We start from the raw sequence: 72,089 nt of genomic DNA on the forward strand, positions 1-72,089 counted from the left end.
TAGAGTTCTATAATAAGTAAGCCTTGAAGTCAAATAGTGTAACTTCTCTAAAATTTCTTCTCTTTTTTTTTTAATTTTTTAATGTTTATTTATTTTTGAGAGAGACAGAGTGCGAGCAGGGGAGGGGCAGAGAGAGAGAGAGAGACAGAGAATCCAAAGCAGGCTTCAGGCTCTGAGCTGTCAGCACAGAGCCTGACGTGGGGCTTGAACTCACAAACTGTGAGATCGTGACCTAAGCTGAAGTCAGTCACTTAACTGACTGAGCCACCCAGGTGCCCCTTTTTTCTTTTGCAACATTCTTTTGGCAAGGCTAATTCTTTTAACTTTCCATATGGATTTTGGAACTAGTTTGTCAATTTCTTTTTTAAAACCCACTGGAATTTAGATTGTGATGAATCTGTATCAATTTGAACAATATTGAGTCTCCCAACCTAAAACATGGTGTAATTGCCCCATTTTTTAGGTCTTTTAAACATGCTTTATATTTTTTAAAATACAGAGTATTTTAGCCATATTGTATTAAATTTATACCTAAGTACTTTGTATTTGATGGTATTATAAACACTATTTAATTTCAATTTCTATTTGTTTTTTGCATGTATATGGAAACATAATTAAATTTTTATTATCCTGATATTCTCAATTGTTGCTAATCTCTCTTAGTTCTAGTAGCAATTTTGTGAGTTCCTTATTAATTTCTAGGTTTCTGAACATCCAAAAAATACAGGTTTATCATTTTCTTTGTAATTTTTGTATCTTATCTTTTGTTTTTCCTTCCCTTAACTGGCTTGAACTTTTAGTACAATAGTGATAGTGATAGTTCTCAATATTAGGTGGAAACATTTCAATCTTTCATCAGTAAGTATGATGATAGGTGTAAATTTTTCTTAGATGCTCTTATCAAGTAGAAGAAATTCCTGTGGATTCTTAATTTTGTTGGTTTTAATCATGAATAGATGTAGAATTTTGTCAGATGCTTTTTTCTGCATCTGTTTTTCATTTTGTTTGTTTGTTTTAGTAATTTCTACACCCAACTTAGGTTTCCAACTCATGACCTGAGATCAAGAATCACATGATCTTCTGACTGAGCAAGCCAGGTGCCTCTTTCTGCATCTGTTTTTGTTTTTGTCTCAAGTTTGTATTTCAATTTTAGAGAGTTAACATGTAGTGTAATATTAATTTCAAGAGTAGAAGTTAATGATTCGTTACTTACATATGATACATGTAACACTAACACTCAACATCACAAGTGCCCTCCTTAATACCCATTAATAAGTTAGCCCATTCCCCTGCCTCCCTCCCTCTGCATCTGTTTTTGATGATCATATTTTTTTTTCCCCTTTTATTCTGTTGGTATAATGAATTACATTGATAGCTCTTTAAATGGTAAGCCAGGGGCGCCTGGGTGGCGCAGTCGGTTAAGCGTCCGACTTCAGCCAGGTCACGATCTCGCGGTCCGTGAGTTCGAGCCCCGCGTCAGGCTCTGGGCTGATGGCTCGGAGCCTGGAGCCTGTTTCCGATTCTGTGTCTCCCTCTCTCTCTGCCCCTCCCCCGTTCATGCTCTGTCTCTCTCTGTCCCAAAAATAAATAAACGTTGAAAAAAAAAATTTAAATGTTAAGCCAAATTTGCATTACAGGAATAAACCCTAACATGATGTATTAGCCATTTTTAAAACAATTAAATTTGATTTGCTAAAATTTGGTTAAATGTTTCTGTGTTCATGTTTATGAGGGTTAATGGTCTGCAGTTTTCTTTTCTTAAAAAGTCTTGTTTTTAGCATAAATATACTAGTGAAGCTATTTGGGTCCCGAGTTTACTTTTGGAAAGGTTTTTAATAACAAATTCAATTTCTTTAAAAATACATATAGAACTATTAACATTTTCTATATTTTTGAGTCAGTTTTGGTAATAAGTATTTTTTTTAAAAATTTGTCCATGTTATTGAAATTATCAAATTTATTTCCATGAAGTTATTCATAATATTTCCTTATTATCCTTTTGGTATATGTAATGATGTCATCTGTTGCAGTCCTTATGTTAGTAATTTTAGTATCCTTTTCTTTTTTTGCTGATCGTTCTAGCTAAATATCTACCAATTCTTTAAAATATTTATCAAGATTTTAAGTGTCCAGCTTTTGGTCTAATTGCTATTATACGTTTATCTGTTTTATATTTCATTGATATCTGCTATTGTCTATATTATTTCTTTTATCCTACTTAATTTGAATTTAATTTGCTCTTCTTTTATTTACATTTTTCAAGATGGATGCTCAGATAATTGATTTTAAAACTTTGTCTTCTCTTTATAGGAACTTTTGAGACTATAGTTTTTCCTCTGATGGTAGCTTTAGCTACAACCTACAAATTTTGATATATCTTTTTTCATGTTCACTTATTTTAAGATAATCTCTTATGGTTTATTTTTGAGTCACGAGATATTTAGAAGTGGCTGTTTACTTTATAAACATTTGGATTTTGTTCATATATTTTTCTGTTAGTTATTTGTAATTTAACTTCCTTGTACGTAGAGAATGATTAATGTCAGTAAATTTATAAGTGTTGTAACTTTATTATTATAAAGTGGTAATAATATTTCAGTGTGTAATATTTTATATGTATTTATGTGTATATACAACTATATAGTTTTATACATAGTTTGATATAAACTATATTTATAGTTTCAAGGAATTAGCACACATGATTATGGAAGCTGGCAAGTCCACCTATTATAGAGTCGGCCAAGAGTCTGGAGATGCTTGAAACAACCAACACTGCTGACCAAGTCCAAAGTCCACTAATCTGGAGACCCAGGAAGGACCCAATGTTGTAGTTCACTTCCAAAGGCCCTCTGTTGTGGAATTTCCTCTTGCTCATAGGAGGCCAAGTTTTTTTTCTGTTTTTGTTGTTTATTCTATTTAGGCTTTCAACTGAATGTGGCCTACCTACATTATGGAGGACAATTCTCATTCAAAGTCACCCAGTTTAAACATAAATCTCATCCAAAAACACCCTCACAGAAACATCAAGAATAATGTTTGACCACATATCTGGGCACCATCTCCCAGTCAAATTTATACATAATATTAGCTATCACATTCTCAGTCACAAAATATATATTACAGGTATGAGTGTCAGGCCACAAATCTAAGTTTATAAAAAATTAATCAATGTCTATCTGATTTTCCATTACATCAGATGGAATGCTAATTTACCCATAAGATTTTGAGCAACTTTTCTATCCGTAGGGATATGTCAAGTTTGCTAACATGTTGGTTGGAAAGTGCAATCAGAGGCAATAATTCACAGGATATGGCTAAGAAGTTCACAGCCCCCCCATCCCCTATTGTGTGTTCAGAACTCAGCCTCAGTGCCTCCATGTTTAAATATAGAATTTCCTAAAGTCAACTGCACAAATGTCTATTGAGTGATGTAATACAGACCCTTGGTGTCTACTTGAATGAAGAGAATAAAAAGGAGAATAACACAGAGATAAAAGATATAAATCAATATCTCAAAGATTGTAACCAGCTTTGAAAACTTCAGTTGAGTAGTTTATGAACTAAGTATCAAAATGCTATGCATTCACTTATTTATGCATATACACATTCATTCATTCGCTATTTAAACATCCTAAGCATCTATTATTTTTGCATTACTAGACTAGGTTCTGAAAAGCTGACACTAAAGGAAAAAAGTATTTTTATCTTGAAGCTTACCTGGTACAATTAGAAATATAAGGAATACAGAAAAAAGGAACCACCAATGGCTCAAGTCTGAATTCTGGTGGTCAGCCTTCTCTACTCCTTCTCCTTAATGTTCACATTTGATCATTCCCTTTGGTTTCACTCCCTAAACATATCATCTTGACTTTTAAAACTTCTCTTTATCTCCCTTGCCACCATCCTGGTACAAATCACCATCAGTTTTTACCTGGACTTCAGATTTAACTCCCAAATAGATCTTCTTGATTGCACTCGTTCCCCTCAAATGCATTCTCTGCGTTAGGCCAAGTAGTTTTTAAAAAGTTATGACAGTTCTTGCACCTCCCCTCCTTAAAAATCTTCAATAATCTCCCACTGCTATTACAATAAAGTTCAAACTCCTTGAAATGGCCCACAATGCTTTGGGTTCTGCCTTCATGTCTGGCCCCTCCCTTCCTAATTCATCCTATATTCTCTTTGTCCTTCTTTTTTTCTTGAGTATAGAATGTTCCTTCCCATCTCAGAGATTTTTCATACTTGTGCATATGTTGGTTCCTTTCTTTGAATGTTGCCTGTCTCCTTTCTCCAACTCACCTAAATTCACCTCTCTTTCTCTTCTGTTCCACCCACCTAACCCACTATTTTTTCAGACTGAAAATTTGCTTAATCACAGAGACTTTCTCTTTCTTACTCATGTAACTCAACATCCTCCAATATAGCACTAAGATCACCCTATTTTGTTCTTTTATGCTAAGTTATAATTAATTGCATTGCTACATTTTTGTACTTAAATATCTATCTAATTGTATGTGTCATGTCTCTTTCCATAAGCAGACTACAAGCTCCATGACTGTTTTTTCAATTTTATATCTTCAGGTCCCTACACAGTACTTTACTGTAAAGTGAATGCAAAACAAGTCAGGATATGAAAATATCAAGAGGGAGGTACAAGAGGTTTTCAGTAATCAAGTAGCATAATCCATTTTATTAGAAATGACAGTATCATCCAAAACCATCTGCCATTATTCATGAAGCCAGGAAGGAACACTAGAAAGATTACATTTTCCATTACCTTTGACACCATGTCCCTAAATGGAATAAGTAAAGTCATGTTTGCCGTTCCCTGACTTTTCTTACCTTCCTCCTGCTTTAGCATTCGTTTTTTTCTCAAACATCATCTTTTTCTCTGAAGTTACTCCCATTTCTCCTATTATGTAGGAAAATGGCTGCCTGAAAACACATTTCCTCTCCCTGAATATTTGCATTTTTAAGAAAGATACTAGAGGAATTCTCACTCTAGTGATGAAATTCTGACAACATTAGCAAGGACAGATACCGATTTTGAGAGCCCTCCAGCCCATGCTTAATGTGTCCATAAATGATACAGATTCTAGTATGTGATGGTAGCCTTTCCACTTCTTCTCCTTCTTTGAATTGGTCATGATGAGCTAACTTACAACTCCAAATGTTACGGGCTTAACATAATAAAAGTTTATTCTCTGGCATACAAAAGTCTAATGCAGCATTCTGGGTTGAGTGATTCTTCTGAATGGCTTTCTTCCAAAGAGAAATTTATCTTTTGTGGCTTTGTTCTTGTGTGGCTCTGCCCTCCTCTGGGTGCTTACAGTTCTCCTGTTCAGCCCTCAGATGGGGAGGAACAACATAGAGACAGAGTGGAGGCTTAGTTTTCAGAAGATTAAGTAAGCCAGTTCCAGAAATGGTTCACATTAGTTCTAGCCACATAACATTGCAAGAGAGGCTGGGAAATGTAGCCTGTCTTCCCAGGAAGGAAAGATAAACAGATTGGTGAATAAATAGCAAGCCGCAGCCACATCTTTCACACTAAGATAAAAGATTATTCCAAATCCTTAAGGTATCATCTAGAAACTCACATATATTCCATATATTCAGATATGTATTCTTACATTTCTTTCACCCCAGCCTCAAGAACAAATAATCTTTGTGTATCTTTCTCTACAACTATTAACATTTTAATGAAAAGTTATTTCATTGTTATTATTGTTAATTTGGTATGAGAAAGGATACCTAGCATTACGAAAGACTATTTGGGGCACCATTTGAAATATATTTCACTGTCCTCCTTTATCTAGACTCTGACTATCCTGGAGTTTTCAAATAGCATTTGAAGCAAAAACCAAACAGCTGCTGAGTTTTTTCCTGATGTGCCTTACCTTAATAAGACGTAAAAGTGTTATGTTTACATAGCCACCAATTCCATCCATAAGTACTTCATTGAGAAGAAAAATAAAACTTCTACAAAGGGTTTAGCTCTCTATGATTCCACACAACTTCCCATTTTTATTGAAAAAACAACAGAATAAACAAGACAAAAATATAGGCAGTTTCAATGAAAATAGAAATTAAAAGATCAAAATATCTTATACTCATTGCATTATCAATCATATTATTTTTTTTACCAATTTAAAAACTTTTTGTAGCTTTTATGTTAATTCTCTCTGGTTCCATAAAGAACCACAGCCCATATATGGCTAGACTCAAAGCCAACCCAATGTAGCAAACCTTCTACTACATATATGCACAACAGAAAACTCAAGAAATAACTATAAGTTGAATGTCTACCCTTTTTGATTGGCCTCTTCAGTCTTCCCAGTCATTTTTCATACTGTTAGATCATCCAATTATTAGTTGATCAGTCAATCATTTTCATTTTAAGGAATGAATTTGAGGGGCGCCTGGGTGGCTCAGTCGGTTAAGCGTCCGACTTCAGCTCAGGTCATGATCTCACGGTCTGTGAGTTCGAGCCCCACGTCAGGCTCTGTGCTGACAGCTCAGCGCCTGGAGCCCGTTTCAGATTCTGTGTCTCCCTCTATCTCTACCCCTCCCCTGTTCATGCTCTGTCTCTCTCTGTCTCAAAAATAAATAACCATTAAAAAAAAATTTTTTAAAAAGGAATGAATTTGATAAATGCTGAGTGTCACAGATTTTAGTGAATTTTAATTCCTGAAAAATAAAGCCATGGCCGAACTAGGTTGAGTTCCTGATACTTAAAGCTCTTATACCTAGTTGATATGCACAAAGATTTCTTCCCTCGCCTTGTAAAATTCATTTATCTTTTCTTAAAAATGAGTTAACTGAAACTATAGATAAATTTCAGATTAAACAGATTGAATTGGATACAAAATACTGATTGTACTAAGAAGTATCAGATTTCAAAATATTCTTTGTTTCTTTCTTCAAATCATAAGCATAATACATATTTCCCAAGGCCCTTGCAAAAATAGGCTTCTGTCACATGGTTTCAATAGTTTCATCTTGATGTTTTTAAGAGACCATTTTAGACTCACTGGTTTTTGCAGGAGACAAAAGCAGTCAGAACAAAGCACTGTGGAATGTGATAAGACTCACTCCTCCTGGTCTAAAAATTATTTTAGAATCCTTGTAATAAAGTATTCTAAATATCACACTGGATCATATTTATCTTCTAAATCACACTGGCTATACCCATCAATAATTCCCAATTAACTGTTAACATCAGAGCAAGGAGTGTATCTTATTAATTTTTGTATTTCCAGAATCTTGGACAATAGAAGACACTTGACAAGTATGTGGTAAATACATGAATTAATTTATTTCTATCCTGTTTTTATAAAAGCAAAACAAAATCGCATGACACATAATGTGACAAATTGCATAAGATATCTCATATTCCTTGGTTCTGGGCTATCCTCACCCCCTAACTGCTCAGTCCTCAAATTCCCCTGCAAAATATCACATGACTCCTAGTATAACACATATGTGGTACATGATAAATGCCTGGTAATATGTATTTATTGAATGATTGACCAAATGATGATGTTTAATTAAAAAACAATACAATAAAATATATTAATTATACAAACTTATAAATACAGCTTAGACATGGAAATGCTCCTTTAGAAAAGGCAGAAAGTACAACTCTACATAGTTAATGCAAATGATAAAAATATATTAGTGAAAGTGTGTTTAACCAATTTCATGATGTGCTGAATTCTACTTTAGAAAATAACTAGATTGTTATTCAAATCTCAACTTTTTGACATCATTAAGAAAAACATAATGCCTATATCACATGGCTTAGTATTTTATTACATATTGTCTTGTAATATTGTTTGTGTATGTATTTATTTGTTTATTTATTTAGAGACATTTTAAAGACATTCCTTTATTTCAAGTAAAGATATCCTAAAACAATTGTAGGTTTAACAGTAGATGAACTGCAGATTCTATAATGTTCTATTTTATTTCTTCTTTCTTTCCTTATTATTTTTTTAATTTAAATCCAAATTAGTTAACATGTAAAATAATGATGTTTTCAGGAATAGAATTTAGTGATTCATTATTTACATATAACACCCAGTGCTCATCCCAACAAGTGTTCTCCTTAATACCCCTTCCCCATCTAGCCCATCCCCCCACCCAACACCCCTCCAGCAATCCTCAATTTGTTCTCTGTATTTAAAAGTCTCTTATACTTTGTCTCCCTCTCTGTTTTTACATTCTTTTTGCTTCCCTTTCCTTTTGTTCATCTGTTTTGTAGCTTAAATTCCACATATGAGTGAAGACCTAAACATAAAACAAGAAACCAACAGAATTCTAGAGGAAAAGACAAACAACAACGTCTTTGACTTTGGCCACAGCAACTTCTTACTTGACATGTCTCTGGAGGTAAGGGAAACAAAAGCAAAAATGAACTATTGGGACCTCATCAAGATAAAAAGCTTCTGCACAGCAAACAATCAGCAAAACTAAAAGGGAACCAATGGAATAGAAGACATTTGCAAATGACATATCAGACAAAGGGTTAGTATCCAATATCTATAAAGAACTTCTCAAAATCAATACCCAAAAAACAAATAAGCCAGTGAAGAAATGAGCAAAACAAATGAATAGAAACTTTTCCAAAGAACACATCCAGATGGCTAACAGACACATAAAAACATTCTCAGCATCACTTATCAAGGAAATACAAATCAAAATCACAATGAGATACCACCTCACACCTGTCAGAATGGCTACATACCTATTAGGCAAGAACAGATATTGACAAGGATGTGGAGAAAGAGGAACCCTTTTGCACTGCTGGTGGGAATGCAAACTGGTGCAGCCACTCTGGAAAACAGTATGGAGGTTCCTCAAAAAGTTAAAAATAGAACTACCCTACAACCCTGCAATTGCACTACTAGGTATTTATACAAAGGATACAGGAGTGCTGTTTTAAAGGGGAAAATGCACCCCAATGTTCATAGAAGCACTATCAAAAATAGCCAAATTATGGCAAGAACCTAAATGTCCATCAACTGATGAATGGATAAAGAACATGTAGTATATATACACAGTGGAATATCACTCGGCAATCAAAAAGAATGGAATGCTGCCATTTGCAGCAACATGGATGGAACTAGAGTATATTATGCTAAGCGAAATAAGTCAGTCAGAGGAAGACAAATATCATATGACATGACTTATTATTTATTATAAATTAGTCACTGCAAAGATAATGGAAAATTATTGCTCATAAAATTACTGTCATCATTTATTAAGTGCTTATTAAACTCCAAACATTTTACACACAATACCATTAAACAGCCTCTTACTGCACATCAATTTCTTCTGAGAATTTGTCTCAGTTATCTGTATGATCTTCTTCTAATTTGGTATTTCCCAGACTGTACATTTTATAAGGTCAGGAAATAAGTACATTCTGTTTACCACCAGCACACACTCAACATTTGCTACAGAATCAGTCATTTAGTAGCTCAAACAAATATTTATCAAGCATTAAATGAACAAATAAATGAACACCATATTGTAGATGTTACTACTCCCATCGTATTTAACAGAAATAACTTAGGCTTAGAGACTGTGAGGAGCTTGTTCAAAGTTAAATAACAAGTGTAGAGCCAGGATTTAAACCCATATTTTTAAGTCTCCAACTCCATGCTGTCATATGCCAAGGTTTCTAGTTCAAGAAAACACAATGTTTTCACTTCTTGGCTTAGTCTGTCCAAGCTGCCATAACAAACTACCATAAACTGGGTGGCTGAAACAATAAACATTTATTTCTTGCAACTGTAGAGACTGGTAAGTCCAAGATCAGGGTGCCTAGTACCAGATGAGAACTCACTTCATGGTTCAGAGATGGCCATCTTCCCTCTGCGTCCTCACAGTGCAGAGGAAGGCAAAAGGTCTCTCTTGGGTCCTTTAAAGAGCACTAATCCCATTCATGAAGGCTGCACTTGCATGACCTAATCACTTCCCAAAGACCCACTTCTTAACACCATCACATTGGGGGTTAGGATTTCAACATATGAATTTGGGAGGAACACAAACATTCAGTCCATAATACTCCTCATTTATTCTTCAAAATAAATTATATAGCATGTGTTATTGGTTTATATTAGAGACCTGGATAAATGTCTCTAAAGAAATAATATGGACTACAGACTAACTAGAACATGGTTAAGACACATTCTTGAAAACATTTCTTGTTGAAGAGTGGGAATTAACACGTTATTTAGCTTTAGATTTTATTAAATTAAATAGGTAAAAAAAAATTGCAAAGTCCAAAGAAAGTCAGAAAAACAAAAAGAAATTTCGACCTCAATCAATGTTTTAAAAGACAAGAAAGAGGGGCGCCTGGGTGGCGCAGTCGGTTAAGCGTCCGACTCCAGCCAGGTCACGATCTCGCGGTCCGTGAGTTCGAGCCCCGCGTCGGGCTCTGGGCTGATGGCTCAGAGCCTGGAGCCTGTTTCCGATTCTGTGTCTCCCTCTCTCTCTGCCCCTCCCCTGTTCATGCTCTGTCTCTCTCTGTCCCAAAATAAATAAACGTTGAAAAAAATAAATAAAAAATAAGAGACAAGAAAGAAAAAAGGATAGAAATTTGAATATAAAAATAAAAATATATGTCAACTAAAACATGTCAATAATTATAATTTTAATTTGTCAATTAAAGGTTAAATAGTTCTAATTGAGTTGAGGAAATAAAGCTATATGTAATTTATAAGAGACATGCTTAATGCATAAAGATTAAAAAAAGGCTGCTAGCAAAAGATTTCAAATGATATACTAGGCAAATACTACCTAAAAGAAGGCTGGCAAGTGATGTAATATCAGGAAAAATAGAATTTGAGACAAAAAGCTGTATTAGGCTATAGGCTACAACATGGATGAAACTTTTCAATCATGCTAACTGCAATAAGCCAGACAAAAAGGGATAAATATTGTATGATTCCACTTACATGAGGAATCGGCAAGTTCTTAGAAAAAAAGAAAGTGGAATAGAAGTTACCAGGGCCTAGGCTTATGAGGGAATGGGGAGTTATTATTTAGGGGGTATTGTTTAGGGTAAGAAAAAAATTCTGGAAATGGATAGTTATGATGGTAGCACAACATTGTGAGAGTACTAATGCCACTGAACAATACCCTTAAAAATGATTAAAATGAGTTTTTAAAGTAGATATTTGAAGGATTTTTAAAGCTATTTTAGGTATAGAGAGGATTATTACATAATGACTAAAGTTTAATTCACATGGAAGACATCATTTGCATAAACCCAATAAAATGCCCTTAAAACATGTACGTATAAAAAGTGAATAGTCCTACAAATAAAACTGATAAATCCACTTTCATAATGGTAAATTCAACATGCTTTTAATTATTGATAGGCCAAAGCACACAAAATAGAGATATAGGAAAAACTTGATAAACTTGATGTAAGTAGAGACATACAGATATATATCTACATCCTAAATTATAACATATACATTCTTCTTAAGCATAATTATAGTATTTACAAAAATGATTACATTTATATTAGGTTATAGGCAAGCCTCGACTATCCTAGCTGATCCAAGAAAATAAAAAGAAATTAAAAACACCAAAAAGGAAGAAACAACACCAGAAGAATCTAATATGAATTGTTGACTATAACATGAGTATATATAGCAAGTTAACAGAATGTTAAATTAATATGCAGTAATCAGTTGTACTTTTATAGAGTAGGAACGAAGATCAGAAAATATTTTTACATGTCATTTGTAATAGCAATAAAACTAGGTCTCTTAAAGGAAATCAAACAACAGATGTGTAAGACCTTTTGTAATATATTTTAAAACTTCGTTCAGGGGCGCCTGGGTGGCGCAGTCGGTTAAGCGTCCAACTTCAGCCAGGTCACGATCTCGCGGTCCGAGAGTTCGAGCCCCGCGTCAGGCTCTGGGCTGATGGCTCAGAGCCTGGAGCCTGTTTCCGATTCTGTGTCTCCCTCTCTCTCTGCCCCTCCCCCGTTCATGCTCTGTCTCTCTCTGTCCCAAAAATAAATAAACGTTGAAAAAAAAATTAAAAAAAAAAAAACTTCATTCAAATAATTTTACCAAGATCTAAATTAATGGAGAGATATTTTCTATGAAGATATATTCAGTGTTATGAAGATATATTCAGTTTCATAAAGATATCAAATGTCCCCGAATTGATATGTAGCTTTAACGCTAGTCTGATTAAAATTCTAATCGAGTTTTCTGTAGGATTTTTAAATCAGATTCTAATATTTACATAGAAAAGAGCCAACATTAGCTAAGATATTCATGAGGAAGAAGAATAGAGAGGAATGAATTGTCCTACCAGATATAATGTATTAAGATAAAGCCTTAGTAAATAAGAAAGCATGGTGTTGGCACGATGGGTACACAGAATGACCCATAGGACAGAATACAAGTTCAGGCATAGAAGAACCCTTGATAGGGGTGCCTGGGTGGCGCAGTCGGTTAAGCGTCCGACTTCAGCCAGGTCACGATCTCGCGGTCCGAGAGTTCGAGCCCCGCGTCAGGCTCTGGGCTGATGGCTCAGAGCCTGGAGCCTGTTTCCGATTCTGTGTCTCCCTCTCTCTCTGCCCCTCCCCCGTTCATGCTCTGTCTCTCTCTGTCCCAAAAATAAATAAACGTTAAAAAAAATTTAAAAAAAAAAAAAGAAGAACCCTTGATAAATATAGGGGTGTCATGACAGATCATGGGGAAGATAATAGACTATTTGATAAATGTAGCTTTAAAACGTCAATTTATATTAAAAAATTAAAGTAGGACCCTCCTTTCATCATATTAAAGCTAATGATTTAAATATTTATATATGTAATATAAAACTAATCTTTTTTCAAAAAATATAGGAAATATCACTCTGAAATTAGGGTAAAGAAGACTTTCTTAAATAATGCATAAAAGCATCAACCACAAAAAAAAAGATTGATGAATACGATTCCGTTAACAACTGTGCCTCAAAATAAAATGAAAACACAAGTTGCAAGCTCTGAGAAGATATTTGCAATACACATAGCCAACAAAAGATTATTGTCTCAGATATTAAAAAGCAACCTCATAAGTCACTAACACTACTACTCTATGGAAAACTGGGCAAAAGATATGAACAGAAATTTCATGAAAGAGGAAAGATTTTTGGTAAGCAAAATTATGAAGAGCAATTCAATCTCACTAGTAATAAAGGAAATGAAAATTAAGATGAAATGTGATAGCCACCATTTTACCCACTCAATTGGCAGAAACTAAGAATTCAACAACACAAGATAGTTGACCTTTGAACAATGTGGGGGTTAGGGGTGCTGACCCAGCTGAAAATCTGCATATAACTTTTGATTCTTAACTAATAACCCACCATTGATCGGAAGCCTTATTGATAGCACGAATAGTCGATTAACGCATATTTCGTAGTTATATGTATCATATACTGTATTCTAACAGTAAATTAGTCTAGAAAAAAGAAAATGTTATTAAGGGTTCATAAGGGAGAGAAAGTACATTTAAAGCACTTAACTGTAAAAGATCCACATAAAAGTGGGCCCACACAGTTTAAACCCGTGTTGTTCAGATAGAGAAGATATGGAAAGTCTTAGTCATTGCTGGTGCAGTATTATTTTCAGCTAAACCCTTAAGTATCTCACCTTTTTCCTACCAGGACTCTATTTAATATACACATTTTACTTCTATCCTAGTTCTTAGGCTCATCGTTGTTGGGTATATTCTTGTGCTTAATTACATATTTCTTATTACATTCTGTATCACTTTACAATACATACATGACACACATTCTTTTACTTGTATGAAAAAGAAAACTGTAGGGCGTCTGGGTGGCTGTCGGTTAAGCGTCCGACTTTGGCTCAGGTCATGATCTCCCGGTTCGTGGGCTGGAGCCCCGCGTGGGGCTCTGTTCTGACAGCTTAGAGTCTGGAGGCTGCTTTGGATTCTGTGTTTCCCTCTCTCTCTTCCCCCCCACCCCCGCTTGCCCTCTGTCTCTGTCTCTCTCTCAAAAATAAGTAAACGTTAAAAAAATTTACAAAAGAAAACTGTAAATTTAAAAAATACAGCTATTTTCAACATAGCAAGTCAATTAAGAAATCCATGAATTATATTTGTGTTTATACTTCTAGGTCCAAAGGCTTTAATTGGATAGGGTCTTTTATTAATACTAATCACATTTACAAATGAACATTAACTGAAGCACTTGAATTCCTGTATGGGTAATGAATGGGATCCTGAAATTTCCTGATTTCTGAAATTGTGTTGTAGTTCTCCCAAATGGCAACCGTAATCAAGAACACATTTCACAAATTTCAGAATCACTTACTGTGCTTTGTAGTTCAAAGGAGTGCTTTTAGATACATTTGACTCTCACAGTAAGCTTGGGTGGTGGATGGATAGGGCAGTTATTACAGGGAATTTTTAAGTAAACAGAAACTAAGTCTTTAGGAGGGTGAAGGACCTGCACAGCCCCACACGCTGGCTAGTCGCAAAGTTTGTACTTGACTTCCCACTCTGTCTACTTTCTCCTCTACGCCATCTTACGTCTAAAGATAATAGTAAGCTTGTAAGTCTGTGAAATGTTCACCACTTTTAAAATGCTTTCCGTATCACGTCATCTGTTTTGATTCTCACATTCAGCCTTGAGTTTCTTTAGCATATTTCTTTCTTCTCATAACATATATAGAGCATAATTTAAGCCAAACAGTATTAGTTATGAAAATATAAGGTCTTTCTGTTAGAAAATTACTAGATAATCAAATCAGAGTAACAATAAAATAATCTTGCTTTTGTTTCACAAACCCCACAGTTATAGTCACGGATTTGTCTAACAAATAAAAGCAAAAATAATTATTTTGGAACTTGTTAGCTGTCTTTTTTCCTCTTTTTTAAAAGCAAATGAATGACTGTAAGAATGAACAAACGATTCTATCATCCAAACAGTTTCTGCTTTTCTGAGATTTGTGAAGATGAAAAGAAATGTATTTCTGACTCAAGAAACCCACTTACTGAACACTTAACAAGTACAAAGGACATCTTTCCAGACATATTTCTTTAAATGGGCTTTGACACATCATGAGTATTATTCAGATGAATAATCAAACGGTATGATTTATTTTTTTTTCTTATTTGTAAACATCTGCTTAGATTTTTCTCACTCTCTGCCTGATCTCCATGTGGTCTTGCCCACGAATGGTAGTCTTGTTAGAGGCAAACTACATTTCACATCCCATCAAACCCACCTGCTCACACTGGGCGGGGTTTGGCCAGAGTTGCTGCTGCTCATTAGAGGCTCTGGCAGAGAGAAAGGGAGGGTGGAAGAAGCAATGAAACCGGGGCCTGAAAAGTGAAGCTGAGGTTTAGATTTTATGTGGGATTTTATTTGGTGAGTGGTTACACTGCTTTTCATTATACCAGATAACAGGTTGCTGGCAGCATATTTAAAAGATATGGAACTTTTAAGGGGCTGAACATGAAATTAAAGCTTGATGAAATGAATTCTAATCTGTGCCCCATAGTCATGTGTGTGCCAGGAAACATACACACTGGTGCCTTAATTGTGATCGGGCTGTTCCCTTAAAAGCAGCGAGAATATCCACTTTGCTGCACAAGGAAAATCTAGGAAACAATACTATTAGGAGTTTATATGCCCTCTTATGCTCCACTTTCTTCATAACATTACATCAGTTCTACAGGCATTTTCTGCCCCATTTACCAAACTGGCTCCAGTCAATGAAGTTTTGCATTATATGCCCCCAGGGAAGAAAATAATGCAAAGTTTTTACTGTCCATGTTAATGCCATTTAATACATTGCTCAAACACATACTTAAGACCAACAGTTCTGATTACACAACTTTGGTTGAAAGTGGCTTCCAAACTGACTTCTTAACTGGCAACTTCTCAACAGCTCAGGTCTTCCCAAACTTCTTTGGGAAGATAGGGGGGTCAAAAGAGTGCCGTTTGCGATGGCGCGAACACCCTGGGTTGTCTTCAGTGTTCATAACTTAGTGGTCTAAAAAGGAAGAGACAAGTGGTGGCCAGCTTGTTTGTTTCACTTTGTTTTTTAAAATTTGTGTGTTTAAATTTTGCTTAAACTGGAACGAATCTGTACCTACCTCTTGGGAATCTAATGCCTTTGAAAAATGGCTTAACATTCAAAAAATGATGTGAGTCCAACAGTTAAAGTTTGAAGTAGGAGTGAGTAGTGAGGTAGAACAGCATTCCGTCTCTTTTTTGGAGGACTTGGATTTCATTCCGCTCCTTTTGAGTAGGAAAAAACAGATCTGTCTTTTCTCTGTTTGGATAAGGAAGGGAGAGGGCTTAAAGAAGAGAAACATTTTCAATACCAGCTGTTCCCTAACTCAAGCCCTGCATAAATTTATTCTTTTTTTGAACTGGAGATGTTAGGACAAAACCCTAAAGAGAGTGGAAAATAGAAAGTGAGTCAGTAAAGCCAATTTTATTATTCTAGGTTACAAACTTTTTAGAGAACAAATAGGCTAAGGGACAAATTAACCATAGTTCAATTCAGAACCAGTTATAAGAGCATAGACATCTAATAAAAGCTCTGGGCTATACTGTAGGGGGAGAACTTGCAAGGCATCCCTGTGGGATACACCTCAGTTGCTAATTCTTTTTACAAAAGTCTCTAACATATTTAAGCAATCATTACCAAATATGTGAATCAAATTATGCCTTCTCAAGACTGAGCAACTAGCTCTCTTACTTTTGGATGTGTGGCTTTAATACCTAGACTTATTATACTCTTAATATCAGCGTCTTCACTTCAAAATATTAGAAAGATTTAACTCCTACACATATCACTAACTAAATTTACAAAGGTTGGAATGTGTGTTCTTGAGCTCAGCAAGAATAACCATCTCAAGTCTTAAAGTCTGAATTACATACAAATGAATCAGTATCTCAGATGGGAATTTTAAAATATTGCTTCATTATGGCTGCATATTTTATTCATTGTGGCCATTGACCATATGTCTGCTTAGAGCTATTATACAGGACCCCCAGGCAAGCTAAAATACTACCTTCCCTGGCCCCACCCCCCCATTCTTTTATGATAAAATATTAAGTAGACAAACTTTTTTTCTTCTGTCTTATCCAGATGCTCTCTACTTCTTTCAAAGGCATCAATTTTTTTGTATTTGCTCAAACGGAACTTAGACTTTTTTTTTCTCTACACTCTACTATGGATTCTGCATTTTTCATCCCTCCAAACTCTGCTAAACTGCCGTGTGAAATGTCGTGGGTTTTAGAACTCAGAGACCTAGGTACGGCACCATTTCTTTTATTTATTTATTTATTTATTTATTTATTTATTTATTTAGAGAGCACCATCTGGGTGAGGGCAAAGAGAGAGGCAGAAAGAGAATCCCAAGTAGGCTTTGTGATGCCAGGGCAGAGCCTGACGCCAGGCTCCATCTCAGGAACTGTGAGATCATGAGCTGAAATCAAGAGTCGAACGTTTAACCGACTGAGCCACCCAGGTGCCCCCAAACCCCATTTCCATCACTTGCAACTACATGCTCTTTTAAACTTAATATCATGAGCATCCGCTTCCTTGTCCAGACAATGCAACAGTTTCATAGGGATGATGTAAGAATCAGTGATTCTACCTGAAAATAGTGGTCCCCTGATGTAAGCACTTAAAATAAAGAACTAAGGGAAAATAGAATGAAGATGGATTGACATGTCATTCTTGTCCCTTCCAAATAGAGCTTGTGTGTGCTAGGCCTGAACAATGTGGAAGCAGGCGATGGTTCATAAAAGAGCAGTGAGTCTTCTCTGAGAAAGGAGTCCTTGGCCATGGCTTCATTTCCCTAGTGACTAACTCATCTGGGCAAGGGAAGCGAAGCCTGAAATGTTCGGATTGCTGTGAGGGGAAGTCAGCCCGACAGGCTGAGTTGCCTTTCTTGTCCTTGGCATTGTAACAGTGCACGGTCCTCTGTTGTTCCTGGAACCACTCAAGCATATAATGAATGGAGTACCAGTGATTGGAAACGGTCGGCCCTCGATGATATTTCCGCAAGTTGTTTTCCTTCTACAACTTGGTAATGGATTTTTCTAACTTTAACAGGATGGTTGAAGTGTCTCATGATTTTATATGCTGTTGCCCTCTCTGGAGCCAACTGTGTCCAGTTATCATGTCATTTTTTTTTAACACCAAAAATCAACTTCTCTCCAAAATCTTAAACGTTTTCCTTGGAAGGTTACATGATCCTAAGCAAACAAACAAACTGAAGAGTCATTCTGGTTTTTCTGAAGAAATTTGAACTCTCTCAATCTCTCTCTCTCTCTCTCTCTCTCTCTTTTTTTTTTTTAATGAGTTAAGTTCTTGGATCTGTAGATTAGGCTTGCTGAATTCTGCAGAGGTCAGAGGAGAGTAAGAGATGTTGACAGTCTTTGTGCAGGAGGGAAATGGAGCACTGTGAGGCTGACCCATTTCTATGTACCAACACCTGGTAGGCCACTTGAAGGGTAAGGTCGAGGTCCCAGTTGTGAATATTAAGTAATGAAGCACTGTGAAGACAGACCAGTCAGGCATACTGGGTTAAAATCCCAGCCCTGCTACTAACCAGATAGAGGAACTTGCACAGAATTCTTAAAATTTTTGAGCTTCAATTTTTTAGATTTTTGTAGCGTTGTGAGGATTAGAGTGCATTGCTGAGTGAGTGCTTATTATATGTTCATCACTATTCTAAGTATTTTGCTTGAATTATTCCAATCAGTTTTCACAATAACCCTTTGAGGTATGAAGCAAATATTATTATTTGGATTGTAAAGATGAGGAAACTAAGATAAAGGACACCTGGCTAAAGGTAACAAAGTTAATAATGACAACGTTAGAATCTTATTTATTTATTTATTTATTTATTTCAGAGGGGCAGAGAACACTCTCATGCTAGTGGGTAGGGGCAGAGGGAGAGAAAAAGAGAGAGAGAGAGAGAGAGAGAGAGAGAGAGAGAGAGAATCTTAAGCAGGTTCCATACTCAGCACAAAGCCCAATGCAGGGCTCGAGCTCACCACCGTGAGATCATGACCTGAACTTAAATCAAGAGTCGAATTCTTCACTGACTGAGCCACCCGGATGCCCCCAAAAAGTTATAATTTTAACATAGGCAATTTAACCTGAAAGTCCATATTTTTACTACTATGATTAAAGTAAGTCAGTCAATACATTGCCTGCATATAACTAGCATTTAATAAATGGAAGGATTCAATTTATACTTATATATTCTTTATGTATTTCAATATATGTCATTTATATTCAATGTCTGTTTTGGGTTTGAACAGCAATCAGTAAACTTTTCTTTAAAAAATTGAATAAGCCTTGAGAATTTCTCGGAGCTTTAGAGTTGGCACACTGGTCACTGATTGATTCAGGAAGTTCCACTTCCCCTGGAGTATGAGTTCAGAGGTGGCACTCTAGGGTTGGTTTCAACACTGGGTAGGATTCTTTCCCCCTCTGTTCCTAAGGACATGGTTTTCTTTTATAGAAAAGGAAAATTAAATAAAGTGATTTTTCATTTTCATTCTTAGTCTGTCATCTTTAGCCTCACTATAAATTGATATGATCTTATGATTTTTTTCCTGATGTATTTTGATTCACATTTTTCCAATCCATCGGTTGACTTCTGAGCAGTTGAGTGTCTGTGCTCTAGATGCCATGACACAATTCTAATTCAATGGCTACACAATAGGAGACAGAGTCCCTGCTTCCATTACAGTGGACACAAAACAATACATGCCTTAATCATTTCACAGAAAGCCCCTGCTCAGTCTATTTTGAATATAAAACTGTAAAATTAACCATAAGGTCTTCTACATGTCTTCTTGCTATCAACCCTGGGCACCTTATTCCTCACGTCCAGCCAATCGTGTAAAGAAAAATTTATTTAAGAACTACAACGCAGAATTTAAAGTATTGAATCAACTAGCCTTATTTTCAGATTTCAATTCAAGCCAATTTCTTTTTTTTTCTTTTGAATACCTTAAAATGTTTTTTGATTTCCAACATAGTCTTCTAAAATGCATATCTCCCTCTAGCCTCCCATTGTTCCTCTTTCTAGTGCCTACATTGTTTTCCCAGCCTCCTGACTGTGCTTCTAGAATCACACACATCCTTCTCAACAATGGCCTCTCATCAATCTACCTTCCAATTTACCTTCTCCAAAATCGTTTGTGCCGACAAACTTCACCCTATGATAATTCTTTGTATCATAAATATAGAATCAACTGGGGCACCTGGGGCAACTGGGTGACTCAGTTGGCTAAGCATCCAACTTTGGTTCAGGTCATGGTCTCACGGTTCATTAGTTTGAGCCCCATGTCAGGCGAGCTGAAGCCCTGATTTGAGATTCTCGCTCTCTCCCTCTTTCTTCCCCTCACTCACTCATGCTCTCGCTCTCTCTCTCTCTCTCAAAAATAAATAAATAAATAAACAAATAAACAAATAAATTTCCAGTAAGTTAGTGATTATATACAGATAGATGGTTTGTGAATTCTTTGCTAAGCATATATTTAGACATTTATGACATGACATAGCAGAAGTATGTGAGCATCGTGTACTCTCAAGTCCTGCTATTGTTAACTCAGTTTGCATTATGTTCTTACATGGATTGAGAAGTGGCTTTACAAACATCTGTATACATCTCATATGTGTTTGTTTCCTTTCTTATGTTACCTTGCTTTGAGGAAGGAAATTTGAGTTTTAATTTTTTCCCTTTAATCCTGTCATCTGGTCTCCTTTAAAGCTCCTACGTAAACGTTTTCTGAGATAATAAAAACATGTCAATAGTTCTTTTTTTTTTAGTCAAACTTCTTATCATCCCTCACAACTGTTTAAATTTTTCAAAATCTGATTTATTTTTTGCTTTTTCTACTATATTGGGTCCTTTACTAATGCCGGTGTATATGATCTGTTTCAGAATCATGTGTTTTTTGTTTTTTTTAATAACTGTGCTTTTTTTCTAGGTACTTAATAAACCAACTAACCAACCAACAAATGAATAAGTAAATATGTAAGGATAAATAAATTGACCAACTAAAAAGGGCCTTCGGGTAAGAGAAACCCAATACTATTTTGGGATTCTTGAATGAATTCACATGAGAAATTTAGATCCATGCGGTACATAAACTGAGTTTAGCAACCAAAGTAAGTCTGACATTATGGCAATTTCACCAGACTTGTAAAAGCTGTTATTTTTGACTAACGAAATGAAATTTGCATTGATTACCTAAACAGACTGACATTCATTTGCGTGAACATGATAAATCTACAGCAGGCACATGAGCCAAATAGCACGTTCACTGGAAAATAGTTTCAGTGTGAAATTAATAAGTTCTTTTCCTCTTTTCAACATAGGCAATAGGAACTTTTTGGTTGTGTGCAAGTATTATCTATTCCAGCTTATACATTGTTTACTTTTCTTAATGGAATAGTAACACCATGGCACAAATGCATTCTTTCCATGTGAGATAATTACATAAATTAAGTTAGTCCAATACTTACACCTAGCCTCAGTTCAAAACAGTTTTTTTTTTTTTTTGAATGTTTTGATTATAAGCAAGTAAATGAGCATATGTCCAATTACATTTTGGGTGCAATAGCTTTAGCCACCACATTTTGGCATTTTATTTTATTAGCTAAAAATTCACATATGGTTTCCATGTCTCCAAGCTGTCTTTAAGGACACAAGAGTTGTATAACCTATGTTTTCTTCCCTTCTCTCTCCCCAGCCCCCTCCCTATTTCTCACACATGCTCCCTCACTGAGGTGCCTTTCTTTGTTTTAAGGATTATACGTACAAATTGTGAAAACCTAAAGGTGTGCTGGAGCTTTGAAGAAATGATGAAAGAAAGGCTTCCAACCCTGAAATTCTTACCTAATAGAAAATTTGAAATGGATGCCAAAATGTTTACTATAGAAACAGCAGTATGAGTATACAAATACTGCTGTTTCTATAGCCTTACAAATATGTAAGGCTTACAGTGGTTATTATTTTGCTGCTTCCTTCTTATAGCCTGGTTCCACATTAGAATTACAAAGGTCCCTTCACTCTTCAGAACCCTCCCCCGTGACTTTGGGATGAGGAAGGCGGAAGCTCAGTGAACATCTTAAAGACTGAAATGTATAAGACACAGCCATGCTGGTGAAGGACACAGGATAAGAAAACACAAAGAAACGTATTCAGCCAGTTGGTTTCAACATTCCACCCCATGTATCTGTGTTACTGATACAGTTAATGGCTTGGAAAACTGCAAGACTTGCATATTTTGGCCAAGAGTTAAAGACAACCTTTCTAAACAACCGACTAAAATTTGGTTATTTTTTAAGGCTGTTACTCCAGCATTTCAAGAGCCTTGGGGTAAATCAAATCTCTTTCTTTCAGTTGCATTGCTTGTGTATGAGCAATGCTATTTCCAATTCCCAAAGAAAGTGGGAATTTTGAATATATTGTTGATTTACAAAGATTTCTGAAACGTCCTATACATGCAGTATTAAATCAATTTTAGACACTCTTCAAGCTGAATATATATATATATATATATATATATGAGTAAAAAAGAAAAACAGTAAGTTCCTGCAATAGTCAACTGTGTTGACTATTGAACTAGGCACACTGTAACAGTAGATCAGACCCTTGGCTTTCAAAGGTTTAACTCTGAAGGTTCCCACTATTTGCAGGCAACTTTTAAGAGCCAGGAGATGGAAGCTTTCATCTCTCCCCCACGATTTAATGGGTGTAGTACTGTGCCGTGGAGGTAATAGAAAATGCTTGAGCTTCACTGATCCTGTCAGCTGATTTTCTTCTCTTATCTTTATAGGTAAAAATGTCTTTTTAGGTGATGGGACATCTTTGTTTCTTTGTGGGAAAAAAAAATCACAAAAGAAAGCCAACTGCTTAATAAATGGCTTTAGTCTTTCATTTGTAAAATCATTACGAATCTGAAGGGCTTCTTTCAATCATAATATATTGCATGTGAGTTATAGGACATATTCCTATAATGGTATTTAGAATTTGGGCCTACCATTATTCTATATTTTGACGCATCCTGACTTCTTGGAAAGTCAGTTTTGCAACTAATTGCCAATGAAAGTTAGGGTGCTCCATATTTGTAGTTGAGCCAGGAATTTCAGCTTCCTTTTAATCTGACAGAAACATATTGAAGACTGACTGTTCAGTTGCAGTGTCCAGAACCTAACATTAATAGTATTGAATATAAAGAAAATACCCATTTTACATAAGCCTAGTGACTTAACTGCTCACATCACGTGGTATAAAACTCCTAAGAAACTATGATGCTCTCAGATTGTGGTTAAGACATAAGATAAGCTATTGTTCCTTATTTATTTTTTTAATGTTTATTTTGAGAGAGAGAGTAAGTATGGAGAGAGAGGGAAAGAAAGAATCCCCAGCAGGCTCCACGCTCGATCTCACAACTGAGAGATCACGACCTGAGCCGATATCAAGAGTTGAATGCTCAACCAGCTGAGCCCAGGCACCGCTTGCTATTGTTCCTTATGATAGGCTCTTGTTACTGTACTATTTCTAAGCTGGATTATCTTCATACTAGTATTCCTTTTAATGTTATTTAGAGGAAAAATCAACAGCCTCACATGAACGTTCTGAGGAGCAGTAATTATTACAATAATAACAGAAATAGTAGGTACCAATTATGAAACATCTACTCTTCCTGGTACTATGTTAAATTACATGCATTACATACATTACCTAGTTTAATGCTCCAACAATAATCTTATTCCCGTTGTACATGAGAAAATGGAAGCTTAGAGAAATCGCCACTAATTTCCTCTGAGTCACGCTACCCACAAAACTGAAATTTTAGCCCAAATCTTCCTGTCCATGAAGGGGGTTAATAGATTTTTATAACAGTGCAAATGTATGGTAGATATTATACTTTTAATATTAAAGCATTTGATTAAGAAATTATGTGAATTCAAAATTTTGAAGAATTTTTATTGAAAAGCATTTTAAAAGGAAGTTTAATTTTTTACTCCAATATTTTTGTAATAAATAATATGTATGAGGTACAAAATTCAAAAGTTATAAAACATTATACAGTAAAAGGAAAATCATCCAGTAAAAAGGAAATCTTTACTCTTACTTATAATTTTTGGGTTTCCTCCTAAGAGGAAACTAAAACCACCTTCTTCCTATTCCTCCTCACACATATCCACTGCATGGATAAGTGTGCACGCACACGAGTGTGAGTGCATATGGACACACACACACGCACATGCAGACATGCACACACATACGCTTCTTACCGAATCCCCAACAATCTCCCCTTCCTTATAATGGAAGTTCTTTATATTCTGGATAAATACGTGCTCACCTAAAAGACAATATTTCAAAGGTGCCTTGAGATTTGAGTGGCTATTCGATATAGTCCTGGCCAATGAGAGGGAAGTAGAAGCAATAGGGCTTCTGGGAATGTTCTTTGGAAGAGTGCAGAATGTACAGTTCCACTTCCCTCTGCCTGAAACATCAGTAAGATGTAGGAAAGGGAACAACCATCTGCAATAAGTAGGTGGTAAGCCACACAGTGAAAATTTATGAGAGAAGGAAAGGAGCAGCCTGGATCTTTGCTGGCATTATGGTGTCAGTGTGGTAGCACCAGACTGCATTTATGTTAGAAAAATAAAATTCCTTATTTATCCTTCATTCTTTTAACAGCAGCATAATATTCTTCTTTGTGGATATGGTATAATTTATTTCTGGCTTCCCACTAAATTCCAGTTGGGTTGCTTTAATGCTCCAATGAAAGACAGTTCTGCAGTAAATAGCTGGGTAATGTCATTCTACGTGTGAGCATGCGTATCTGTGCAGTAAATTCCTAGAAGCAGAATTGCTTGGTCAAAGGGTTGCACATGTTAAATAAGTTTGGGTGTTGCCAAATTGCTTACCATAGAAACTGTTCCAGTTTGTTGACTTCAATTCATGAAAAAGCAGATTTTTCTACATTCTTATTGATGTGATATATCAAACTTTGAGATTTTTGTTTTCCAAGCTGAAAAGTAGAAGGTATATCCCTTTATAGTCTAGGTTTCTGTCATTCTAAAGAAGGTTGAAAGTCTTTTTATTTGTTAAAGAGCCATTATTTCCCTTTATCCACAGTCTCTGATTGTTCTTTGCACAACTTTCATTGCATTCATTTTTATCTAGTTATTCGAAGGAATAGTCACATAATGAGAAAAACCAGTCCTTTATTTTTATACAGTTTATAGATTCCTAGCTTTTAATTTGTATTTTGCTTCTTAATTTTTTACGTAATCTATGCAGAATTCTTTTTAATTTATGCAGTTGAATTTGTCCTTTTTTTTTTTTTTTAATGACGTCTAGATTCATATCTGTCTTGTAAAGGCCTTCTCCACTCAGATCATGAAAAACATTCTCCTATGGATCTAAATTTTTGGTCCATTGTGGAATTAATTTTGATGTAGCATGTGAGATAGGGATCAACTTCATTTTCTTCCAGGTGTTTCCTCAGTTGCTCTAACATAGTTATTGAATAGACCCTTTCTCCCTACTAATTTGTAATGCCATCTTTACATACTAACTACATATCTGTATTGGAGTCTATTTTTGGACTTTTGGGTCAATTCCATTAATCAATCTGTCTAGTCATACACCAGCATCACACTGTTTTAATTATTATAACATTATAATGTGGTTTAACATTGGGCGTGGTCCTTCATTGTTTTCATTTTTTCAGAGTTGTTCCTACTTGTTTATTTTTCTACACGAACTTTAGGGACAATATGTCTGCTTCCAAAAAAATATGATTTTCTTATGAATTTAACATTAAATATATAGATTAAGGAATAATCTTTAGATGCTGTATCTCCCTATTCGAAAACATGCACATTTCCATTTATTTAAATCTTATTTTGTTTCCTCAGTAGCATCTTATGATTTTCTTTTTATAGATATTATGCATTTCTTATTAATTTATTCTTTTTCTTTCTTTTTTTTTTTTTTAATTTTTTTTCAACGTTTATTTTTGGGACAGAGAGAGACAGAGCATGAACAGGGGAGGGGCAGAGAGAGAGGGAGACACAGAATCGGAAACAGGCTCCAGGCTCTGAGCCATCAGCCCAGAGCCTGACGCGGGGCTCGAACTCACGGACCGCGAGATCGTGACCTGGCTGAAGTCGGACGCTTAACCGACTGCTCCACCCAGGCGCCCCTCTTTTTCTTTTTTTTAATGTTTAATTTTTGAGAGAGACAGAAAGAGAGAGACAGAGCATGAGTAGGAGAGGGGCAGAGAAAGGGAGACACCGAATCCAAAGCAGGCCCCAGGCTCTGGGCTGTTAGCACAGAGCCCGACATGGGGCTGGAACCCACAAACCACAAGATCCTGATGTAAGCCAAAGTCAGATGCTTAACCAACTGAGACACCCAGGTGCCCCCCCCCATTAATTTATTCTTCTATATTTCACTTTGAGTTGCAAAGGGAGTGTTCATTTTATCTTTTAACATGCCATTGTATCACCCTAGCATGATCTCAGAATATTAACATTTTCCCTATAAGCTTCATAAGTGCATTTATCGCTTGTGAAGCTGTTTAATTCATTTTCTTAAAATATTTAAATAAGCATATGATTGGCAAATAATAATATTTTTCCTTTCCAATTTTTAAGCTTATTATTGCTTCCTTTTTTCCAATTGCAAAGGCTTGAGTAGAAGTTCAAATTCAATTTATGACTCTAATTTTTTTTATTTTTTATTAAAAAAAAATTTTTTTTTAACGTTTATTTATTTTTGACACAGAGAGAGAGAGAGAGAGATCATGAACAGGGGAGGGTCAGAGAAAGAGGGAGACACAGAATCTGAAACAGGCTCCAGGCTCTGAGCTGTCAGCCCAGAGCCCGACGCGGGACTCGAACTCACGGACCTCGAGATCATGACCTGAGCCGAAGTCGGTCACTTAACCGACTGAGCCACCCAGGCGCCCCTATGACTCTAATTTAACTACAAAAATATTAAGATACTCTCCCAGTTTTGCTTCCTACACCCCATCCTCAATGCTAGTAAATTTACCTTGGCACAGCCTTCTTTTGAAGATCTTAACAATTCATAACAAATGTATGTTAACTAAAACTATTTTTTGATGGAAAACAAAGTGGTAAAGAAAGGTAAAAGTGGTGATAATTTAAAAACTATATTGAAAACCAATGAAATTTATAAATAATGAAAATATTTATAAGCCTTAGCTAACAATACCACCTTTTTAAATATGCTCACAGCAATAAAATTCAATGTAAAGAATAGCATTTCCCTGGAGTTTAGGTTAAAAAAAAAGTCCATTTGGAAAATTCCTCACCATAATCAAAATAAATGCTCACATTTTGATAGTGCTTTATAAATACGTTCAATTTTTTTCACTGGAATCAAATTTCAATTATTGAATATGGATGTTTTACATATAAGTAACCGGAAACTTTAAGATGACTAGGTAACTTTCTTAAATCAGTGAACTTTAGACAGAATGGTCAAATGTTTAAGCCCTCTCCATTTTTTGTTCTGTTTCATGTTTGATTTTCACAAGAAACAGACAAATACATGGATAAACGAAACCATCACATCAGAAGAACAGAACATGCAAAATAATGAACTAAATGAGATCAAAGAAGATAAAGTCAGTTTACTGAGATGAATAGTTTACCTATTTCAAATGTTGATCTCAAAACTAATTTCACAGCAAATTCTTTCCTTAAAAAAAAGAAAAGAAAGAAAGAAGCATGTCATGGCCAATAATTGCTGAAAAACTGTGGAGACTGGCACTTCCAAATGCTTGGCAGATTATTAAGCCAATTTTTATTGAGTCCACTCTAGTTGTTGGAGGGTCTGTGATTCCCAACTGTTTCACATCAGAGAATGAAAACAAGTAGGGCCCAGCCAAGACCACATTGGTGACTGCCAGCCCCTTTATATGCCAAACATGAAAGCAACAAGTCCAGATGCTTTGATCCTTGCATTTTTGGACTTAGCCCAAAGTTATAGAAAAAAGCACAACTCATGTTAGGACAACATACATTATAAGTAGAAATCAATCAATAGCACTGTGACCTTCAAACTCAGTAAATGTTTGGAGTTAGTTTCAGAGCATGTAATCTAAATTGGGGATTGGAAGTTGGACCTGGTCCTAAACTAACAAAAAAATGTATATTTTTTAAAAAATAGAGATTAAAGGAAGCAACAGATGAAGTTTTAATTCATATGTGTATGTGTGTGTGTGTGTGTGTGTGTGTGTGTATGTATATATACACATATATTCATTGAAGAATGGATTCTATTTTAAAAGGCCCTAACTGGTAAGGAGAAGAAAGCCACCACCACAATGAAAGCCTCTTTTCCTGAGTATAATTAAAAGAGAAACTACATTGTGGCAGGAAAATGTATTGGAAGGAAATTATGAGCTTTCTCCCAATTTAGGGTAAGAGAATAATGAGATAATTTAAGAGGTGAGTCACTTGGTTGCTAGGACACTGTCCTGACTTGCAGCAGAGCTCCAGCCTGCCAACTTATGAAACAATTGGCCCTGGTCTTGGCACGGTTGTGGGTCTAAATTCCCTAACACAGGTATAGTGAAGAAGTGGCAGTGGCAGAGCCAAGCTGAAGCGTTGATGGCCAATCTGAATCTGGGCACAAGGAAAACTGAAGCCTCAACCCTACTATTTTAAATCGCTGCCCGTGGCCAGGGTAGTTACTTGAAAAATCCTCTGGGATGGAAGAAATAACAGTGAAAAATAGCTTAGTGTAGCGGGACAAGGTTTGGCACCAAGAAATAATTAAAAGTAATTTTGCATCTTTTATTTTGTCTTAACTTTGCAATAATGATTTGATTGTATCGTCACACAAGTTCTGTCTAGACGACATTGTGTTAAAACCTCACCGTTTTGTATTGGTAAAGCTTTAGAATTGTTCCTGGCACCAAACGGGCTGTTTTAGCACAAAAGCTAATTTACAGTAATGCTGATAACGTTCAAGAACCTATCATTAGGATTTTTTTCTCTCTTTCCACTTTTTTAAGTACACTCTTTGTCAGAAAAGTAAATTAGTGGTGGTGATAATGCTTTGCAATCGCTACCAACATGTCAGAAAGGCAACGTACAGATAGTCTAACATTTTTCAAAACCTTCCAGGAACTGGAGAAGCCAGTTCCTGGAAGATGTGGTCTCAGCTTGCAAAAACAAGTTTTTTTTGTTTTTTTTTTCTTTTCGTGCAGTATGAACTTACTCAAATTTCCTCAAAGCATCTCTAAGAAAGCTGGGTCAGGGAAGATGATCATGCTGTATCAGTTAGACTATTTTTTCTGAATGTGTTCCGGATGTCTACAAGTGCGCCCATGCACAAGGCAGGGCCTGTTAGTGTATCCAAATAAGATGAGAGTAAGGTACAAGATCAGAATGTGGTCTGTTTGTAAATGTGCCCATTTACCCAAGTCTGTGAACAGTCTGATTGAAAACTTAGAAATATTGATATAACAGCATGGAAATCCATCTTTTGCACTGAGACTTTTAGTTGTTGCCGGTTATTTCCTACAATGATTAATGTTCATATCTTTATGTATGCAGTCAACAATTATGGCCATGTCTTTATATACGGATTCCATCCTCTCAGAGGAATTCTTCTTTTACTCTGAAGCAAATAGCAACTGGGTATATTTCTAAATAAGTATATGAATGATGAGTTGGAAAAAAAAAAACATACATCTATTCATTTATCCATTCATTCTTTGTAAAGCCCTTATAACTCATGAAAGACTTTGCTGGAGGCTGAAGGGGCTTTTAAAAAGTGGGAAAGTGTATGCGACAGTACAAAGGTCACTGGCTTTGGAGTAAGAATATTTACTTCCATGCTGGCTTCTTCATTTATCAAGGATATGACCTTGAAGAAATCACTTATTCTCTCTGTAGTTCAATTTCATCATTTTAAAAATTGAAAGAAGGCTACTATTTTGCCCTACTCTGGTCTTTGAGGATAAGAAAGACGGTATTAAATAGATGATAATCCTTTGTAAATTAGAGACATGAGGCCAACATAGGTATTATAAGGGGAGGATGTTTTTCCTACTCCAAAGGAGATTCCCATCTATTTCTGGAGGTGAGGTATTTTTACATAAAATGGTTTGACACTAATTAAAGGAGGTTTTTTGATTAACCACAATGAATAATAAAAAAAGTAACTGCTTTAATAGTTGATTTTCAAAGAACATTGAAAGACTGGGATAGTGAGCAGAGGCTTTGAGATTTGAAATTTGAGATAACCCCCAAAGGAAGGGTACAATTGCACCAGGTCAAAACAAACAAAAAAAGGAACAAACAACACCAAACAACACCAAACAACAACAACATATAGTTAGGAAACTCTGTGAACCACAAAATAAAAGAAGAAATGTATAACAAATATTCATTCAGTTGGTCATTTATTCACTTGAAAACATTTTAGTGTGAAGAGAACCGTTTGGCTGAAATTATTTTGGAGAAGTTTGGAGACAAAATGTACAGCTTCTGCTCCTTTCTGGTATGTACAAATAATTATAAAAGCTGGGGCAACTGTGTCATTGGAGATGGGACAAGTCAAAGATGTATATCTGAGAGGAGAGGATATAAGACAGGCTACCATGAAATCTCTGTTCCAATTTCTCTAGCCCTAGCTTGCCAAGTGGGGAAGTGACACTCAGGCCAAAATATAGTGATATATTTTTGGAACACCTCCTGGCTTAGTCCTGGTTTGGAATAACCATGGAGGGGTGTTTTGGACAGCGTATCTGGTCTACTTTGTGTTGGCACCTCTGCTGTTGTTCTGAAGCTAGGTGAGCCATTCTGTCTTGTCAGAATGCAGGCAACTCTGGACGTCAGGCAGAAGGCCAGGAACACCAAGAAAGTCCTGAAGGAGGGTCAAAGGTGGAGAAGGAAAAAAAATGAGAGCATTTACTTCCAATTCCAGCTGGAGTGTGTACAAAAAGTGCTGGTAATATATGCTCTAGATCTATAGTCCAACAAAGAGTCTGTATGAAGGACAGTGGGTTGCATCCAGTGACTAGGTTGACCAAGAACTTACCAGATGGGTTGATTGAAGTGACAACAAGTGACAGGGACAAAAAATAATGTAGGCAAAACAAAACAAAAAACAAACAAAAAGAAATGCAGCCTCAAAACGAAACCTATCTGGAGACCTGTAATGATCTGTTGCCTAAACTCTGCCATAGTATCTCCTCTTTTTCTTCTTCTTCCTTTCTCTGCCCCCCACTTTTTCTCTGGAAAAATTCTTTGTCTTCTCTTCTCCCTCACTTTCTTTTTTGACTTCTTTTTTTAGCAAACAATTCTATGACAAAATTTCAAATTCAGCACTGGATGTCAGAACCTCTTGCAAATTATTTTTACAAAACTTTTTAAATTAAACAAACTGAATATTTAAGAGTTTATATCAGGCATTTTAATAATCTGATAATGGTGAGCTATTGTAGATGAACCCTCACACAAAATAGTAAGAAAACCTGGGCAACACACAAATATATCTTTCTATCTTTCTCTACTTAGGTTGATAGATGATAGACTATATATATATTTTTTTTCTTTTTTTGAGAGAGAGGAGAGAGAGAGAGAGAGAGAGAGAGAGCATGGGAGAAGCAGAGAGAGGGAGAAAGACAACCCCAAGCAGACTTTACACTGTCAGCACAGAACCCGATGCAGGGCTCAATCCCACAAACTGCAAGATCATGACCTGAGCCCAAATCAAGAGTGGGACGCTCAACTGACTGCGCAACCCAAGTGCTCCTAGATAGTAGATACTTTTGTGTTTAAGAATTGGGTAACTATTAAGGTAGTAAGAATAACAAAATTCAAAATTATTTCCAGAAAAAAGAACTGCAGAGAGGTAAAAAGATGAGTCCAATGTCATGCATGATTTTCTCTCTTATACTGATCACAAGAAGAAGCTAAGAGATGGAGAGGCTGAATAGATATTCTGGAAAGATGGGTAGCAAAAATTAGAGGTTAGGAATTACCAACAAGGAGTCCTAGGAAAGACCTCTGGCTGTTAGGTCACCCCAGAGAGCCACACTTTAGGTATAAGGGTAAATTAGAATTAGATTGGCCATAGCATGACTACTCATTTAATAGGATTAAAATAACCTGTTCCTACTTTAACTGTCAACAAAATAATATGACCCAAAAATACGGGGGAAAAAAAAGACAAGAGGAACAAACTTCAAAAAAGTTCAGATATAGTAGTTATCAAACACAAACTAAAATAACCGTAATTAATATAGCCAAAAAATTTAACAATAAGAAGATTTTAGCATAGAATTTAAAGCCAAAAATAATTAATTATAAATTCCAGAAATGAAAAATACAATAATTACAATTAGAAACACTTTAAATGAAGTTGGTATCTAATGAGACACAACTGAGATGGGGACTAGTGAACTGGAAGACATATCAGAAAAAGAAAATTATATCCAGAGTAAGGGATGAAGAGAAAAAAGTATTAAAAAACAGAAACAGAAAATGACATAAAAGACATTTAAGACATGGTGGAGAACAGGGGAGAAGGGGGTCGAGGGAATTACCATAGCTGTATTTGGAGTCCTAGAAAGAAAGAAAAGAGAAAATTTTCTAAATCCTAACAAAAATGTCACTAAGTAGAGTCAAAAGTACTGTGAATTCCAAACAGAATAAATATGGAGAAAACAACACTTAGGCCCATCACAGTGAAACCTCAAAACAAAACAAAGAGAATACCTTAAAAGAATCCAGTGAAAAGAGACATACTCCCTACAAATTAGCAGCGATAACATTGATGGCCAATAATGAGGTCAAAGGAATGATATTTTCAAAGTGTAGTAACATTGTAACTATCAAAACTTGTGAAATTCAGCAGCTAAAGCTATAGTTCGAAGGAAATATATACCCTCAAATACATATGTTAGGCAAGAAGAAAGGTTGAAAAATTAATGTCTACATGTCATCTCAAAAAGATTTTTTAAAATCTTTTGGCAAAAGCCAAAGAAAGTAGAAGAAATCATAATATTATAGCAGGAATTAATGAAACAGAAAATAAACATGCAATGGAGAAATCAGCAAAGGCAAAAATTATTTTTAAAAATATTAATAGAGTTAATAACAATAAAGCAACACTGATCAGCCAGAGAGAGATGGCATTAATTATTAGTGTTAAAAATGAAAATGCAAATTGTATAATAATTAATAATAAGAATAAAAGAATATGTCAATAAAAGGGCAAATATCTAGAAAAGACTTGACATAATGGGGTTTAAAATACTAGTTTGGGATTAAAGTACCCTAAAAAATAGATTTTAGATCAATACTTTTTGTGTATATAAAAGAAATTTTGGGGCACCTTGGTGGCTGAGTCAGTTAAGCATCCAACTCTCAATTTCGGCTCAGGTCATGATCTCACCATTTGTGAGATTGAGCCCCACATCAGGCTCTGCACTGATATAGCATGGAGACTGCTTGGGATTCTTTCTCTCCCTCTCTTTCTCTGCCCCTCCCCCACTCACACTCTCTCTTTCTCTCTCAAAATAAACTTTAAAACAATTTTTTTTAATGAAAGAAATCTCTTTTAGGACTATTAAGAATGTCATTCTAGTCATGTCCTGCCCTTCATATTGACAAGAACAGGCTATTCAGACATCCTTGAACAGCTGTTACACAGAATTATCCCTTATGGTTTGTTACAAAATTATGTATGGGGAGTTTGTAGAGGGTGACATCATAAATTCATAGACTGCATGAACTTTGGGTTGGATGATGACATGGTGAGGCGAGAATAAAAAAGAGGAGAGTAGAGGATTCTACATCATCCCAACATTTCAAAGAGTGCTTAGCATATATGCCAGGTCTTTGCTGAAGTCCAGCAGCCCAAAGAGCCCCAAATTCCCTGCATGTGTTTTCAAAGAATGAAAATTTGGTGTACAAGATACTCCTTCCTGTCTCTTTGCAATCATTTTCTTAATCTTCTCCTGTTTCTCTACTTCTTCCCTCTCCATGTATGAAAGACTTTCCCAAGCTCTACCTTCACCCATATCTCCTCACATTAAACACAATGATTTCTCTGTATCCTTCCTACAGAGATAATCATTCTTCGTGGATGACTTTCCCAACTGTAAGTTTGGCTTTGTTGAACTCAAGACAAAAATCAAATCATGACACACTCTCCTCATTCCAGTGGCAAAGGTCTTCTGCCAAAACTTCAAACAATTCTGCCACTCAACTTCAAAATATCATTCAGGTTTTGCTAACATTGCCCCCGCTATCCCCACCTTGCCACCAAAAGGCCCCACTTTCTTGTCACAATGGCATCTGCACTGGTCTATGAACATGCTCTGTGTGCTTCAGTTCACTCTTGCACTCTCCTTTCCCAGAAATGGCCTGGAATTTTCCCTGGATTGACCTTTCACATTCTTACTCATTTTTCAAGGGCTAGTTCAAATTCCATCTTATCTGATAACCCTTCCTGTATCATTACCCTATTTTCTCCTTTCTTTACAGTCCCACAATATTTTCACCCTTGTTAGATGACTGCTCGCTCATACCATTTTAATGTTTTATAACTGAGTTATTTAAATTGCTTTTTCTACTAGAGTATAATGGTGGGGACCACTTTTTACTCACCATTGTTTTCCATCAACTCTTAGGCTGTAATTATATGATGTAAATAATAGAATCCTTTTAACTTTTAAGTTTTCACTCCAAACGTTGGCTCATTTTGCTCATGCACATCCCTGTGCCTGAACTGTCCCCCCAACCTGGAAAAAATCCTGCTTATTCTTTAATATCTAATTCTTGTATCATTTCCTTAATGAGTTGTCCTCATCATGACATAAAGTTAAGTTCATAATTCTATATGTAAAATATACTCTTTTATTAAAATGTCTAAGAAGTATTTCCCAAAAAGACGTGCTCTATTTGGCACTAGGTTTGTGATGTAAAAGTTAAATTGTTTGTATATATATTTAGTATCATCTTGAAGTACATTTTAAGGCACTTTTGACTACCTGTAATTTTTTGTATATTTAATTAATTTCTACTAAATGTGGCAACCAGACAGTGTGAGAAAAACACATAGTCTTATTAATATGAATGTTCCAGAATAGAGTTTGAGGGCAAAGTCAATTTCCTCAAAATTACAAGGTCAAGGGGAATGTATACAAGAACAGTGCCAGGAGCCTCAATCAATGGTTCAGCAAAATTGCTTTAGCTCAAGGTTAACTGTGTTTTGGGCAGAATTCTGAGGGGGTATCACACTTCTAATCCAATCCATGTGGCTACGCCATGGAAGCAGCACTCTACCAAAAAATTTAGAGTATATATGTATAGTTCTCAAGCAATAAAACCCGACTTATTTAACCAAAGGCAGTGTTCTTCCACTGCAACAAGTATTCCCCAACTCACTGAGCATTTTTTATCCAGGCATACATCCAACAGCATACATCCAACATACATCCAAACAGCTGGAAGTATATTTTCAACAACTGAACAGTGTGTGTTCTGTAGCAGGCACTTTTAGTATGATCTAGAATTTGTGCCATTGTACTATAGTTTTATCTTCTCCTGGGTCACATTTCTACATAGACAGTGCGTTGAGATATTTGACTTAGTTGGTAGCTAAAAACAAACAAACAAACAGCACTGTCCTTTTTATTAGAAATACATTTTAAAAGATAAGTTAGGTTGCTATATTTTATCTTGTACTATTTTCTACAAAAACTAATAAACCGTGTTCAAAACACTGTGACAGAGAGAATGGAAATACAAAGAAAAATGCCAGCTTTTGCCATAAGAGAAGTCACAGTTGAAATGGGAAGACAGAAAATGCCCATGAAACTATAAATAACTGTAGGAAAAACTGAAAACTAAATATGTAGTTTGTAAAACTTTCTCTCACATGAAAAAAGATTTAGCAGATTGCTAGGATGGGGAGCAGAGGTAATTATTCTCCGGGCGAGTTGCACATTCTTAGTCACGAGGCAGCAGCAATCAATATCAGACTAAGTATAAATCAGAGAAACAATGCAATGTTCCTCATTTGATTTTCTCAGATAACAGGACTCATGAAACTTTCCAGTGGCTGAATCAGCTCGGACACTATATGTTCATGTTGCGTGTGTATAATTTGGGTTCTTGGGGCGCCTCGGTGGCGCAGTCGGTTAAGCGTCCGACTTCAGCCAGGTCACGATCTCGCGGTCCGTGAGTTCGAGCCCCGCGTCGGGCTCTGGGCTGATGGCTCAGAGCCTGGAGCCTGTTTCCGATTCTGTGTCTCCCTCTCTCTCTGCCCCTCCCCCGTTCATGCTCTGTCTCTCTCTGTCCCAAAAATAAATAAACGTTGAAAAAAAAATTTTTAATTTGGGTTCTCATCTTTTCTGACAGTTCTTACATAAGTTATTCTTTTAACTGGTTGAGTTTAATTCTGCCAAGGTGATCCCATAGGCAGATTGCAATAAAATAATTTGTGTAAATAACCAGCAGTTTTAGATTCTAAATTTTAATCTGATGATAATTCTGCATTAATAAATGAAGTTGAATTTCAATGGGGAAAGATAAAATAGACTTCTTTATATTTGTGGAAATAATTCTGGTTAGAAAGCATATTAGTCTAAGTGGGTAATGAGGTATGAATCATTTCAACATAAAATCGAAAATGTTGCTTTAAAGATGAAATGATTAAGTTTTTCCCCTATTTTTTTAAGCTAGATCTTCAAAGCCAGATACATACCACAATATGCATCCAACATGAGTGCCTTTGATTGGAGAAATATCTTTAACAGAGATAGGGTGTACCAAGAATTTTTTAAGAAAGATCATCTCCTTTCTTAAATTGATGTTAGTTTTTTCTACAGCTAACAATTTGGTGTAAATCTGAAACATTCGTTTAACATTTTTTAACCACATTGTCTGTGGACAGTTTCATTTATTCATAACCAAAGACCCAATAAATGATCCCATGTTTACTGACTGCCTGCTGTAGGCTCAGCCTTAGGCTCTGTTTTATGTGCAATTGGAAAGAATCCATTCCTGTCCTTGAAGAGACTGTAATCCAATTGGGAAGACAATGGGCACACAGAAATGATAGCAACCTTGATGAGACCAAATAGAATTAAACTCTTCAGAGTATGGAAAAGACCTTAGGGAGGGTTTAAAAGAAAAAAAGAAAAAAAAAAGAAAAAAAAGGAGAGAGAGAGAAAAAAATTTTGGAGGGAGCCCCAGAAACTAAACAAGCAGAGTTTGGTAGATGAAGAGCGTTACAAAGCCGAACAGCTACATTGGCCTCCACCCAGCATGACTCAGTGGTCAGAGCAGAAGGCAATCCATGCCCCAGCAACTCCAGGCACGTGGCCTACATGGCATCCCTAACACCCCAGGTACCTCCAATGGCCATGTCTTTACAACGTGTTCTCAGCCTCTTCTATCATTTCCAAAGCCAGCAATGTATTCCCTCAAGGTCTACTTTAGACACTGCCTATTCCTTCATGATTTCTGATTGATCCAGTTGTTTTCTTTCATGAATCTGCACCTTTCTTATTGTAAGACTATGTCATATTCTGCTTTGTAGCTCTTGGTGTCTGGGACTAAGTTTCTCTCTTTTCTCCAAGAGCTCTCCAAGAGTTCCAAAGTTTCTCTCTTCTCTTTTTTTCTCCAAAAAAGATTCTACTTTATATCTTTGACAGAGCCTAATAAGGGTTACCCACTCAAGGATTACTTAACAAATAAATGGATGTGATATAAAAAAAAATCCATAATACATGCAATAAACTGTAAATTACACAGTTGCCGTTAAACCTGCTTAAGTAATTCCTGATAAACCAGGTGAAATAGTAGCCCCGGTTTTTGAGCAAAAGAAAATTTGCAAGCAAATTACATATAAGAAAGAATACAACATAGTTTAGAGTGTTAGTGAAAAGGCTTTTATATTAATCATGAGGTAACAAAGGCAGGACCAGGCATTAGCACTGGTAACCAGGAACAGGATGAATATATATGATTGGGTAGATACAGGACATGAAACAAATAGATAACAGACTAGGTATTTTTCTAATTTTTAAGTTCCATAAAAGTTTGGATAATGTCTTGTGTGCCTTGTAGATGTTATGCTATTTTTTTAAGTTTATTTATTTTGAGAGAGAGAATACAAGCAGGGGAGGGGCAGAGAGAGAGGGAGAGAGAAGCCCATGCAGACTCCGTGCTTTCAGCATAGAGACTTGATGACGACTCCATCCCACGAACTGTGAGATCGTGACCTGAGCCAAAATCAAGAGTGGGACGCCCAACCTACTGAGCCACCCAGGTGCCCTATGTAAATGAAAGAGGATTACTGGGAAGAGGATTGCTAAACGCCAATCCCAATGTGGGTGTTCCCTCACTGTGTGATGTTGAATAAATTGACGTCTCTGTTTCTCAATCTCCACAACCATGCAGTAGGGATAGTAATGTTAAATTCTTTGGACTGCTGTGAAGAACCAAAAGAAAGTATAAAAACATGCCGACTGCAGTCTCTGGCACTTGAACTAGTTAATGGTAATTACCACTGAATGTTTGCTAAATTTATGAACAGAAGCATTAGGGTGGAGGCGAAAGGAAAAGAAAGGACACAGAGAAGGAGTGAACAGGCCATTGGAAGAGAATGAGAACAGTTCAAGGTCAGTAGACTCAATGGAGCACTTCAGTGTCCTCTGGTTGCTTTAAATCGGGTCAGAAGACCACGCCAAAGAGATGAGCCTCTATGAAAGAGGGGCTGGAAACAACAGAGTTCATTGTTGTGATACTATAAAACATACCACAAAATGAACTGCACACATCTTTCGTATGAAGAATTCTTATTATGATGTGTGATCATTAGTTATAAATAGTTTGCAGTTAGGATAAATGACTATAATTACCATTTGTGGTCGCATGGCTTAACCAAGCATTAGGTAGAGTTAGCTGTGAAAAAACTTATGAACCAAGCAGAGGCCTTAGGTGATTATAGTCACCTGAATGACAAGAGCACGAGGTAAAGAACAGCCACTGACATGAGACCCCATGCACTTAAAGAGCATATCTCACTCTCTGCACTCCCCCTTTCTTTTGAACTCCCAAACCTTAAGGAATAAAGGGCAAGGAACTTACGGCATGAAACCTTTTAGATTTCCTTGGTATCTAGAACATCTAGAAGCAAATTTAAAAATCCCCTCATATATCCAGGATAATTTTGGTAAAAAAAAAAAAAAAAATGCAGGTTAAATATTTCTGTGCTATGTAATTACACCCTAGAATATTTATTGACTGTCTATACTCTATGCTACCTTCTTTGTACCTAAATAGTTTTTAGAATGTGAAGAACAAATGTATGGCAGTAAGGCCAGCCTCCATCCCAACATGTGTTCTGGACTCTGATTCCCGGACCTGAGCACTTTAGACCCTACATTATCAATCAGACTCCATATTCCTCTTATTGGAGCTAAACTCAGCCTCAGAATTCACCTAAATGCATTGCTCTAGTCAGCCAACCACAAATGGATTGGAATTAGTTTCTAAGTTAAAACCTATCTGTCATCCTTGGTTCAGATATTTATCTGCCTCAAGGCAGCCGTCTGGAATACATGGTCTCTAAAATTCATGTCTGTTCTATGTGCCTATAAAACTCTCAGTTCCAATAATCCAATTAGCAGAACAAGGTCGTGATTATATAAGATGGAAACTCTTGAGTATTGAAGTCTTAAGGTAAATCAAGATTAAGGAAATTTATGTCTGTGGTTGCATGAGTAAGTATATCCTTATTTTGGTATCCTTTAGATTATTCTAGTTGTGCGTGTGTGTGTGTGTGTGTGTGTGTGTGTTTGTAGAATTACTTCATATTTCAATTTACCCATGTTCATGTTATCCCATATTTACTTCCATGATCATTTTTTATAGCTTTTATTCTAATGGTTGCATGTTTCTGAACCAACTCATACTTTAGTCTGAAGTCTTCTAATCATTCCTTCTGGCGTTACTTACTAGTCTGAAATGTGAGGATGCTAAGACACTTTTTAAATCCCTGGCACTTTGAATAATGACGGGCAGATTGCCTTGAAGGAGACATACCTGGCTGTTTTCAGCACACTGGATTTACTGCCAACAATTTGAGAAGAATAAATGTTTAAACACCACGGTTTCCAGAATTTAAAACTAGTTTATGATTTTTCTACACTTTTGTATATTTTGGATCTTTTTATTTTCTTATTTCCTTCCTGTCCTCCAGTGTCATCTCTCAAAGATTTCTGACCTTTATTCAGAAAGGTTTCAAAGTCATAGGTGTGACTCTATATTACATTTTCTTTGATACTCTTTTCTCCCCCAAACCCCAAAACCATTGTGGATTAGTATCTTTATATTTCTTTCCCATTGTGTGCAATAGTTCCCTCCAAATTGAAGTTTATACAAATAAACTATATTATGTGACTCCATCCCGTTTCTTTCATGGCACCAAAATAAATAGATTAGAAGTTCTAACAAAGTACCTGGAGTAGAAGGTATCTTTGGATTCTATAGAAGACATATGCATGATTTCAAGATTTTAGCACTCTCTTTATTGAAGGGACTTCAGTAATTCATTAAATCCACCTATGTCATAGTATAAAATGAAATGGTATTTCAAATAACTTGTCCTTTTTTCGTTGCATATATTTAATGAATGGCATTAAAGAATGGTACGAACAAATTTTCTGGAGTGAGAATGAACACATTTCAGAGGTTAATGGGCAGATTAGCCTGGCTGGAGCAAGGTGCTTTAAAGAATTTTAAGGAGGAGTAATGGTAGGCATAAAGTCTAAAGCAAACCAATCACTACAGAGAATCGCAACTTCAAAAAGGTGGGCACCTCTAACAACAATCTGGGTGTCTTTACAACGTTTTAATTTTCGTTAGGGAGGGGGGTCTTGCTAAGGTTTCTCCAATTCATCTTAAAATTAAACACTCTGGAGACCATTCTTTAACAACTCTTTTGGGTCATTCCAAAACACCTCTGTTACGGAGATTAATACTCTTTGATTCGGAGCCAAAAGCATGGTTTTCAGATGTTACAATTACCTGTTCAACTTCTCAGGGGCAATTATTTGAAAGGAGTAAATGCTCTGACTACAATTGCCTCTGTGGGAGCCGCAGTAATTGCCATTCATCAGGGCAGCAACCTGCTGAGGGCATCAATTCATAAACTCTGAGCCATCAATAAACGGGAACCTGGGCCCCTGGTGCCAACATTCTTTACACAATGAAATATTATTACTGGCAATTAGGTAAACAATGAGCCAACCCAGAAATGGAAGGGAGGTTGCCAGTGACTACCTTAGTGCGTCATCCACAGATGTCTTGATTCTTTTCCTGCAAGAGAAACACCTTGGGATGACTTTTTACACCACCACGATCTGAATGGTCATAATAACTCTCACAGATGAAAGGATGAAGAAAGAAGGAAATGTTAACAAATGAGTTTTTCTTTAAATTAGGAAATGTGTTGTGGGGTGGTAGGTAACAGCCTTCTTAGCATAGATAGCCACAGGTATCACGTGCTACCTTTGCATGTGGCTGCTATAGGGTAAAGTGGGGGAAGGAAGGGAACCATGTAACTGAACTCAAGGAAACTACCTCCGTGGCCACAGTCCTGGGGCAAAATGCTTAACAGTGTTCAGGGTATCTATGTTAATGAGAGCTGATGATTTGTGATGTGCCTAAGAGTCTGAAAAGATTTTGTCACAGGCATGCCGGGCGGTTCAGTCAGTTAAGCATAAGACTCTTGATTTCGACTCACATCGTGATTAAATGGTTCCTGAGATCAAGCCCCAAGGCAGGCTTTTTGCTGACATCTCAGAACCTGATTGGGATTCTCTCTCTCTGCTCCTCCCCCCACCCCCACTATCAAAAATAAATAAACATTAAAAAATAAAAAATAAAAAGATTTTGCTATACACAATGAAATTTGATCACCATAATATATATCAGTGAGGTAAACAGGATGGGAATTGAGGACTGTGGGCTCTCATTGTGTTGCTGCTTTTCATAAGGGGAGAGGATTGAGAGTCAGAGATGCTAAGTAATTGCTCAGATCACTGAGGTCACTCCCAGACCAGTGTTTTTCCCATTCTGTCCAGTTACCTGTCTGGTTCAGATTTTCCCCTTCAAAGGTGCTCTCAGACCAGTCTGGAAGTACATTTCCAGTGTACCCAATACCTATCACCAGGCACCTGGGCCCCGGTTCCCTTCCCTCAGAGCAGCAACTTTCCCAGGGCCCTGACCTGAAGAACAGAGGAATGGGCAGCCGGAGATGGGTCAGGAACTTGTGGGGAAGCCCCGCTTCTTGTGCGAGAGCTTGAAGACCAGGAGTGAAACCGAAGGCGCCATCAGCTGCTTCAGACAGACAGGGCTGTGCAAAGTATTTGAACTGACAAACACACGGTCATGTTGAAATGCACTCAGAAAGTTGATACGTGATGAATATTTGGGATGTTTTATGAAGTGAAAAAGAAAGTGACTCCACAACCAGATAATTTCAGTCATTTTTCTAAGTTGGAATTGATGAGTCCCTCATCTCCACTCCTGTTATTTTTACCCAAATAAATAACACCGCTGAAGCCGTTTGATGGGATGAGAGTACTGCTAAAACGGGAAAAATCTGTGAGAACAGAAGTGGTGGGAGGTCAGGAATTTTTAAAAAGCAGCATTAGAGAAATGCTGTGGTTTGGGGTGTATTCCTAAGGTAATGCAGTGTGCCCTTGGTCAGGAAATTCTTTTGACTGATGAATCATGTTTTATTTTTATATGTGTCCCAAGTTTATTAAATTCATTTTGTATACCAAACAAGTGTAGGATCAATAAAATGCATTTCTGAAAACTAAGCAGGACATGGCGGTGTGGTGGTTAGAGCACAGGAGGAACAGCCAGGCGTTCGCCATTTTCACCGCCATCAGGAGAGCCAATGGCTTTTTGTCTCCTACCCTCGTCTTAAAATGAAACAAAACAAAAACAGACCTTTTCCCCTCTAAAAGCTCTCGTCCTATTCCTGCTTGTCTACTCCCCTTATTTCTCCTTTTCTCCTTCCCTTTAGTTTCTAAGCCAACTCAAAGTTTTGGGGGGACTGTAGCAGGGTCTAGGATATCTAATCGTTGAGGCCTTTCAAGACCTCTTCACAGAAACATTTAAAATGCCAAAGGATGAACCCTAATGAAAAGTTTACAGTAGTTATATTTGACCTTTGTTCACAGTAGGAGCAAGGATTGAGCCAAGAGGATCCTGGAAGCCAAGTACATATAAAATATTCTAAAGAATTTCCTCTGAAGTTTCAATAGAAAGACTTCTAACGTTTCCCTAACTTCTAGGTGTGGGATTAATTTTTAAACTCAGGAGAGGAAAGAAATATTAGAAAATAACTATTAAATTAAATACTCCCCAGGCTCAAGAATGTTCTGTTCTTGACCAGGATCTTGGTGTATCCTATCCTGATCTTGTGTCCTGAACGTGTATCTTGACCTTGGTGTAGCCTATGTCTATCATTAGGCAAGTAAAGCAAATCATGGCAGAATTACTTCAGATTAAAACAACAACAAAAAAACCACGTTGGAATTAGCAAAATTTTTCACAGGAAGGTATGATTTGCTGTTTTACTGCTCTCCTCTGAGTTCACATGCCTCATTGTTTTCTCCCTCATTAGATTATAAACTTTTTTTTTTAATTTTTTTTTTAACGTTTATTTTTGAGACAGAGACAGAGCATGAACAGGGGAGGGGCAGAGAGAGAGGGAGACAAAGAATCCGAAACAGGCTCCAGGCTCTGAGCCATCAGCACAGAGCCCGACGTGGGGCTCGAACTCACGGACCGCGAGATCGTGACCTGAGCTGAAGCCGGACGCTCAACCGACTGAGCCACCCAGGCGCCCCAGATTATAAACTTTTGAGAGCAAGGACTATGCGTTCTGTTTCTTATTGATCTTCAATAGCAACCGACACCATTGAGTGAGTCTTGTATATGACTCTCTTAGCTAAAGGATTTTTCCCTCCTAAAAGTATAATCTTTTTCTTTTTTTTCCTAAAAAAAAGACATCACAGACATAAATTGATATAGAATCAAAAGTATAAAGAATATGGAATATCAAATTTTGTATTTAGTTTATATTTAGGTTTTTTATATTTTATAATATTTATTTTATAAAACCCACAATTGTGCCCGACGACCAGTAATATCTTCAGAATGAGTTGACAGAATGTCTTTTTCCACTATTTGGATTTTAATCTAATCATTGTTATTTTACATTAGCCTAGTTGAACATACAGCATTCAATTTTAAAAGTCCCTTTGCTTATATGTGAATCCAGGTGCTAATGCCAAATACCCATGATTAGTTATTTGCATTTTGGGCCTTTACTGAGCTTTGTGGACCGGAGAGAGTGCCAGAGACAATGAGACACTAGATTGCATTGGGCACACCTCCTTTATTGGAGTGTTCCCTGTGGCACTTGAAATCTCTAGCACAGAATGTGGGATTGGTTACTCACAGTTTTACAATTTTATCAATTGCTCACCTATTTCTGAAATAGATGGTAATGTCCCTGAATGTAGCAACCATCATTTCTTATACGATCTCTAACATTTAACATGGCTCTGAGAGGTAAAAGCAATCTCATTTAATTCAAGATTTTGGAAACCAAAATAACAGCAGTTAGGTAAAACATAACAGCTTTTTACCTCATCCAATATGACTGTGTGGAGCATATGCACACGTGTGTTTATAGGTAAAGCTACGTGACAAGAGATGTGCTGAAGTTTTCTAGGTATGGAAAAAACAAGATCTTGCATTGTGTTTTTCAACTTATTTTAATTGCTGGTTATGCATTCCATTACGTGAGGAGAAATGCTTTCAAAATATGTTCCTGACTCAATAAGAAAATGTTCAACCCTCACCTACTGATTTGCCGCTAGGGGCTGTGTGGTCATCATTTATGTGACACCAGACTGGTGAGCAAAGTTAATCTCAAATAACAAAGTGTTTATGATGTGAAAAAAAAACAAACACAATTCTCTACAACAAACTGAACAACATTCTAAATAATGTCTCGAAGACTCAAATCACTATTTAGAAGATTGCTTTAAAGTAAACCTTGAGTATCACAGGAAAACTCCACTCATTCACAAGTAGACCAAAATGTTTTTATGACTATACACAGATTAACTATATGTAAAATGTAAATGTTATGGCAGCAGTTATGTGTATTTTTCCCAACATTAGCTCTGCCTGCCCCTATCTCCAGAGGAAAAGACTAATGCCTGGTCCAGTGCTTTTCACTTTCTAAAATCTTGTGTCAGCAGCTTCTTCACTAAAGTTTTTAGTTAAGTAGCTTTGCAATTATGGTTCCTGAATTTAACTGTAATTGTGCTCATTATTGAATCAAGGACTTTGTGGCCTGTAGTAATTTATTTCCATATAATACATTCTTTCAATTTCTCAAGATGTTGTCACAGACAGCCAGACTCTTTCAACCATTCTGCATGAATAAGGATGGCAGTTGCTAACTGGCAGCCATTCTGTGACCAAGAGGAGAATCAGCCTGAGAAGCTAACTAACATGTGACTATCTGAACAAAGAGATAAAAACAAACAAACAAACAAAGATGAACATAGGAGAAGGGGGGGGTGGGAAGAAAGGGAAGCAAACCATAAGAAACTCTTAACCATAGAAAACAAACTGAGGGTTGCTGGAAGGAGTTGGGTGGGAGATGGGCTAGATAGGTGATGGGTATTAAGGACAGCATTTGTGATGAGCCCTGGGTGTTGTAGTAAGTAATGAATCACTAAATTCTATTCCTGAAACCAGCGTTACACTATATGTTCACGAACTAGAATTTAATAAAAATTTGAAAAAAAATAAAGTGCCTACAGTAGATTAAAAAAAAAAAAAAACTAGATCTGATAACATTGTGAGCTAATTGGCAACTCAGAAAATTGCCCTACCTCTAAACTTCTTCTGATGTGATTAAAATTATTTTGTTACTGTTTATACTAAAGTTACTTAGAGACAAGAGTATACCAAGGCAATACTCAAAGAAAAAGAGTTTAAAGAGGTAGCACCAAGAAACTATTCAAATGACAATTTTTCCTGGAGCCATCCACGACTACTGACTAGATTTGAGCCAAGTTATCCAAAGAGTAAAGATAAAAGTGATCATCACAGATCAAAGAGGCGAACAGTCAGAATCGCTCCATCCACAGTTGCGAGAGTCTAGATTGCTGTAACGGCGGTCGGTCCTGTGCTTACCTGCTGTTGCTGCTGTTGTTCTCGTTGCTATTGTTAAAGTCTTGAGTTTCCTCTACAACAGCCAGGTTTATTAAACTTTATTGTACGAGTCAAATAATTTGCTGTCCACCGAACTCACAATGTGGTTTCTTTGCATCACCAAGAGGTGAAACAAACTGTCACTTCATTTTGTTTGTTTCTGCATGTCTACCTAAGAACAAAAGGGAGTCATTTCTCAGCCCTCAGACAATACTAACAGCCACTCAGATGACTGCTTTCACTCACGGTTGAAGGTTTTCCCTCGCATCATCATTTGACTCATCCAGTTAATGGATAACACCTTCATGCTTTGACAAATTCTAAGCTAAGTGTAATCTTTCTGTTTCCGTCGTAGGTGACCAGTTGCTGTTGCTGTTAAAACGTACAACATTCGTGTTCTCTCTTTCTGTCTCCTATTCTTTAATGAAGTATTTCAGTAAGTTTGTTTTTCAAAACTAAGACAGCAGCTAGAGCAGTCTAAAACCAGGTTGCCTGGGTTTTGCCATCCAGTTCTTACCTACAGGCTCTTTGGTAGGTAACAGCCTCTCTGGGTATTACTTTCCTCATTTGTAGAATGAGGAATAAGTAGAATCTACTTCATAGGATTGCTGGGAAGATACCATGAGTAAATATAGGTAAAGCACTTAGAAGGATACCTCACATACCATATATAACTAGCTAGCCACTCATTCATACATTCAACAAATAATTCACTCACCTCCTAATATGGGTAAGGCACTCTGTCAAGACTGAGGGGAATGTAAAGATAAAAACAACACAGTCTATTTCTGCTTTCCAGTGGTTGACTATGTCGTCTGCGAGATATAGCACAAACAAAAATAACATCAAGGAGTATTACAAAAAAACACATTATTTAAGTACACTGTACCTGAAGAGTGAAGACAGAGATGGGTCAATGCTACTTTTACTTTTCCCTTATAGTCATGTAGTTTACGGAGCATAGTGATTTTGTATTTTTCTGTGGCTGTAAAGATTCTTTTGTCAAAGTGTCCTTGTGGGTTGCCTGTTTTCTTAGTAATCCATGAAGCAAAGTAGCGCAGCATAAGCAAGGATACGAAAGGAAGTACCCAAACATAGGAAACATACTGTGGTCTTCTCTCTGATTACTGAGTAGAACTAACCATACCTTCCTCTGTAATTCATTGTGCCCTGTAAAGACTTTGCTAACTGAGAGATCAAAGATCATATCTTATTGAGCTCTGAATCCTTGGTATCTAATAAAATGTCCCTGATTTCAGAGACCTGGCCAATTAAAATATCATTTTTTCCTGGTGACGACAATTGGTTCAGAAATGGGAAAATCACCCAAATCAGATTCAGAAATTTTCTGCCAGAGCAATTGTCGAAAGGCTCATTCTGTCTACTCAGTTTGCCAAGCTGTTGGAATATGAGGTGGAATTGTCAACAACCATCTTGCTGCCACCTGGAGAAAGTCTGAGAAGGAAGCAGAGCAGAGGCAAGAGAGCCAGAGACATAGAGAGAGAGAGACAACATTGACAGCACTGGAACTCTGTATTTAGCTGGGCTTGGCCCACCACCTTGGCCTTCATAGTTAATGAGCAAATACATTCTCTCTTTGCTTAAAACCAGCTTGGAAAAGGATGTTTGCTTACATACAAGACCCAGAGTATGTGCTGTTATTATTATTCACAGGATTTTTTTGAAATGAAATCTTCTTAAAACATAGTTTTATTACTTGAATTGTTATGGAACTGAAGCAATCATCACCATCCCTAGCACCCCTTCCCTACCACAGCCTTGACATTGTCATTTGCATAGAGCTTTATAGTTTACAAAGAACTTCCTCTGTCACATTGGATCCTAGTTCCAATCCACTCCTCAAGTACGGAAGCATTGTTATTAATTCCCTATGTGCAAGGAAATTAAGGTTTTGATCAGTTAAGCAACTTGCCTATAAATTCCTTCATTTTGTAGACGAGTATCTGTTTTCAAAATTTTAATTTTCTATCACAAAAAAATGTATATTGACTTATCCTTGTAGCCAAAATGGAACAACAAACCCAAATTTACCCTCCCATTTTAAACAAGTGAGAAAATAGGAATATATATATATATATATATATATATATACACATATGTATTCAGACATTGAAAGGCAGCACCACCACAGGACCATAATCTCTGAGAAAAGGGAAACAAAGTGAACCATGCCCTCAGACCAGCCTGATGCCTGGAGGCAGTTTCCAGGCTGCATGCAAATCAGGGAGGGAAAACCCAGAAGGACCTTATGGTCTCTCTGAGTTGAAGAAACAGAGAAAACAGTTCTGGAAGGCTAAGGCAGCTAGTATTTAAGGGTGGAATCGCAGAAAGGAGGGAGCTTCTGGTAGCGACCCAGAGAGAGCTCCAAGGACCTGCAGAGGCTACCTTCAGTTTTTGGCTGAGTACTAATCAGTGCAGGTTGGGAGAAAACGATCTAAGCTCAGAGAAAGAGCCACCAGAAAAACCAGGGAGAACAATTCCGGATGCTCACACCAGCCTGAGAGTAGTTTGCATTGCTCCCAGCCGGAATGGAAAGACATTATATTACAATAATAGGGTGGAATCCCCAGAAAGGCCACATATTGGTCGTGGGTCTGAATTAGCCCCAGAACAAAAGCTCCTCTTCTTCCATAATAGCAAAATCTAAAAGTACATCTCACAATGATCCAACTGATTCCAAGTGACTTAACAGGACACCAAAATGAAATCCAACACTATTTAAAGGAATACAATATAATCCAGCTAGCAACAATAGAAAATTCACAGCATCTGGCATCCATTAAAAAAATTACTAGATATGCAAATAAGCAGCACGATATCACTTCTAACCAGGAGAAAATCAATCATTAGAAATAGTCCTAGAAATGACAGAGATAAGGGAATTACCAGGAAAGCATCTTGAAATAGTTATAAATACGCTCCATATGTTCATGGTGGTAGAAAAACACATGAGTATGATGAAAAAAAATTAAAGATATGAAAAAGACCACTTCTGAAGATGAAAAATAAACATTAAATGAAAAGTGATTTGGTTTAAATTGGCAGCATATTAGTCACTGCGGAAAAAAAGTATGGCAATAGACCGTTGAAAAGAAATCATTGGAGTAGTAGAAACTATTAGGACATATCAGTTGAAACTATCCAAAATGCAACACAGAAAAAAAGATTGAAAACTATGAAGAAAGCATCAATGACCTCTGAGACATTATCAAGCAGTGTAATAAATTTGTAATAGAATCCTGAAAGAGGTGAAAGAAAGGAATAGAAAAAATATTTGAAGAAATAATACTAATTTTTTTTTGAAATTTGATCCAAATAATCTGCGCACCAATACAAGAAGTATAAAGAATATAAAAAATAAACATGAATAAAAGCATGCCAAGTAACATTGTAACCAAATTACTAACAGTGATAAAGTCTCAAAAGTGGTTAAAAAATGCATACGGAATATATTAAAGAACAAATACAGAAATATTAGCAGACATTTTGTCAGAAACCATGCAAGCCAGAAGATAATGACACAAATATTTTGAAGTCAGGAAGGAAAGAAGGGAGGGAGGGAGGAAGGGAGGAAGGAAGGAAGGAAGGAAGGAAGGAAGGAAGGAAAAATGTTTTTTCAATGAAACAGGAAATTCATTGCCAAAAAAATTAAAATAAAATAAAGGGGAAAAAAAAGGACAGAGTGGTTTAAACTGCATTAAAAAGCAAGACCTAACTATATGCTTTCTACAAGAAATTCAGTTTACTGTGTTAATCAGGAGACAACAGGGAAACAGACCAATGGGACAAATACATGCATAGACAAATACATATTATATATATACATATATATTAAAAAATCTCCTTACATTTATATATTTATTGAGTTGACTCACATGATTATGGAGACTAAGATGTCTCAGTCTGCCATCTGTAAGCTGTATACCCAGAAAAGACAGCAGTAGGGTTTCAATCCAAGTCTGAAGGCCTGAGAACCCAAACTGATGGTACAGCTTCCAGTTCAACTGCAAGAGAAAACCAATGTCCCAACTCAAAAACAGGCAGAGAGGGTGAATTCTTCCTTACTTCTCCTTTTTACTCTATTTACATTTCCGATTGATTGAATGAGTCCCCCTTCCCCGTATTGCAGAGGACAATCTGCTTTACTCAATGTACCAATTCAAATGTCTCATCCAGAAACACCCTTACAGACACACTGAGATTAATGTTTAACCAAATATCTGGGCACCCTATGGTTCCATCAAGTTGACACGTAAAATTAACCATCAAAAATACAAATACAGCAATGTTAAAAGTAAAAAAGATGAGAAAAGATAGACCATGAAAACTCAAATTAAAAAAAAAAATCTGAAGTGATCATACTAATATCAAAGAAAATAGACCTCAGAACGTGAGAAATAGGCCCACCAACCCAATGGAAGGAGAGACTCAGAGAATCAGAGCATGTGAAGTGAGGTTTTAATCAACATACTTGCAAGAGCTAGTATCTGACAGGTACACTCTGAGCAGTTATAGCAGACAATTTATCTCCTAGCGTCCAAGTCCTGCCCCTGGTTCCTCATTGGCTGAGTACTACAGAGGTCACAGCCTTACCCAGACATCGCCGATGCCCACATAGGGCAAAAATTAGTCTGATTGGAACAAATGTACATTCCCCTGAGGTGACAGAGACTTTTAGTCCCTCCTCCCTTTGTTCTTTGGCAAATGCTCATTGCAAAGCCTATGAAAATAGCCTCGTGAAATGGAGAGGGGAAGAAGAACTAGGAGACAAAGCGTCTAAGGATTTGGGACTCCATTGCGGGGCTTGTAAACCTACTGTTAACTAGGCTGCCTAGCTTTTTATTTTGTATTTATGAAAATGAATCATCACCCTAACTTCTCACAAGAATAAAGATTATTGCTAAAGGGATCAGTTCATCAGGAGGACAAAAAAAAAAAAAAAAAAAAAATCTAAATGTGTATGCACCTAATAACAAAGCTTCAAAACACATGAAGCAATAACTGAGGAAAAACACCTGACAGGATAACTAGCAAATCTATTGCTACGATTGGGGATTTCAACACTCTTTCTGAGTAATTCATAGAAGAAATGGACAAAAAATTAGTAGTGTTATACACTTGGATACTACTACCATTTCATTTTACATGAAGCACTGTTTAGAGGAAAATTTACAGTTCTAAATGTCTCCAATAGAAACAAAGAAAGATCTATAATGATCTGAGCTTGCACCTTAAGAAACTAAATACAGAAGAGTAAATTCAGCACAAAGTAAGCCTGAATAGAGGGATGAAAAAGAGAGGAATTCACTGAGAGCAGAAAAAAAGAATAGAGAAAATAAATAAAACCAAAATTTATGTCTTTGAAAAGAAAAATAAAATTGGCAAACCTCTTGGCATACTAATCAGAAAAAAGAGAATACACAAACCATCAATATCAGGAATGACAGGGAAGACATCATAATAGATTCTACAGACATTCCAAAAATAATGAAAAAATATGAATAACTTTGTGCTAATAAATTTTAGAACTTTGATGAAATAAAAAAATTCCTTAAGATGCAAATAACAAAAGATCATTGGAGAAGAAGCAGATAACCTGAATAGCTCTACATCTGTTAAAGTAACTGAAAACATAGTTAAAAACCTTCCCTTCAAAAAGGAAACAAAACAAAATAAAACCCTAACATCAGATAATGTTACCGGTAAATCCTACCAGAAATATAAGAAAAACTACTAATTCTACAAAAATTGTTCAGAAAATTGAAGAAGAGGACATAACCTCTCACCTCATTTTATATGGCCAATATCAACCTGGTAGAAAACAGACAAAGACAATATAAGAAAATTAGAGGCCAATAAGCCTCCTAAACATCCTAACAAAATTTTAGCCAAAAAATCCAGGAATATATACAAAAGATAATACATTATGATCGTGTGAGTTTTAATTAAACAAGGCAAGGTTGTTTTCATATTTTAAAATCAGCCAAAGTGATACCTCATATTTATAGAATACAAAAGAAAACCCATGTGATCAACTCATTTAGCAGAAAAATATTTGATAAAGTATTTTTATGTTGGATCCTATTCAAGAGTTATTTATGATAAAAACTCTCAAGAAACTGAGAACAGAAGAAAACTTCCTCAACTGGGTAAAATCAAAAAGCTATTGCTCTCATCACACAAATATTGAAAATAAGGCAAAGATTTCATCTGTGTTTCTTTTATTCAATATTGCATTGCAGAATCTAGCCAGCACAGTAAGGCAATAGAAGAAAAAAGGTATACCGTTTAAAACAGTCTACATACAGGGGCGCCTGGGTGGCGCAGTCGGTTAAGCGTCCGACTTCAACCAGGTCACAAACTCACGGCCCGTGAGTTCAAGCCCTGCGTCGGGCTCTGGACTGATGGCTCAGAGCCTGGAGCCTGTTTCTGATTCTGTGTCTCCCTCTCTCTCTGCCCCTCGCCCGTTCATTCTCTGTCTCTCTCTGTCCCAAAAATAAATAAACGTTGGAAAAAAAAAAATTTAAAACAGTCTACGTAGACAACCTTACAGAATCTGCAAAAATGTTATTAAAACTAATAAGTGAGTTTAGCAGGGTTGCAGGAATCAATGTCAATACGTGAAAATACATCACACTTTATAAACAACAAACATTTAGAGATGAAAATTGGAAATATCATGTCACTTATAATATTGTCAAATAATCAGAAAGTTTAGGGATTTATTAGATCAAAATAATGAAAATATGTATACTGAAATCTACAAAATATTCCTGAGAGAAATTAAGGAAGATCTTTCAAAAATGGAGATGGGGCGCCTGGGTGGTGCAGTCGGTTAAGTGTCCGACTTCAGCCAGGTCACGATCTCGCGGTCTGTGAGTTCGAGCCCCGCGTTGGGCTCTGGGCTGATGGCTCAGAACCTGGAGCCTGTTTCCGATTCTGTGTCTCCCTCTCTCTCTGCCCCTCCCCCGTTCATGCTCTGTCTCTCTCTGTCCCAAAAAATAAATAAACGTTGAAAAAAAAAATTTAAAACAAAAGTGGAGATATGTAACATGTTTATGGATGAGAAGACTGAACATTACTAAGATATCAATTATCACAAATTGAACTACTCACACAATAGAATCCCAAGTGAAATCCCAGTAGCATTTTTTTCTTTGCTAGAAATTTATAAGCTGATTTTAAATACGTATGGAAAAATCAAAGGATGTAGAGCAACCAAAAGAACTGTCAAGTGTGAGAACTTACATCCTCTGATATCAAGTTTTATTAAGAAACTACAGGGGCGCCTGGGTGGCTCAGTCGGTTAAGCATCCGACTTCAGCTCAGGTCATGATCTCGCGGTTCGTGAGTTCGAGCCCCGCGTCGGGCTCTGTGCTGACAGCTCAGAGCCTACAGCCTGTTTTGGATTCTGTGTCTTGCTCTCTCTCTGACCCTCCCCCGTTCATGCTCTGTCTCTCTCTGTCTCAAAAATAAATAAACGTTTAAAAAAAAATGTAAGAAACTGCAATAATCAAGTATTGGTGCAATATAGACCTATAGAGTCCAAAAATGGATACATGTGTACATAGTCCAGTGATTTTTGACGAAGGTGCTCAGCAACTCAGTTGGAAAAATGATTGTGCCTTAAACAAATTGTGCTATAAAAATTAGATATCCACACGGGAAAAAAATAAACCTGGACCTTTACTTCACTCTGTAAAGAAACATTTGATCAAAATTAATAATACTTTTGGGGTGCCAGGGTGGCTCAGTCAGTTGAGTGTCCGACTTCAGCTCAGGTCATGATCTCACAGTTTGTGAGTTCGAGCCCCGCATCGGGCTCACTGCTGTCAGTGCGGAGTCCGCTTCAGATCCTCCGTCCCCATCTCTCTCTGCCCTTCCCCTGTTTGCACACGCTCTTTCTCTGTCTCTTTCAAAAATAAATAAACATTTAAAAAAACGAACAATAGTTTTACATGTTAAGAAGTAAGACAACAAAAATTAACAAGAAAACAATACAGAAAATACTTGTGACCTTTTGTCAGGCAAATATTTCTTGAATGGAACACAAGTATAAGCCATTAAAGAAAAATAAATAAAATGAATTTATTTTCATTTGATCACAATAAAAAATGTCTTCGCATCAATAAACATGGTTGAGAAAATGAAAGGCAAGGCACAGAATGGGTGAAAATATTTGCATATGTTTAAATAAAGGTTCTGTATTGAAAATATATAAAAATTCTTACAATTCAACAAGAAGACAAAAAAAGACAAATAAAAGTGACAAAAAGTTGGAATAGAAACTTTGCCAAATAAGGTTTACAAATAGTTAAAATGTACACAAAAAATTGCTTAAGACTATTAGTCATCAGGGAAATTCAAATGAAAACCAAAGTGAAATATCACACCCTAGAATGGCTAAATTTTAAGACATACGCCAGGAAGTATGTGGAATGATTAGAACATCCATGCATTGCTGATAGGAATGCAAAATTCACATTTGAAATGGAAAACAGTTTGGCAATTTTGTGTATTAAAAAGTGTGTTAAGATTTTTAATTTTGTGTGATTAAAAATGTGTTAAAATACATTTACCATGCAACCCAACGATCCTGCTCCTACATATTTAGCCACAAGAAATGAGAACATGTTCACAGAAAGGCTTGTTCTCAAAAGTTCATAGCAACTGTAAGCATAGCAGTAAAAAAACAGGAAATGATCCAAATGTCCATTTTCTGGAGAATGAGTAAACAAATTGTGGTATATCTATATAATGGAATATTTACTATCCAGGAATAAAAAGGAATAAGCTTCTGATACACATGCCCACATGGACAAATCTCAAAAGCACATTGAAAGAAGCCAAACATATATTGTATGATACAATTTATACGAAATTCTGTAAAAGACAAAAATAGAGTGACCTAAAGTGACACAGTTGTAGACAGGGGCTGGGGGCTGGGGGCTGGGGTATGTTTGTTTGTGTAGAAACGAAAGGCTGTACGGGAACTTTTGAGAGGGATGGAAATGTTCTAGATCAGGATTGTGGTAATGATTACACAACTGTATACATTGGTCAAAATCATCAAATTGTACACTCAACTTTGGTGAGTTTTATTGCATGGAAATTATGCCTCAACAAAGCTAATTGAGAAAATATTTATTTGGTTTCTCTTATTTATAACACACACACTAAGGACTGGAGAAGGAAAGGTCGTTTTCAAAAAAAAATGGTATGACCTACAATTTTCTCTTTTTTTCTTAGCCTATTTTCTCAGTTCTCTTTTGTAATGCCTTTTTGCCATCTCTCTGTATGGAATTGCCTTCTGTAGATCCCCAACTTGAAATCTTAGGAGCTCTCCAAATTCAGGGCACCTGGGCGGCTCAGTTGGTTAAGCATCCAGCTTTAGCTCAGGTCATGATCTCATGGTTCATGAATTTAAGCCCTACATGGAGATATGGGATCTGTGCTGTCAGTGCAAAGCCTGCTTTGAATCCTCTGTCAGCAGAGTCCCCCTCTCTCTCTGCCCCTCACCAGCTTATGCTCATGTTCTCTCTCAAGCACAAACATTAAAAAAAAAAAAAAAAAGAAGAAGCTCTTAAAATGCCATTGTTCAATTTATCCCATTTCAAATCATCATAGTTTTCCCCACGTATTGTGTTTTTTTGTTTTCTGTCTCGCTCCTCCAGATTAAAGCCAGAACCCTGGATTTTCCTGTGAGTCCACCGTTTATTTCCTCAGCAATCCACAGTTAATGCAGTTTTGTCTTCTTACCTTTGAAATCTTTCTGCGTCTCTCCGTCTTCTCTGTGTCCGCTCCCTGTAGGCCACATGGTCTCTCACTTGGAGGACAGCAGCAGCCTCCTACCTGCCCCTCTGCCATCACAGTGATCTCTCTAATTTCAAATCTGACCTGTCACTTGCCCTTCCAGCGGCGCCACACTGCCCACAGGATTAAGTTCTAATTGCTTTCCATGGGTTTATAAGGCCACCAATCCTCTGCCCTGCTTACCTCTCCAGTCATATCTCTGGCCTTTCCTGCCACAGAGGATTGTCTTCAATTCTCACCATGTGGCATGTTTCTTCCCACTTCTGGAAATGGCAGACAATTCCTCTCTCTGGAGCTTCCTTTCCTCAAGCAACATGCCTCTGCCCCAGCCTCACCAATTCAAAGAACTTTCCCTCTTCCTCACCAGACCTCCAGAACCTAACATGATGCGTTATTACATAGAAAACATTCAACTAGTAAGGGTTAAACAAGTAAGTGATTCTGCTTTCTCCTCTCCCTACCAAAAACATTCAAGTTAATCACGTTATTTTTAAAAATTAAATGCTGAGTCACGTGCTTTGCTTTGGAGCGCATAGTTCAAATACTCCCTGTGGCGAGCCAGCCATTTTTAAGGGTCAGTTTAAAAGTATCCTTGGTTGCCCTTTCATTATAGTGATCCCCTCATTTCTCACTCATTCTTTAATTTACAAAAAACTTGAGAACATGTGGAGTTAATAAGTGCCTGTAGAGCAGTTGCGTCAGACAACACGCAAGATAACCCATCATTGATCTGCACCTGTCTGTCCATTGCTTGTTCCTTCTTAGAAGGTGAGAGTGAGGTCTCAGTTTGCATGCAATATGCTTCTTCTGTTTGAAAATGAGGAGTAACTTATGTGAAAAGTTTCTTGTGTTCAAGGCAAAAGCCCAAAGGTTGAGAATACATCTTCTCCCTGAAAAAGTGTATGGTCATTGTTGGAAATGTTACGTACTCTCTGCCGGAGCATTTAAGTAGATTCTGAGAATGTTTAGTGCGACTCAAGAAGGTCTATTTTAAGGAGTGGTGATGTGGGGATAGTCAAAGTTAGTGAGTATTTGAGTACAGTACAAAATACTATCTTTCCCTATATTGTTACATAGTTTCAGTCCATTACATGGTTTCCCTATATTCTTATATAGTTGGTCATAGCCTCTGCCTTTAATATTTTGTCCTATGAGTGTAGGAGAAAGATTATTCTTCTGTTTGGATCAACACTCATTAAAACAGCCTTTACCTCTGATTGCAATAATAACACATATTTCACATAAAAAAAGTCTATAGAGATACACACACACACACAAATATATAGTTACTTCTGGACAAATAAATGGGGATTTCATTTCATTCTGGTTTTGGGGTTTTATTCCACGTCAGAGTGTATTTGTTTACGTATTACTGGTTATAATTAAAAATAAATAATAAAAAATAATGCTAAAAATTTGAAAAATATAGTAAAGTAGAAAGGAATTCTACATATTTCTGTTAATATTTTGGATATTGCCTTCTAATAACATAACTGACCCTTGAGCAGCACAGGTTTGAACTGCATGGGTCAAACTTATATGCATATTTTTCCAATAAATATAGTACAGTTCTGTGTTTTCTCTTCCTTATGGTTTTCTTAATAACGTTTTCTTTTCTCTGCTTACTCTATTGTAAGTATATAGTATATAACACATATAGCATACAAAACATGTGTTAATCAACTTTTTATGTTATTGGTAAGGCTTCCAGTCATCAGTCGCCTAAGGTTAAGTTTTGTGGAAGTCAAAAGTTGCATGTGGATTTTGGACTGTACAAGAGTCATTTCCCTTTACCCTTGTGCTGTTCAAGGGTCGACGACATGTATTTATTTCTAAAACTTTGGTTATCCTTTACTTCTTCAACTTGCTTTCTCATAGTTACACTGAATTTGTTCACTGACCATAATTTATTTAACTATACTTCTATTGCTGAGTTTTTTTTAATAGCAACATAAACAACGTTGCAAAGAACAAAATGAGCATAAATCTTTTTTAATATCTCAAATTGTTTTTCTTAGAATACATTCCTACCACTGAACTTGCTAGCTCAAACGTGTGAATATTTTTAAGGCTTTTGTTATATCATATCCATATTATCCTCTAAAAAGCTGTGTTATCTTACATTTCTAAAAATAATTTATGACTGTCCTCATTCCCCACCACCTTTGCCAACACTAAATATTATCACTTTTTTTTATCTTTGCCAGTGTTGCATGTGAAAAGTACTTTTAATTAATATTTTAACATGCATTTCTTTGATATCTTTGATGTATACATTTTCTTATACTGTTCGTAATTTGTAGAGTGAATTGCCTCTTACTTTCTTTTGACAATTTTCCTCTTATTATGTACCATATTAATTTATAAAATTCTTCACAAATAAGAATAGCTGCTCTTCATTTTTATTTTATTTTTCAATTATTCGTACTAGTTTACCATTGTTATTTTATTTATTTTAGAAGAGTTTTTCATTTTTATGCTTTTTAATTTATTAACACTTCTATTTTTGGTTATTTACTTTTTGTTTCTATGAAGAAATCAGATTTTTTATCTATACTTTTTTACTGATTTTATGACTGTGAAGCTATATTCTTTTTACTGCTTTAATCCATCTGCAGTTCTGAAGTAAATTTTGTGAGGTAGACATAAAGGTTTACATTTTCCAATTAATCAACAAATTATGCCATTACTCTTTCCCATTGATTAAACCATTCCTCCCCGCTGATTAAAATAGATTCCTTACTATGTTGGTAAGCACAAGTTCTCTCTGGTTATCTTAGGCTACTCATTTATCCCCCTTATTTGACTTATATATGCAAAGCAGTACATTTATGTTCATTCAAATATGGCATGATTTCAACTTTTCATTATATGCTATTCTCTGGCCAGAGACAGTTGGGTTGAGGTTGAGTAAAGTGATGGATGTTTGTTGAGCCACTTTCTTAGTTTTCTAGTCCCTACCATTCATACACCTAGTGTACCATGCCAGAGTCACTATTATAGCTTTAATAATGTGATATATAATTTTGAAAGCTCCCTTCATTATTTATTCTTTCATAACTTTTATTTTTCTGCTTTTCACTTATTTATTCTTCCATGGGAGATTTAGAATTCATTTTACTGGAACTGCTTTAAAATTTGTACATTTAGTTAGGGAAACTGACATCTTTATAATATTTGCATTCAGGAACATGACATATATCTGTATAAAGTCAACCTAACTCAGTGTCGCAGTAAAATTTTACGTTTATGTTGATATTCTCAATATATTATTGAGTTTATTCTTAAGCACAATTTTATGTCCTTTTTAAAGTGCATTGCCTTTTCTCATTTTGTTATCCCAAACGGATTATGATTGGTTATTAATCCAGTGAAGCTATCTCTGGAACCTGAACATAGGTCAGAATCCTTTGTCACAAGAAAGGATCACTAACCCCTTCCTATCAGGAAGAAATGACCACCACAAAGGGAAGAGATAGCAGAGAATACCATGTGATGAACTTGGAGGTGTTGTCCAGTCTGGAGGGGATGGCCACTCATCAGCTTCAACAATTGTTGCCAATCAGGACTCTTCCAGAGAAGATGAGAAGATGAAAATCTAGTTTTACATGAAATGAGCTCAGAGTTCCTATGTAATGATAAGGGCACATAAGGAAAGTTGATGTAAAAAGTAGTAAGGTCCTAGTAAAAACAGGAAGTTTCCTGTGTATATTAATTTGTTTACTCCAGAAATATTCATGGAGTACCAATTATGTATCATATTCTATAGGGAAAAATGATAAATATATTAGTCAGCTTGGGCTGCTCTAACAGAATACCATAGACTGAATGGCCTAAACAACAAACTTTTATTTCTCACAGTTCTGCAGTCTGGAAAATCCAAGATCAAGACACTGGCAGATGTTGTGTCTAGTGAGTTTCCCTGGTTGGAAATATTCCATGTGTCATCAATCCACGTATATTGTCAAACACTCATGTCAGGAAAGTAATGTAACTATGAGTCCACAGGAAGAAGACAGTGGAAGCTCTATGTTTGGTACTTTTCCTGGATTCTATCCTATGCCCTCCTTCCCTTGGTTGATTTTAAATCTGTATCCTCCCCCTGTAATACATTATTTCCATGAGTATAATCACTTTCAGTGAGTTCTGAGACCCTTCTAGCAAATTATCAAACTTGAGGCTGGACTCTTGTGGGGCCTGTTCCCTCTAAACTTTTACAGTTGGCTTAACACCTCACACTGGTCATTTGGGTTAAAGTCCTAAATGACCCGACCCTTAATGCAAACACACGCGCACACACACACACACACACACACACACAGAGAGAGAGAGAGAGAGAGAGAAGGTATCAAATAGAGTTTTTTAGTTTTCAGTGATATTGAAAGAAAAGCAATGTGCTAATGTACTAACAGCACTTATAACGGAGATGACAGAACTGTGTGGTAATCTTGGGAAATCACATAAAAGTATAAACATCTAGCTTCAAACCTGGGTAAGGTAAGGGATTTTATACTTGGTGTGTACATATCTATTTGTAGAAAAATTAAAAGAGACTAGATCAAGTTTTGATTGATAGTGAACAGAATTTCCTAATTGAATCATGGGAAGCACACTAGGCTGTAACTAAGGTTCACTAATAATGATCTTATGCAGAATACAAACAGCTCTCTGTTTGAGAGCTATTTGCTTAGTTATCAAAAGTGAAATCTGAAGCTGCTCTGACAGAAATATAATTCTATTCCAAATGACTCAGATAACACCTTCTGAACATTTGTTCAAAAATGGTGAACTGGTAAATATTGAGATGATTAAAGAAGACAAAGGAAAATGGACAGACATTTCTAGTCTATATAAAAGAAGGCTTGAGGATAAGGCAGTATCCTTCAAATGTCTAAATAATCATTATATGGAAACACAGACACTTCCATCTGCATGGCAATGATAAGTGGAACCAATTCTAGCTTGCAATGATCTCCATGTACATAGAACTTGCTAATAATCATAACTGTCCAAGGGTAGAATGAACAAACAGGTATCCTTTCGGGTCACATGGGGAAGCATTTGTCTAAGCATATAATGGGGACTTTGTAGAGATGACTCAATGTAGTGAAGTGGTTTTCAATTCATAAACTTTAATTAATCTTCAATGTGATTTTAAAACTGAGTCACTTTTAATCACTAGCAAACCTTCAGATTTCATATCTTCAGATTTGTTTTTCTAGCCCTGGACATTTTAGAAACAGTAAATTAGAAATTGAGGAAAGTGGCTGCCAGAAAAGACGTAACATTTATAGAACTTTCAGTATGTGTTTTACATACATTATCCGATTTATTCTTTAGAATAAAGTTCCTATTAAGCTAATCTCTCCTTTCATAAGGAGAGTGGTAAGTTCAGGCATTGAAAGAAACTGCCCAAGGTCAAATAGCTAGTAAGCAAGAGTACACATTTTGCCCAGCCTAGATCCCTCTTCTTCTAATGGCTGTGTTGTTTCTCAAACCACCTCTTTCTAACAGCAGGAGATGAAAGCCAACAATAAGCCAATGAAGGAATGACAGAGACTTTCTTGAAATCAGATTTAATATCTTACAAAGCACAGCTGTCTGAGGCCATTTAGTGTGGGTACAACCTCTCCTATTTCAAAAAACTCTGGAATGTGTCATTGAATTATAAAAGTACAGTAACAGAAATTCATTTTGTGTACAAGCCCCACATCATGAGGAAAATGTGGACGTGTGTTCAGTATCCTATGTCTAAGAAGATCAATGCCATTGCCATTTTCTTTACCCTCTTTCTTTTCTTTTCCTTTTTTTTTTTTTTTTCCTTTGTCATTTTTTCAGGAAAAGTGTCCAGTAAAGTGTTCCCATTGCTTCAGAAAATGATGTTGGTCGAGGTTCACGTAAAAACCCTCTAATGAGTTTTGTGATGGAGTTCAGAAGTTTGCCTGAATCAGCTATGGAAAATATAGATAATGTGATAATGTCATCAGGATTTTTTGGTTTCAAATGACAGAAATTCAAATGGAACCAGCTTAGACAGTGAAGGAAACTGATCTGCAGGCTACTTTTCTAACCTCAGAAAGGACAGGGGTACAGCTAAGCCTTAGACATAAGTGGACAAAGTGACTGGTCTTGCCCAGGAATCTTTCTTTCCATCTGTCTTTCTATTCACCATGGTTTCTCTCAGCGTCATCTCCTCCTACTGAAGACTGACTCCCTCGATATTGTGGATAACATGGCTGCCAGCAGTCCCTTGGCATTACCTCCTGCAGCTGCTACCAGCACTCTAAATGTCAGGGAATACACCTTGCCTTCGTCCTATTTGAAAATCCTGGACAAGGACTCTAATCCTTAGTTTAGTTCCAGTGTTGAACAATGAGACAATCTATTGTGTCTATGAGAAAGACTTCACATAGAACTCACAGAAAACGGTCTCTGAGGGACCAACCTATATATTAGGGCCATGCCCAGATTTGGAAATTAAAAGCCAAGGAAAATCATAATGAGCATCTATTATTTGGGCCTCCATTGAATTGGGAATTTTTAGGGAAAATTCTACCAAAACATGAACAAACTTTTAACATAAAAAATTAGGGACTTAATGGAATAAGCTTCAATCATCTAGAAAATATACTCATTTCAGACATTTCATTGTTTAATGAAATGGACAAAACATATTTTAGTCAAAGCCTTTTTCCAACAGTGTCTTAGCATTACTAGAGCATTAAATTGTTAAATTGGGAAAACGAATCTTAGAAAAGCAAAGTCCTTTCACGTGTGATTGAGGTCCTAGGGACAAACTGAGTCCTTGATGAAATGAGATTTTTGTAAAATATTCTAGGATCTGTTTCATCTTCTTCTCGTTCAGATGTTGTAAAGTGTTGCTGTATGAGTTGAGGTGAAAGTGGGTAATATTCCCTTTTACTGAGGCACAAACCAGAGCTCAATGAGAGACATACATTAAAGGCTATGTTAATCATTAGAAGAGGCTTAAAAATGTATGTTCCAATTACATGGCTATATAGATACAATTCTTAACTGGAATACTATTTATGTGAAAATTCAAGTTGCTGCCACTGAAAGTTTATGCCGAAGGCAAATTGTCAGATCTGAAATGTAAGGCCTAAAAGCTGGTCTTGGATAGATTAAAAAACACACAGCAAATAGACTGCATTGTTGCAGGCTGAAGCTCATTTTCAGAAATACATTGCTCAGCACTAAAGTGGACAGTCTAATCAGTTCCTCTGCAGAAACAGCAAGATTTTTACAAATGAAAGAAAATCTACAGAGATGAAGCTGTGACTGGAAAATTTGATCCACATGGTTGTATTTTTAGATCTGTCAAAGATTGACCTCTGTTTGCAGTTTTCCTAGCGATAGTTTAATGTAAAATTAGCCTATATGTAACATTTCTCTATTTTGTGGAATTGTGTTATGTATTATATCTTATCTATTATTTTTAGAAAGGTCAAACCTTCCCTTTATTAGTTGCAAATATTTCTTCTTTTTAAGCTTTGCAAATGGGAGTTAGCCTCTTCTGAATACATTTTGTGTAGGATTCTGGTTAATTAACCTAAAATCCTTATCTGTGATGAGAAAGTTTGGTGGAAATTTACAGAGGATGGAATGTACTACTTTCTTGCCTTCAGAATATCTAAAGGGTAGAGAGATGGTGAACATATGGGGAAATTCTCACCACTGGAATCCAAACAGGAAGGTTTCTTATTTTTTCATCAGTATGTGGGAAAATCTTGAATGTGGAAAAATAGCGACTTCTCCATATTTAAAACAGACACAACCTGGTTGTTTTCACAGGCATATCATTATTATTTCATAGATAAGTGAGTATATAAGTGTGTCAACACATATATACATGTGTGTGGGTACGTAACATGGTGACCAGGAGAAAAAAGCTAGAGTAAAACCATTACCCTATTTTAAAGTCTGCTTTTACTAAACCTATTATTGGCAATTCAGTTGACAATCATATTACTGTGTGACATTCAAATGTCAAGTGCATATCTCATTTTCAACTAAGACCATTACATCATTCCTTGTCAAATGCACTGAAATATGGCTAGGTCTAGCTCTGATTAGATAAGGGACCTCATGCTGGTGTTAGCAAATCCAACCCCAGGGATTGATTCCCAAGCTGAGGGAAATGGCAAAGTTATTATTGATGATGGTGCCAAAGCTAACAGGTTTCACATGGCCTTCATGAACATATGGCTACAGCCCCAACAGCGACACCATTAAGAGCCATTTGTTCAAGTGTCCTAGAATCGCTGCTGAAGAAAGGTGAAAAAATTTATAAATTTTAAATACCAACCAGTATGGAAGTTTGTTCAACTCATTGTAGGCTGCCTGGTTTGCTGAACTTACTGGAATCATATGAAAAATAATCCTTCATGTACGTGCAGGGGTTTGTCTCATTAGAGAGACCGTATAACATGTATATTCGAATCCAAGTCTGAGGTTTTTGTCTGGGCTCTGTGGAGTTCCGGCTGTATGACTTTGGCAATGTTTTTAATTTCTCTAAACATCAATTCTTCTACACCATTGTGACTGTTGTGAAAATACAATGAATCATGTATAACCAATAAATTGTAGCTCTTCCTCTGATGTTATTTAGCCTTTTCTCAACTTCATGAAACATGTAGGGCATGCATTACAGTCTTGTTCTAGATCAAGAAACAGACCCAATGAGGCAAAGGGCTTGTCCAAGCTCACATGGTTAATAAGGGTGAAGGAGAATCAAGCTCAGGTCCCTTGATTTGTAATCTAGTATTCTTAAAGTGTCTGTGGAGGAAAAGAAACCCTGTAAATTAGACTATAATTAAGGTACTACTATACTTACAGAGGCAAAGTGAAATAGTGAATTGGTTCAATTACCTCAATGATTCAAGCCTAAAAGTACCAAAAACACTTTTATGTAATATGTCTGAATATATGAGGCCAAATATCTGAATAATTGCTCAATTATTCATATCATTTTGAATGTTTGTATAAATCTATTCTTTTTTGTGGGGGAGGGGATGAAGGTAGGCTCTGAATCATGTCCCCAGTCTTTCCAACATAAATAGAGAGTATAATTTTTCATTTTCCCCTTCTAATTTGTTCAAAATCCGGTGGCTTTTATTATTATTATTATTAAATTGAAGTTTGTGGATAAGTGGGAAAATCTTTACTGAAATATAGTACTTCCAACTGTAATTTTGGTTTGAATTAGACTGCTTACAAGGAATACAACTTCATACAAGAGTGACGAGCCATGGCCTTCCTTGTAGGTGTGTGTTGGGGGTAGGGCACAGTTAGAAATCCTTTCAGTTTTTATTGTTAGTGCAAAGTCAAATTCTGATCCTGGAGAAGATGTTTCAGCCCTGTTAAAAGGGGTCATATTCAAATTATCCCAAGACAGTCTTCATGTCAAGAATGGACCAAAATTACAGTTATTTGAAAGGAAAAGAAATCTACCCCCTCTTTTTTGTCTGATCTTTGCAAACCACATACCTATTTCAAGGTAGAATTACATTCTTCGGATTATACTTCCTTAGCTACAGCCCTGAAATGAACATAATATCAGCATTAAAATAGAAATTAATGACATTTAGAAAACAGCCAATAAAAGTTTTTAAACTTTTAATTTAATTTAATTTAATTAATTAATTAATTAATTTAATTTAATTAATTTAAACTTTTAAATACACATTAATTTAAAAAAAAACTTGGGCATGGTTAAAAATGTAGTGTCTATACTAAAAATAAATGGCAGCCTACTGTCATTTATGTTTTATAATAAATATAATGCTTAGCAAAATATGGGAATAACATTACCTTGGATTGACAAGTCTGTTATACTTTGAATAGGAATACACAGAAAGTGGGAGAGCCAGTGCCTTAGTTCACTGTGAAATCTGCATTGTAGAATGATCTCTAGAGAGGAGGAAGGAAAACGTTCAGGCATAATTAAGGCCCGTTTGAAAGGCTATGCTCAGTAGAATGGTATGGGTGTAAGTCTCTCTGCAACAGTGTGCCCACCAACCCTCTCTTATGGTTACTGATAAGTTCTCTGTCCCTCTCATCAACTTCTTGGTTTGCTCTAAAACAGTCCAAACTGAAAGGTCCCCTCAAACTAGACCACAGGAATATGTCCAAAAGCAGGTAAGATGGCTACCCTCCTGGCAATGACAAGTTCTATCCTTGAAATTTTCAACCTATGTTTTTAATGGTTTCTGCACTCAGCTACTCCATGTATTCCCTCGAGTGTGAACTGGAAGGAGGGGGGAGAGCACCTTTAAAGAAGAGATTGGTGGGTGAAGCTCCCCACACAGCCTAGAGCCTCAATAGACCTTTGCTGACCCGACCAGAAAGGAAGCCTCAAAAAGTAGAAAAGAGAAATCGATAGAAGCGGAAGTGGTTACAGCTTTTTTTTTTTTTAAAGGGAAAACATGCATACTTGCAACCCTGTGCTTGCACTAAGCACAATCTGAGATTGCTTTTTTTTTCCTCACCTTAATTTAGAAAGGCCACATTATGAATCAAATAAGTTACGTGGAAAACACCAACCAAACCAAAAAGCTTTTGCCAAATTATGATCACTAAGATGCTGATTTAAACAAAAAAAAAAAAAAAAAAAAAAAAAAGGTTTTGTTTAAATAGCTATCCTTTCTATATACTTTGGCCCTAAAATTCTACTTCTAAGAATTTTTCCTAAGAAAATAAACACAAATGTGCTCCAAATTCTAAGTTTGTAAAACATTTTTAACACACATTAAAATAAAGGGCTGGTTAGAAATATCATGATATATGCATATGTACAATGGAATAAAATGCGGCCATTAAAAGTATGATATTGAAAATTTTAATTTAGTCTCTGCATACTTATCTAATTCTTAACTGTGGGCCAAATCCTGACCAGTCACTGGCATACAGCAATATCTGCTTTCAGGAACCTCACACTCTAGCAGTAACAAAAGTAGAAATGATTATATATACTGGAGATGAGTAAGGACATACATTAACTGAAAAAGACCAGATTAAAGGACTATACTTTTGATTACCTTAAATATATGTTTACATACACTTATATATCTATACATATTTACTCACACATTTTTATATATATGCATTTGCACCTGTTAGTTATTGCTGCCTAAGAAATCATCAAAAACAACAGTCATTAATAATCATCACGCATTTGTGCATCACTGTAGGCTTGTAAATTGGCTGGAACAGCTCTGCTCCACATGTTTCTCATCCTCTTTAGAACAGCGGGCTAGCCTGAACATGTTCTTTTTATGGTAGTGACAGAGGTACAAGGGAGAGAACAGAAATAAAGACAACCTCTTTAGGTCCAGGCATAAGAACATATAATGGAAAATATTGAAAAACCCCAAGATACCTCAGCACTAACACTAGTTATCTGAATTTTAGTTTCCTCTGTTTATTTTTTCTGGAGTTACAACAACATACTTTTCATGATCAACTCCCAACAAAAACTTACCTTTAAATATTTTACCAAGCTGAATTTTCAGACTTTCTTTTTTTTCGCCCCTCTTTTATAATTATCTATATAGAAAAGAGAACAACTGGAGAAAGAAGACCTAATACGTTATGATGTCCATCCACAGGTCAATAGATCATAATTATAATTAGCTAATGCATTACCTGGCCTGACTTTGAATGTAAACTCTGTACCACTGATAAACTTAAAGTAACGGAGAATTATGAAGCTAATATCATGTCTGCTTACTTATTTACTTTCTTCATTTAAGAAAAACCAAACACGTGCATTTCAGTTGGCTTACAAAGATAACAGTCTCCTTACATTTACTTTATTTACACGTCCACACTATTTTGATATGGAAGGAAACCAGATAACACCTTGAGATGCTATTATTGCTTCCAAAGGATGTGTGGTCCTTCATCTCACAGCATTCCCCATAATGGCACATAAAAGAAATACTTTATGTCTCATCCCCATTTTTGGCTCTCTGTGCTCGTGTTAAGTGGGTGTTTTTTTCTTGTCCTATTGACTGGTTTAGAAAGCCTTTATTTCCAACCCCCCTTTTTTGGTGCCATGATTACATTGAATGGTTGATGTTTCTTGTGAATCATTCCACCAATTAGGCTAAAATATTAAAAGACAAGTAACTTGAGAAGGAAACTCGCATTTCTATAGCACTTTGCAGCAGATGTATCCTATTTACTGCTTTATTTTATTGCTTAATGACTGGATCTGAAGTAATTGCACCATTTGACAGATATTTATTTGTAAAATGTGATTCATTCAGTCAGACACTTTTAGAATGATTTTCATGCCAAGTGTTAAAATTGTGTAGGCTCGAGTAGCTCTTTCAAAAGATGCAAACACGCATGTAAATTCCATGCATCAAACACATCTACTTTCGGCCCTTTTTATTACAGAAATATTCCAGTTGACAAAGAGTGCTAGTGAATAGACGGCAGGGACTTCTGGACTTTAATCAACCACAATCACTGGCAGAGTTCAGAATTAATTTCCTAACCATGAATCACCTGCAGACAATGAATCACGTTCTAGAGAATTTTGCCAAGCAAAACAAGCCATCATGCCCTGTACAACTTTTGAGGACAGGGCCATGGAAACTTATTTGACTAGCATAGTTGAAATAATGAAAAGAAAAGAGTACTAGAGAATAGTGGAACAAGCTATCAAATAGCGTCTGGTGACTTTCAGCTTCACAAAGACAGGGGAATCAAGAGTTCAGCATGAAAACATTCTCTGAAATGGTCTACTCATTGGTTGGATTTTCTGCTTAAATTGTAGCTAATGAGAATCAAGGTAAGAATTCTTTGTTAATATTTTTTTTTTTGGTTATGAAACATTCTACACATCATAGCACAAACGCTAGAACATTTCCACCCAGTCTTTAACCAAAGAATTAGAAACTTTTTCTTTAATTTCTGGTTCATACACAGTCTCTCTATGAAAGGAGAGTAACGGGGAATTAAATATACAGATAACTCAGATGAAAAAACACTTTTGAATGAAATAGCCAAGTCACTTATGTACCTAAATTATTGGTGTGATTGCCTCGGTTTTCCATTTTCTCTTCCAGAGAAACAAACATAGAACCTACAATTTTATTTGTTTCTAGGCATTATTAAAAAACTGGGATAAATTGTAGTTGCAAGACATGTCACAAAATATTTAGCATTTTATATAATATCGTCAAAATGGAATTGATTGTTTAAAAGGAAATACTTTTATTGTCAAATTTAAACAAAGTTAATCTCAAGCTATATCAACAAGTAAACAATATACAATAGTAAAAAATAAAATGGCCAACACGAAATATTTGACATGCATGCCATTACAAAGAAATCATGCACGCCATTGCAAAGAAGATAAAGAATAAATAGGAAATTCTTATCTAGAAAGAATAGTAAGTAATAAGAATGTGTGAATATGATAGACAAATATCAAAAACTCAAAGACTGGACAATATCCATGTTCATCAACTGGTTTGAATTTTTTTATTGATTGATTGATAGATTATTAACATCAAATAAATTTGCCTTTATAGATTCATCCAATTTTGGCATATGAGGAAAAAAAAAGAAGCAAGATTCATGTCATATGGCACAGAATGAAATAATTTTCCAGACAGGCAATCAATATTTCATTTTAGACCATGAAAACAGGTAAATCGAACTATAAAGTATCCATTGTCAGCCACTTTAGCCAGGTGAATGGAACACATTAACCATTATTATTATTAAGTGAAGCTAGCTGGAATTTTCATCTTTGACTTGTGTACCATTCTCTGTTTTTCACAGTGTGTTGCTTTCAGACTTTCTAATCATTCCCTCTCACTTACTGATTGCCTTGGCACCTGGGCTTACAATTCTCTTCCTTTCCAAGGGTTCTGTTATCATCCTGAGTGCCTGGAAAGACTGTGTTCAACCCAAAGAAACCCTTAGCTCTCGTATGTTGGCCTCATCTCCAGTAAATTACTTTTTTGTGCAGTGCCCTCAGGCTCCCACCACCAAGTTGTGGTTTTTTAATATATATATATTTTAATGTTCATTTATTTTTGAGAGAGAGACAGAGCATGAGCAGGAGAGGGGCAGAGAGAGAGGGAGACACAGAATCCGAAACAGGCTCCAGGTTCTGAGCTGTCAGCACAAAGCCTGACTGACCCAGGGCTCAAACTCAGGACCTGTCAGATCATAACCTGAGCCAAAGTCGGATGCTTAACCGACCGAGCCACCCAGGTGCCCCTTAATATATATTTTTTAATTTTACTTATTTATTTTGAAAGAGAAAGAGAGGGAGGGAGGGAGAGGGTCAGAAAGAGAGGGAGAGAGAGAGAATCCTAAGCAGGTTCCACACTGTCAGTGTGTGTGTGTGTGTGTGTGTGTGTGTGTGTGTGTGTGTTTTAGGCACCCACCACCAAGTTGTAAACTTGGAACCTTAATTTTTACCTGAAACTACTCCAGCTCTTAAATTGTAAATTTGCACTACATAATTATTTAACCAAGAATTCTTATTTTCTGTCTGTTGTTTAATTATTTCTAATATTTTAGTCTTTAGTCTCGTGGTATAGCCATTAAATAGTTTTGAGAGCACTCTTGGTACCTTATATTGTTCTCAACACTGGATTTCCTTGGGGAAAGCAAGAAGTCAAAAGATGCCTGCTGTCATGAAGCTTACACTCAAAACCCTTAACCCTGCTTCATTCTCTTGATCAGTTCTCCCACATCCCCCTTTCCTACACAGCTTAAGTCCCATGATCTATCATTTCAACTACTCTGTTTTTAATATCCTAACTTATTTTTCCATCATCTACTGGCAGAAGCCCAAGCCTAGGAGACTCCAGCCACCTCCCTTCTCAGCGTATTTACATCAGTGGCTGACCATACATCGGAGGAAATCAGGTAACTGCAGATAAATGTCACAATAAATTCATGGTCTCCACAACAGCAAGGGGGCCCTCACCACTTCTAAGAAATCCCTTTTTCTATGTTTCCTCAGCTCTTTTTCAAGATCCTTTGGTACTTATTTCAAACAAACAAGCAAGTGTAATAATGCTGGCATCCAGGACAAGCAGTTTCAAAGGCACCCTGAAAACAACTCTAAATTCATGTTGTGACTAACAGATCAGGGTGACGATTATCAACACAGGACATCTGAAAGCATCCTTCTTTAACCAGTCAGGCCTCAGGTATTGAGGCAAGTAGAAATGTTCTGGGCCTTGGCTGAGGTGGACCAACCGTATCTCTGCCTTGCTGTTCAACATTTTGTTGGGCCTAACTTTAAAATTCAGCTTACGATCAGCAAGAATAGTGAAAGGAGGAAGCTTCCCAGTTTTAGGCACCGAAAAAAAAATTGCTGCCTGACCAGCCATTGTAGCAAAAGGCGATTAAGGGTGTTCCAAAACTTAGTGGGGCCTTAGACAGTCATTAGACATTTTTTGGCTTTGGTTTTCTGTAAAACGTACATAGTAGACCAGTTTAAGAGGCTTGTTGTGAGAAATGAATGGAAGAATATGTGTAGAGTTTAGGATATTACCTGGTCCCTCTTAAGCCGTGAGATAAATATTAGCTATTAGTTGCTGATCCCATTTCCATCTATAATTGTGGCTCTACCTCTCTTCTTACTACCACACCAAATTTCTGTAAAATCCTGCCAGTGTTTGTAATCTCCATTTCCTCATCTCTCTGCCATCTCTTCATACCCACAATTTCTTTGGACCTGTCCTCATTGAGGTCATCAGTGGCCTCCTTGATACTAAATCCCCAGAATTCTCCCTCCGGGTTTTTACTTTTTTATTGTTGTTGTTTTGTTCTGTTTTTTTGTGTTTTTGTTTTTATGTTTATGTTTGAGAGAGACAGAGCACCA

The 72,089-nt window shown here is 36.3% G+C and overlaps 3 long non-coding RNA genes across 5 annotated transcripts in view; 1 reads left to right on the forward strand and 2 right to left on the reverse strand.

Annotated features, from left to right (window-relative positions):
* Positions 1-15,370: 15,370 nt before the first annotated feature.
* On the reverse strand, positions 15,371-17,263 carry LOC121033357 (uncharacterized). Its single transcript, XR_005791851.1, has 2 exons — positions 16,140-17,263; positions 15,371-16,036 (listed from the first exon to the last, which is right to left on the reverse strand). It is a non-coding gene; the product is annotated as an uncharacterized LOC121033357 (long non-coding RNA).
* A 13,215-nt stretch (positions 17,264-30,478) lies between these two features.
* Positions 30,479-46,716, reverse strand: LOC121033964 (uncharacterized). The gene is made up of 2 exons (XR_005792226.1): positions 46,355-46,716; positions 30,479-30,959 (listed from the first exon to the last, which is right to left on the reverse strand). It is a non-coding gene; the product is annotated as an uncharacterized LOC121033964 (long non-coding RNA).
* A 22,132-nt stretch (positions 46,717-68,848) lies between these two features.
* The window catches only part of LOC121033965 (uncharacterized), a 21,650-nt gene continuing 18,409 nt past the window's right edge, over positions 68,849-72,089 (forward strand). For 2 of the 3 annotated variants that reach the window (XR_005792227.1, XR_005792229.1), the window contains exons 1-3: positions 68,849-69,026; positions 69,772-69,889; positions 71,044-71,125. This is a non-coding gene — a long non-coding RNA (uncharacterized LOC121033965). Of the gene's footprint in view, positions 69,027-69,771; positions 69,890-71,043; positions 71,126-71,222; positions 72,086-72,089 lie in introns of those variants that run through there. The other variant, XR_005792228.1, reaches the window with a different exon arrangement.

This window comes from Herpailurus yagouaroundi, unplaced genomic scaffold (genome assembly GCF_014898765.1).
Source record: "Herpailurus yagouaroundi ecotype Mexico unplaced genomic scaffold, PumYag 159, whole genome shotgun sequence".
Classification (NCBI taxonomy): domain Eukaryota; kingdom Metazoa; phylum Chordata; class Mammalia; order Carnivora; family Felidae; genus Herpailurus; species Herpailurus yagouaroundi.